This window comes from Styela clava, chromosome 4 (assembly GCF_964204865.1).
Source record: "Styela clava chromosome 4, kaStyClav1.hap1.2, whole genome shotgun sequence".
Taxonomy (NCBI): Eukaryota; Metazoa; Chordata; class Ascidiacea; order Stolidobranchia; family Styelidae; genus Styela; species Styela clava.
In genome coordinates, this window is record NC_135253.1 from 18,879,613 (window position 1) to 18,951,701 (window position 72,089).

A 72,089-nucleotide genomic window follows, 5' to 3' on the forward strand; every position below is an offset into this window, starting at 1 on the left:
CACGTACACTTATAAAAACAATTACCACAACCGACATTGCACCTTTGGGTTGAAGATGCTCTGCAACATTTACTAGACTAAGGCCGATGTATCTGCAAATTGCGTGTTGCCGGGAAATAAATATTTTAAGCTGGCCTAACCCAAACAAAATATTGAAAAAAAAAAAACAGTCCGGAAAATCAATACCACTAGTGGACGTACAACAAGATATGTATCGAAATAGAAGGCATATGCAGAAAGGCTTGACTATTTATCACGAACTCGGTGGGTAACTTTTCCATAGATTATACTGTATATCAGGGGTGGTCAACGCGTCGATCGCCACGTCTCGAGTAGTCGATCGCATCTTATGTTGAGTGAATTTAATACAGTAATAACTCTCCAGTAATAATACTCCAAGAAATTACCTTGAATTAATTCCATGCAGCGCCTGTTTTGTTTTTTTAAAACAGAGAGATTACAGTACTGTACATGCGCATATACACACGTAATATTTGAGTCTGAGCAAAATGACTATATTCACTTTGAATCTGAGAAATCTCGATGCGCCGCTTCTAAGGTTTAGAAATAAACAAGCCGAATATCGTGTGTCATGATTTAGAAACGATTCTACAATAACTTCTGCAGTATGCGGAAGTTATTGTATCACTCCAAGAGTAGTGCGATATATTGAATTAGCAACTGTAGCAGTGGCATCAGAATGCCCGATTATTTCTGATTTCAAGCGAGTAAAGAATTGGACTTGGAGGAAATTCCAAATTTGATACTGAAGTTTTATCGGTCATGTAACATTTATGCAGTGGCGGCGCGTCAATAGGGCCAACCGGGGCAATGCCCCGGTTATTTTTTCGGTATAATAAAAAATATTCGAAAAATACCTCAATATCGGTTGCACAGACTGTCTACACTAGCCATATTCTCCCGACATGGTTCATTTTTCGCTCGCAAATCCTTCGCCGAACGTCGACGGGGCGACGCCGATTTTGCCCCGGTTGCTCATTGTATATCGTATTCTCTCTTTTATCTTCCACTCGCCGCGTTTGTCTCGTTTGTTTCCGTTTACTAAATCATCGGGGCTAGCCCCGAAATTATACTTGGTATAAAAAACACGAATGGTTGTGTTACACTGTTACAGCGAGGACAAAAATGCACTTTTTTTTTATTGCCTACTTTTTGCTACCGCCCGTGACTCACGTTGGTGTAAATTTGGTTTTAGAGATCTTAAACATCTTTCCGAGCGTGCCAGGGATCATCAATCTTCTATGGAGCATCTGGACAATGCAGTAAAATACCGAACATTCGGAAATGTTAATATTGCAGCACAGTTGGATGAAGGACGCGCGGTTTCTATTCGTCGGCACAACCAAAACGTCGAGAAAAACCGCCATGTTCTCGGTCGATTGATAGATGTTTTGAAGTTCATTGGTTGTCACGAGCTGTCCCTCCGTGGGCACGATGAACGGGCTGGCTCTTCTAATAGAGGGGTATTTTTGGATATGGTGGAATACACCGCATCCCTAGATACAGTATTGAGAGATCATCTTGATGCCGCAACTGTTTCGAAAGGTACATCTAAGGATATCCAAAATGATTTGCTCGACTCAATGTATAAAATTTATTTACAACATTTGGCTCTGGAAATTGAGATTTGCCAGTTCCTTTCGATTCAGTCTGACGAGACAACTGACATCACGTGCGTTTCCCAACTGGCTGTGATTTTTCGGTTTGTGAAAGATGGTAAACCTACCGAGAGATTTCACAGCTTTGTACCAATCGTTGATCGCACGGCTTGCGGGATATCGGCTGTACTGAAAGAAGTGTTACAGCCTTACAACGCGAAGTCAAAATTTATAGCTCAAACTTATAACGGCGCGGCAGTCATGAGTGGGTCGAAACATGGTATTCAAGTTTATATAAAAGAAGATTTTCCTCATGCGCATTTTCTACATTGTTATGCACACCAATTTAACCTCGTTATTTAAAATATGTGTCTTGATACCCCTCTCGTCTGTATATTTTTTGCAAATGTTTCGGGGTTTTCTTCATTTTTTTTCCGTTTCGCCGAAGCGCTCTGACCTCCTTCGCCAGATATGTAGCCGCCGTCTCCCAGCTTGTGCACCAACACGTTGGAACTTCCAATCACGCGTGGTGCAGGGCGTGTCCGAAATTAGGTCTGAGCTCACTGAGTGTTTCAATGGCATTCAGAGCTCTCCGGTTTGGGACGAACGCTCTGTGAGGGAGGCGGCAGGTCTAAAGCGTCTGCTAGAAGATGGTGAGTTTTCATTTTTTCTCGCTTTTTTCTCCACAATATTCTATCACGTGGATGTATTATACGGCGCATTGCAGTCAAGGCTAATGGATGGGGCGTCTGTGCAGTCGTGTATTTCAGACTTCTGCGATGCTGTATCTCGTATCCGGGAAACAATAAAATACGACGACACATGGAGTGCTTCTTTACGCCGCGGGCAAACAACGCAGCGTTTGATTTTGTCTGCAAAGGAATGCTGTGACATTCTGGTGAATCAAATAGGCGATCGTCTGCGCACTAAACACCTTGCCGCGTTCTCTTTGATGAACCCCAAAATTTTTCAAATTTTGCACGTCAATTTCCCATCCATTTGTTGGCTAATGTCTCCAAATTTTATCCCATGATAAACGTGGGTAAATTGGAAAATGAATTGCGATGTATATACACCAATCAAACTTTTTTGAACATCACATCAACTTGCGCGCTCTATGGGTTCCTCATAGATAACACTCTAGTAACTACCTTTGCGGCGTCCGCAAAATTTCTGGACATCATTTTGACGACGCCTATTTCTTCCGCCGACGCAGAGCGAACATTCAGCACGCTGAAGCGTATTAATATGTATCTCAGAAACACAATGAAGCAAGATAGATTAAATTCCTTGGCTGTTTTATCCATTCACAGAGACGTTTTTTCTAGGATGCATGAATTTAATCAGCGCGTTATTGAGTATTTTGCTTCCAAGAAACCGCGGCGTGTTGCATACATGTTCAAGCAGTAGAAGTCTAGCAGCATGTATATCTATGGGTGAGCGACGCATGTCCTTATCTTTGCATTAACTTTCCTTTCTTCATAGTAACGTTTTAAACTTTATTTTAGGTTTTGTCTGCTTTCCCGAAGTTTCTGTTAATATGTCATTGTATTTATCTGGGTAAATATTGCCTTTCCTTTTGAAAGAGGTTTCAAAATAAACTATGTCTATATTTATTAATCCCTTGACTTGGACCGGTTTTAAAGACACTTTCTTATCGTTAAAAATTGTCGCTTTTGCCGATTGGTTGTTACCGATGGAATGGTTTTTATACTCATAAAATGATTGGAGAACTTACAGCGCTCATCCTGTCCCCGTAGATGGCGGTGACTTGGTCCCGCAGTAGCTTGCCCCGGTTGTCAAAAAGACCACGCGCCGCCACTGCATTTATGGTTTGAGAATATTCACTTTTCGCCGTTTAGATAATACTCTCTGCAAGGTTTTTTGAGGAATTTTCAACACTTGAGACTAGAAAATAGGCTGGATCTGAATTGTATGATTCGAATAAATCTTAAATAAATGATAAAATTAATCAAATTAAATGGAACGAAAAAAATGTTGTTTTTCTGTGAAGATTCTAATAAAAATGCACACACAGAGCCTAGCTTATTGTCAGCGGTGGACTTTTTTGGATGCGTGTGAGCAGTTTTCTGTATATATATTCAGTACTCATTCATTTTTGTGCATAGCCTTATTATCCTCACGAGCTATTTTGAAGATTTTAGTCAATCGCGGTCGAAAGCAGGTTGGCTACCCCTGCTGTATAATATGTAGATTTCCCGACACAGCTGGGAAATGTGATGCAATGTGCTAATCGTTGGAAGTGCTTGCAATCGCACTTTTCATTGCCCTGCGTGGGTCCCGTGTCCGGATCATGGTCTTCAGAGGCCCGAAGCACTTAAGACTTCGGTGCCCTATACATAAAAACTTATAATAATATAAATATAACTAGGGTTCCGAATTTGTTCTTATGCATATAAACATTTATAGAGAGGTCAAGGATAATGCTTGAGAAAGAAAAATACGCAAAATCGCCCAAAAGGGACCGCGAAGCAGTTCAAGGGGGTCACGACACTAATAATTGAAAACAAGGGCTTGTTTGAAATCAAATTTTCCTGTATTTTTTATTGAAATACTCCTTGCATAGCCGCGAAACTACGCCAAAACGTAGCATTCTGGCAGCTGCATACGCAGCCGGAATTATAATTTCAAAAATGTAAGTAAAATTTTTTATCATGACTTTTACCACTATTGCGTACACTTATCACCACTTTATAACTCCACCAAAGTCATAAGATTTTACCCGCAATGTTTAGCCGAGATATCAGAGCGACGTTTTGAGTAAGAAAAATCATGAAAATTAGCTCACGAGCATACTACAAAAGCAATTCGATCAAGTACAGCCCTCCGGCAAAACGAGTGGGTTGCGATAATGAAGAATATGCTTATATCTGCGGTAATCTACAAATATGAACGATGAGTCACCCTAACCTAGCCTATGTTAATTGTCTTCTGATGCAAAGACGCCACAACTAATCTGTTATAACTGCATAATATGGATTTCGAGGTCATGTATTGACATTTTTCTCATAAAATGAAGTCATTGTTACGGTTAATACTGTTCGGTTAATTTATGCTTAGCATACTTTGTTGTTCAAGGTTGAAGCGAGTTTTTTGAGGTTATACAAACTCATTTATTCGATCGCATTTCAATTTCCGCAAGGTGGTTACATCGCAGCAGGGTCGTTCACGTAAACTTGATTTAAAACAATTGTTTTAAAACAATTCTTTTTGAACAAATCCCTAGGTATGACTAGAAAGCAACATTGGCCAAGTTCGGGTTTCTGTTGGAGGAAAAGTCTGGTTCCGGTTCTCCTGATCTTATTACCATCAAAACAAAATCTAAAAACCGTCTTGATGTTGGCAATGACGTTCGTCTAGCTATATAAAAGACGGCTCCTAATATAAGAAATCTCGTCAAACAGTCCCAAGCGCAAGATTCCTTTTGATTGTATACTAAGAAGCTTTGACTTTCTTGTCTGTGGTTTGCTTTTGCACTCCATAATAGGTTGTAAAAACATACATAATACAATCCAACACGTTTAGTTTTTTGAATGGCGAACAGGGGGGCCACGAGTACCAAAAGGCGCCGGAAGGGGGCCACGAGACATGAAAGGTTGGGAACCACTGGTCTACCCAATCATTTCATTAAGCATTGAGGCACTATCAAAAACTCGTCTATGGAAATTTCCGGTGAAAGTTGAAAAGTTATTTTGACACCATAACGGACGATAAAATAATTGATGAAAATAAACAAATAAAAACTGATTATAAAATCAGAAGAGGTAATGGTAATAAATAGGGTAATAGCCTGAAATGTTAACAAACAATCATTCAGCAATATGAACACTGTGGCCTATAAACACTTGATTTGGAGTTAACAAAGATGGACGCGTTTGTTTTTGCAGAAAAAAAGCACACCTGCGTAGACCGGGAGTCGAACCCGGAACTATTGCTTGGAAGGCAACAATGCTAACCGTTACACCATCGACGCCGACGTGAGTGGAATAACATTTACTGATTATACTTCGATTAATTAGTCGTATCATGATATGGCCGCCGCGGACTTCATTATTTAGAAATCGGTGCGTCCTCGGATCTAAAAACCTAATCAATACAACAAACGCTAATTAGTAGAGAATGGACGCATAAAGCGTTCAGTATGATTTGCCATATCCATGCACGGCAAAGATCGGGGTTCGACTCCAAGCTAAGGCACACAATATCCAAAATAAGTATATACGAGTTGTCTCTCTTGATATAAAATTGTTTTGAGTTCCTGCGATCTTTCGGCGTTGTACCGAATAATTTTCGGTAAGTTCGTCAATGCTTTTACGGTTTGCGATTATGTCATTTGACCAGTTTTTAGAATTGAAATGATATGGCGAACTACGCCTCTCGTCAGGGTATGAATCAAGTTCAGGTACGAAAAAGGTCAACCTGTTGGTTAGGCTACTCGTTACATATGCAATTGGCAATTGCAATGCAATGCAATTTTCAAAATTGTGTTGTTTTTTTGATGGGATATTTTGAAAATGAAGCCAAGCATTATTGTCCTTAAAGGTGGTCCAATCATTAAGTCATTGTCTTTGACTCGCGTCACGTTTGCGAACATATGGGTAACAATCTTATTTGGTGTTGTTTTGTCACGAAAATAACCAGAAAAATCGGACATATTGTGACATCATTAAATTGACCAGTATTGCGGGCTTGTGGTTAGCTGGAACAGTCAGTAGAGAAAAGTAGTGAGTGAACATGTACGTAATCTTTGTCTGGTAATGCCAGGATTACTTTCTCAGTAAGCATCATTGTTAGTTTTTTTGCCATTGATTTCATGGATTACTTTTCGCATAAGAATCGATATAATGGTAACTTGGAGTAAAGCTACCTAGATATTTTACTAAACTGCCATGCCTAAAGGTGTTATGGAAGTGTTTCTTACAAAACTGATACGCTGATCAATTTATAGTCTCTTTTCAACAAATAAGCAAAATTTTTAAGTCGGCAAGTTTCAAGTAAAAACTCTATCGTGTGATTGAATTTTGTTTAATAATTGTAAAATTGAAATTTTACACGATTAAAATTAATTATTTTACTATAATTTTTATTTTAGTTTTTTTGTGTATTGTTGCGGATATTGCATATCTCTGCTTTTATATTTGCGTTTTTGACCTAACTGCCTGGCGTAATAAACGAGTTAATAAATATCATTTTCAGTTAAGCACATTAACATACTTTTAACCAATGAGACAAAAGGCACGCAAAAATGCAATTTAACCTACAAGGCAAATCGTCCAAAATGAAGGAAATTTCGTAATGAGGAAATCAAATGAATTTCCTACTCCTGAACAGACATGCAAGCTCATACGTTTTACTATTTTTTTTTTTTCAATTTTCAGTCGATTCATTAATTCTGTGGGCCAATTGCGTCAGCATTATATGCAGCTTCGACAACTTGTGAAACGAGTGTTTTGTTGATTTATAAGTCGACAGCCCTAGGCCAGGCATTTTATTGGCTTACTAAGTACTTATTAATAATCTTTACCAAGGAACAAGAAAAGCTTGTATAATGATATATCAGAATCAAAACAGACATTCATTCCAGAAATAATAATGAGTTGTTTTTATGTACATGGATAGATAAGTATTAAGGCACAAGAACATTTACCTAATCGAGGAGCACGAACTTCATCCTCGAGAAATAATACAGTCATTGATGTCATGTCATCGGATAAATAATATTATACAGTACTTGTCTTAACGTTTGGTTTCTCCGACCCTTGACCCCAGGAAACTATAACTTTCCTTGCTTTACTAATGCAAATTTGCATTGAAGGTAGTTTCGCGACTTGACGCTTACGTACTTCTTTTACCAGTTTATATATTTGAATTGACTATTTTACTTATTTTTTGTAGAAAATAATCCATTGTGTATGCGGTCCATGGTGTACAATCCATGGTAATCAAACTGAAACTCCCCGGAAGACGAAATGAATAACAAAACCACAAAAACTAGCTAATGTTCAGCACGGTACCTGAAAATCTGCATCAGTGAAAAAAGTGTTTGAGCGGCTGATAAAAATTTTACGTCGCCGCTGACATATTGCTGATTTGCGAATGTTATGGCAGTGAACAAAGAAGTCAAATTTCGGGGAAAACATTTCTATGGACGAGAAGGGCAAGTCGGTTCATTATGGTGCATTTTTTTTAATTTAGCAAATATTAATAACACGTTTCACTTCATTTTTATTTTTTTAAAACGATTATTTTACTTTTTACTTTATTTTTTATTTGTAAAAACACGGAAAAATTTGCAGGTTTATGTCCTACGCCCACGTTTGTTTATGAATTACAGCGTTTTACGGGGGAGGTGATAAGATTGTGGACGGCTTAACATATCCACGGCGTGATTCCCCGTTGGTTGGATCGTGATATTCACAGAAGAGTGAAATTTGCCGACGTTTCAGATTTTCATCTTCAAAGATGGCCATGCATTGCCGTCATTTATTCACATGAAAAGTTGTTTATTAGTATTCAAATTTATCACAACTGTACATGAATACGTAATGTTATACCGGAACAGGTTTTTTTGCACAATAGCGGTTATTATAATCAAAATATTCATCTCATCTTGTATGTCATTTTTTGATGTATTATCCCACGCTTCCATTTTTTTGTTTTCCCGTAGGCTATTCATGACATTCGCTCCATGAGATATAAAGACCCCGAGTGACAGAAAATTTTGAACAATATCGCTTAGATGCCAAAAAGTATTCATTTGGCGTGAAAACGTGAGGCTTATGTAAAAATGAAAACATAATGCCGCGAGTGTATAGTAATGGCCTGGTTAGTTTCGCTATGCGTTTCAGATTCAAGTAGTGAGCAGAAATTATTCTGCTTATCTTGGCCTGTATATGTTTGAAATATTCTATCTTTTCGGCTTTGTTACCAGCAAAAGAAAATATACTTACTCAGAATGAGGTTTCAACTTGGAGAAAGAATTCGTAAGTTTTGAATGGCCAACTTAATCATGAAAACGATGGCAACATATATATGCGGATTGTATTATCAAACATCCATCCTTGATATTGATTTTGCATTACCTGTGTAATGTGTCATGCGACCCGGATGGTTATAAAATACAAATGTTATTATTTGGCAGTTTTAATTTCTTTAACCAATACGACTTGATAAAAAAAACATGTTATTCAAATTGCTTTGTTTTGTGTTTGCCTTTGGAGTTTGCTTATCCCACCAAAAAAAAAGTTATTCGCAGACAACACACGGCTGTACAACGACTATAACTTGTGATTCACTACCACAAGGAGCGTTAGATGACTTCAAAGGTTTGTATAGTAACTTGAAACGTAAATTTATTTTAATCATATTAATTTATTGGTACTCCCGTAGTGTGTGTACAAGGTTAGGCCATAATTTTATTCTGATTTTCTATTTAGTTCTATCACGAGTTCAGGGCCTGTCTGTGTTACTGTTAACCAAGTGAATATAACCCCTGCCCATATGTTTCAGTCCCTTTACACAACTTCATGAAAATAATGCAAACGGAATTAGTCACCTCCATATTGATACCCACACTTCTGGAGCGCCAATTTATGTTTGTGAAATAAATTTATATTTTTGTATGCTTTACATACCTCCAGATTATCCTGTTATTCGGAGATCTTATCTTATCTTTTTACAGTATAAACATGGTATCTTTAAAGAAAGGCTGTATTAGAAACTGTTGTTGCGATTGAAGGTTTCTGGTCTTCTCAATTAGGTTCATAAAGATATATATATATATATATATTTCTTTATTTCATAGCCTTGTTTTAATTTTTGCAGAACTATACTTCTCATTTCCCAAAAGTTGTGCCAAGTATATTGACAGAGAAACAGCGAATAAACGATTTGAAAGAGTTCCAATCTATCCGAGAACAGTAGAAGATAAAACCATCATGATACTTGCGAACTGCTCATATGTGCCGCCTATTGTAAACCCAGGGGTAAGATTTTTGCTTTCAAACGAGTATTGCGCAGGACGTGGCAATATGTATCTTATTGTTGAATCATTGTTGTTGCTGTTCGGACGAAATTGTTGGTGCTCAAATAAATACTTTCTCCGTAACTAGAGGACCAAGAGATTTAATAGTTTCAATTTAAAAATGGGAGTAGTTTTCAGAAGGCTATTACTTTTATCTTTTTTAAATGTCCTGGGAGTTCTATGAGATCCGTTATTTCACCCAAATTCTCACTGCTTCATTTTAAGTCATGTGAACATTGTCCGTTATTTCGCCATGCGTTACGCCTTCCGCCCGGATACTCTTGATTTTGCGAATTGAGTACACATTTCCGTGTGAATCGCTTATGTGAGGTACTGCAATAAGTTATTGATTAACTTCCGTGTCCATATATATATATATTTGATCGTTGCTTTGCTCATTTGTATTTTTAATTGTACACATCCAAGATGAATTTTTTTTTTGACTGCTAACAAACCCCGTCTGTATCTGCGGAAACAAGCTAATTAATTGGTGATTCCCGAGCCGGGCTTGTACCGGTAATCTAACAAGGCGCCATATACTTAAGACAATAATTGACTTTTTATAAAAATTTGTATCCAATATAAAAATATGACTTTTTTGAAAGCCTCACTATCGCACTCAGAATCAAAACAAAAAGCATTGCATTGTCGTACACGTTCGGTAAGTGTTATGTTCATTTTTATGAATTCAATTCTTTAGTTCAATCAAGAGGAGATCTTTATGGCAGTTCCAAAAAACAGTGTGGAAGGCAGAACTCTGATATTGAAAGGAATTCCAAGAAACCGAGATACGTTCAACAGGTAAATTCTGTGGTCGCGTGACGCTTTTATTTGGTGTGACGTGTGAGCAGTGGAGTGTCAAACTTTTCTGCAGCCAGGGCCAAGTTTCCGATAATGCTGCCCCTTATATCTAACTTCAAATTTAATTTGGGAGATAAATAAATTATATGCTCCCCTGGTATTCCTCTAGACACGTCACTGCGTGTGAATCCTTCTCTTCTGATTTGTCTTACCTGACATTGCATTAAGCAAATTCTCACATAAAATGTATCAATCATCAAAAATTACTAGTGAAAGGCGATTAACAGGAACTGTTTAGGAAAATCTTCGTTAAGAGAAACTAAGCCATAGTCTAAGTCGTATGGACCACCAAGTTTTTATTGGAGATAACCAAGTTAAATAAATCACTTGTTGTCTCAACAAAACTATTCAATTTTACTGGACTGCCAGCAAAGTATGCCTGTGGGTCTTGCTTGTCGAGTTTGAGCGTTTCATTTTGTCCTGGTACTAAGTTTGCATTTTCATTTCGATTCCAATTTTAAATATTCTATAATGAAAGCACTTAAATTAGTGTAGCCTTGATAAGTTTATTTAATTATTTCCCTTTTTAATTCAGAGCTCTAGGAAAACTCGCATAGATTGGGCCAGTTTTGTCAACCAGCTGCCCGCTGGTTTCCTAGTACTGATGCCCAAAACAAAAAGTTTTCTTAAAATAAATTTATGATTTCAATTCTATAATAAAATGCCCTGGGGGTCAATCTGGATCACGTTGGAAAGCCCTGACGTAGCATACCTTTTTCTTACATTTTGTCAGTTGTGTGTACATTATGTATGAAGCACAATTTTTACAGCTCAAAGTTGAACATATCAATCATATTTCGTTTTTTTTTAACAAGTCCATTTTGTTTTCTTCGGGGTACTGATTACCTAAGAGAATGGAGGTAGAAAAGTTTTGTATAAAAAAAAAAATGTTTTTTAGGTTTTCCGTTAATTTTGATGGACCTGATCCCAAAATTTATTTTCACTTTGTGAGTGAAATGTCGGGAAACAGTTTCGTACTAAATGATTTCACAACTGAATGGCAGGGAGAAGGAAGAATACTAACGAGTTCGGACTTTCAATTGAAATATGACATAGAATTTACGGTGCGTATGTCAAAGAGTAACAACATCATGATATTGATGCCTTGTGTTATAGTTTGTGCATAGCATAGCTAAAACATGTGAAGTCAACCAAAGTTGCTGAGATTATCAGCGATGGGAAGCTGAAATAAATCTTTGAATACGCTTTGAAAATTGATAGCTTGTAGATTTAATTAGTTTTGTTCAAATCTTCAATTGCAAAATATTTATTTGCACTAAATTTATATATATATATTCCATTAGGTTTATTGCAAAATTTATTTAGTATTCGACTCTTTCCCCATTTATTACATTACGCTTCCAACAACAAAATCGATTAGTGACTACATTATCTCAAAATCAATTTCAACCGCGGTTCCGTGGAACCCTACTGTTCCGCCAATACAATCCAGGGGTTTTGCAAATTAGATTCAAGCCCGAGTATCTATATTAATATATGTATATTGTTCAACTAAAATTAATTACCGGTACCTATTAATTTACCACTGATAATAAACTTTCTACAATTTAAATAAAATTTTGTTTTTTCAGTATTGGGTCTGTTTTTGTATATAATTATAATTTATTTAATTTTCGGACACGTAGTGGACATAACGATCGTTTTGTTGTTCTTTTTTTATCGTTTTTAATAAATCGTTTTCCTTTTTGATTACTGGACCAATTGCTTTGAAACTCTCAGTGGTTTAATATGGAATTTTCCTCCAGAAGACTATTACTTTGATTTTTTGCTATGACGTCATCAAAATTATGTGGCGCTACGTGTCCATATATTTGAGCATAGCTCTCTTGTTTGAAAAAACAAAAAGTGAACTCTCGCACACGGGTTCCTCGAGCCTCTGGAATGTTATATTGGATGGCACTCTGCCAAAACTTGAAAAACACTGATTTTGATTTTGTTGCTGGGTCGGGATATACCAGAATCGCATTGTCGAGCAAAGCCTGGTCTACTCGTTGAACAGTTGGTGAAGAATGGTAATCCCGTAGTGTGTGTACAAGTTCTATTACGAGTTCGTTGACTGTCTATGTTAGCGAAGTGAATATCCCCCTGCCCATAGGTTTCAGTCCCTTTGCACAATTTGATGTAAAATAGATAGATTAGTTACCTCCATATTGGTACACACACTTCTGGAGCGCCCGAGAAATTGACTTAGTTTCGAACTCTCATGTATTCTGTATAGCCTATGATGTAAATATAGAACGCTAAGCTATCTCACTAACTTAAGATTGTATTGATAATATATTATTATTTTTCCATAAACAGTTGACGGTGAAAGTCGATGACGTTGGATATCACGTTACACTTAACGGAAAGTTTTTTACAACCTTCGAACATAGACAACGTCCGTGGACTGACATTAGACAGATCAGAACTAAAGGACCGCTAGAAGTTACTTACTTGTCTTTTAACTGATCAGTTAACTCTGTTCTCTTTCTGCAAATAAATTGCTTGAAAGAAATGTGTATATTTTTAAAATTATGATGGTGTGCCACGAGGATTATTTGTTATAGTAACCTATGAGAGTTTCATTTGTTACATTTAACTCTTGAAGTTTCAACCCGCCAAGAACGTCCCCGTGTTAGCTTTTAAAACACTGTAGAGGCAGACCGCGTCAAATTGAGCGATTAGTGGCGGTGACGATATACTGTATAGGGTAGTAGCAGAAATTATAATCATAATTCGCTTTTTTGAAACTATAGCTGAACTTCCAGCTACAGGTATAAAAATTTGAGAATATGGATTTTACGGGGCACTGGATGATCATTTGTGACAAATTAATTGATTATAAAAAAGTTGGCGCTCCCGTGGTATGTGAACCAAGATGGCGGACACCGGAACGTAGTATGTGTACCGGGTATTTAAACTACGTTCCGGTGTCCGCCATCTTGGTTCACATACTACGGGAATGCCATAATGTTAATTAATCGGTTAAGAATGGGGATGTATATATGGCATTAAACTTCATTTGAATGACTTTGGCACTGGGCCTTACCAATAGTGGGAGTAATATTTACTTCACGATATCAATCAATAACCAATATTTTTCACTGAATAAATATGAGATAATCTTGGTTATAGGGTCATAATTTTTGTTGATACTCTGAGTCGGGAAACAGAAGATATTTTGATTTTACGTCTACCTAAATCACGATGAAGCATATGTAATGCACTAGCAATGCTTCCGAGAAGAGTCACGCGATATTTCTATAGCTAGCAGAACATACGTGACGACTCTTAGATTTGGAGGAAGTAATTGAAGTGATATACAATAACTGACTGAATGGGAATAGAAAACTGACTGAATGATTTGACTCAGTCCTTCGAGGAATGCAAAAACTGAAGCAGAATAATAAATTTAACAACTTTCCACAGTGTTGCGATTTGCATGGGCCTAATCAATTTAAGACTCAACTGTTCTATGTGCGCCAACCATCATCAGAACGTTTTGTGATACTTTAGTACTAAGTTGACAGTTCCATTTTTTTCTATGGTTTAAGATTATCTTCAAAGACTTATGCTAGAGCTAGGTTGTGCTGAGCGAAATAAATTCTTGAAAGCATTTCTATGATGATAGTGAAGAGATTTTCTCTAAATATATATTCGGGTAGATAGCTGCGAGCGAAACCCTGTAGCTGTCCTGCACTGCCCACGTGAAGAAAGCCGACATTGACATCTATTTTTTAATCTTCACAGTTATATTTCTCACTTTTAATGTACATTACAATATATGTAATTACATGTATTTATTATTACATGTAATTACAATATATGTAATGTACATTACAATATATCAATGAATGTACTTTGAAGGATAACTATACGCCAAAAATGTATGATATACGGTCTTCATATATGAATTTACTTTTTTATGTCGGTGTTTTTTTCTGATGATTGTCGAGCGTGCAAGTAGCTACAACGATCAACAATGCCAAACACCAACAGGTAAACAACATTAATAAACAAATCGGCCTAGAGTCAGATTACATTTTTCCGAATATGGTGTTTACTGATGATTATTTCGTTATTTCGTCGTTATATTTTTCATATATGTATATTTTGGCAGAATAGTTGGACTTGGTAATACTTTCTATTTGTTGCATTATAAAATGTTTGATATGCTAGTCGCTATTGTGCATCCCAATTTACACCATTTTACGAAATTTCAAGCAATAAGAAATTATTTACTATTCGGAAATTTAGTCAATATTTTTTTATGTTCTCATATGTACGGGTATATTTGTTTACATTATATCTGGAATAAGGTACAATACTTTCATCGCGATTTATATTTTTTCAAAAACTTATAATTCAGTGGTACGACACAATCTTGTGTTTCTCATCCATTACATTGCTTTACCGATATATACTACAGGCCACAACGCTGCTGAGATATCTATCTCATCGGATGACGAATGTGATGAGAATGATCAATCTTGCAAAACATTTTATTTTAATTCCGTGAGTTCGGTTTTGAATCAATGTTTCACTATTTTGCGTTCATGTCTTAGTGTGACCATATTTTGAATCTCATGCGATTGCATGATAAGTGTCCAGTGTTGGTCCGATATGGGCATTTATGACTAAACTTGGGTGACACATTACACTTACATAACTCAACGGGTATCTTTTCTAGTAATTCAAGGTTTGATAGTTGCGATTAAATGTAATTAGAGTACGATAGCCTTTTTTAATTTTCCCCATCCAGATTTAATCGTCATTTTGCAGGCCGCAATACTTATAAATAATGTGGAAGAATAACTAACGCCGTAACCTAAATTGCCAGGTAGGTCGCTAAAAAAGCAGAATAAAATGCGTATAGGTAGGCTACAGGTTAAATTGGAACGAGTTGATCTTCAAAACGATACACGAGCTAGGGCTTCTAAAGGGTAACAACACTGCTATGAAGTGCACGGACGACATTTCGAGCATATATGAGAGTACTGTATAACATATATGACTTTAAAAAACTTTGTAAAGGTTATTCTTGTAAAAATAAATAGCTGCTTGACAAAACTTTCTGTTTTTCTAGCGACCTCCCTGCATATACTAATTTGTTCCACGGGGATAGAAATTGGGAATACCGCGAATGTTACTGTTTCAATCGGTCATTTCGTGTTTTCAGTAAATAAGTAATAATAAATAGGCCATAAATGTATTTCAATGTTTGATTTTATATAATGTATATTAATCTGTTCTTATGCGACTGTTATCTATTTACAGGATCACCTCGATGGTAAGTTTCTTTATACTACTTAAATATCAAGGAACTAGGGTATTGATGTTTGTCATTTCGTGGCACATTTGTGAGGCAACTCACAAAAGTTGTGTCGTCAGTCATCAAGCTCGAATAACCATTTAAAGAGCAGCCGCAACTGCAAACAGCTGCCGGTGTTACCAAAAAGCTATTAAAATACGCAACCATGCATCTATGACGTATGAAGTAAAAACAAAACTTTGGTATCGATATGCAATCCTTGCTGCGTGCTATGGCAAACTCAGCGTTTTTAGTAGTAGCCTAATCGCTGAAACACTCCTAAAATTACATTTCAGAGTTGGAGCGAAATGTTGCAAAATACATTGAACGTCAACTTGAGCACATTCAATCTATGACAGCAATGCCGAAGCATTTGTCCAGCACGGGTACTGACACTCCAATGTCTAGTACCGGTACTCACACAACGTCTGATCAAGTGACGACTTCGACTCAAAGTACCGTCGCCACAATACCACATACAGAGACTACTGTACCAAAAGGTAAATTATTAAAATCAACCTGCCTTTCTCAAACAAACCACAACCAAATTCTATCCATTCTTAGTATTGCAGAGAACGAAATACGAATTCCCCAACAACGATAACATACACGACTACGTGGTTTTGAAGTCATCGTTGCCAGATCTTTCCACAGTATCGATATGCGCTCGCGTGGCCCCAATAGTGCACCTGGACGGATCACTATTTAGCTACCACACGACTTTGGAAGGAGCCAACACCATTTATATAAAATTTCAAAACCATGGTATATGGCTGTTTATGGCACATGAGGCGGGGATAAAATTCCACATTGCACCGGTTGATAAAACTCATTTGTGTTTGATAATATCAAAGCAGGAATCATACGTCAAATTATACGTAAACGGAGTAGTGGGAGAAACTACAGAATTGGACTCTAGCCAAGACATACCAGGAAATGGAACAATCGTCATTGGCCAAGATCAGGATTCTAGAGCGGGAGGTTTTGATAGTCCACCAGCTTTTACTGGAGTCATCGAAAACCTTCGAGTTTGGGGTCGAATCCTGAGTGCTGACGAAATCAGTAATTTGAATGAGAACGATTGTTCCTGTAAAAATGATTATGTCATATCTATGCATGAAGATGACGTAATTGTGAAAGGTGATGTAAAGGCGACTTACGAACGATGTCCATAGCTATTGTTAGCATTGTTGTGTGTTATTAAATTCGTTGCCTTTGTTAAAACAATTCTGCCAGTTCTCTTCTGTAACTGGTTCTCTCGCTAATTCCGTATTAGAATTTTACACTGACACCTTGCTATTGAATGATCCGTACTATAATATCATTATCCAATTTTTTAGATTCTTTTTTTTCTATATATATATTGCTATCAGCTACTGAAATTTATGACTCGCGATTATCAATAAGGTATGTGAACCAAGGGACTACTACAAATATGGCCTTTATGTTACTGATTATTCGCCGAGTCACTACGATATAATACTGTGACACTGTTGTTGTTATTGTAAGACACCAACGTAGCGTCTATTTCCATTTTAAAAGATGGAACGTATTTCAATAATTTGTCAAGTATATAGTTGCGATTTTAACTTTTGAGAATCACAAACGCACTTAGCCAGATGCTTTTTCAATGAATCACCGCTTAAGGATCACAAGCAGACTTTTGCCTGGATCAGTACTTATTCTTACCAATTGCATTTATGCTATGCTGACAGAATTACAATGGAACTCTTGTATAGTACTTGCATAGAGCTAGTTTCTGCTCTCGCTGTTTTATTTTGACCAATCTCAAATTCCTAACTCTGAGTTCGGTGGCTCCCAACCTTATATGGCTCGTCGCCCCTTCAGGAGGGTTTTAGCATTCATGGCCCCCTGTTTATCACTCTAGTGATATTTATAGTGCTATTTTGATTGGCAGATTCGAAATCCCATTATGTTCAAACAATTCATGCTTGACAAAGTAAAGCATGTCAAGCAAGCAATCAAAGCAATGAAACTAGGGAGAACGGGGAATTTTCATGAAAGGGAAAAGTAAAATCAGTTTTGCGCCTAGCATCATGGCCCCCCTCCAACTGCTCCATGGCACCCTTGGTGGGCTACAGGGTCCCGGTTGATAACCTCTGCCTTCGTTTATCTGATAATGTTTTTTTCTATTCTATTATATTCGCAAATTGAATACAAACAAAATACGATTAAAAATAGGTATTGAAAATAAAGATAAATTTGGGTATACCAGTTATTTTCATTCGCAAGAAGGGCCTATAATAGGGTAATTAAGGCCAAAAACTTACGAGCGATTTGATGTTCAAATATAAAAAGTTACAAAAATAGTTTTTACGCTTTATATATATATAATAAAAATGCCGTGCTTTCTGCACCGTTTGTATGCTTGAATATATATATATTCAAGATTTTAAGGATTATAGATAAATATAAAACGTTGAGAAAATATTAGCTTAGAGGCTGAAAATTGAGGGGTAACAATAATCTCATGTACTTTTACAGCATTCGTATGTGTGAGTGTATATTTCAAAAGACTTTTAGAGGTCATTTAAAAACATTCAACTTTTTATTCACTGCAGACAAAGATATAACATGCTTCAATATTATCCATATTTTGCCGATGTTTTCATAACTCCAAGTATTTCTCCTCCACTTTCAACGTATGGTTCTTTCTCATTCGGTAAATCAAATTGATGAGAAATATCATCTTGATTTCCATGGCCGAAGAATTTTTCTTCTAATCTGAATCTGCCAAGAATTGAAAAGATAGTTAAACTCCACGGATATTTCATGAGTTAGTACTTGGCGCTCCCGTAGTATGTGTACCAGGGTTAGGGTTAGGCCATAATTTGATCCAATTTTCCTTATTTTAGTTTTATTACGAAATCGGGGACTAGCCAAGTGACTTCCGTAGTATTTGTACCTGAAATTATGGCCTAACCCTAACCTGGTACACATACTACGTTGCGGTGTCCGCCATCTTGATTCACATACTACGGAAGCGCCGAGTATTTTTGTTTACTTACAATCTGAATGACTTGAGTAAGCAAGGTAGTTCACAAACCTGACCTTATACCATTTTACTGCCGTAAATTACGATTACTGCTTCAGCCCAACTCTCATATAAACACCATATGTGCATCGCAGTCGCAGTACCATCTATTTCAAGCCAAAGTCTCTAGGATTTATTAGAAAGTACGTCTAAAAATAAACTACAAGCGGCTACTACCGTGTTTCCGCGAAAATAAGACTTGGCCTGAATTTTTAAAATAATTTTAATATAAGTTAAAATAAGACCTAGTAAATAACGCAAAATTTTTTTTTTTTGACCAGATCGATAGCATGAACTCTCTCCTACACATTTTATATAATTGATATTCTATGTTTTGCAGTTATTCTAAATAAAAACGTGTTATTTATAAGTAAATGAATATAGGTTTTCATATTTTGTATATTTGAAAATTCTCTACTTTGTGCTTTTGTTTTTGATAAATGAAAATATAAGACATCCCCTGAAAATAAGCACTAGTGTTATTTTTCGGAAGAAAATTGAAATAAGACCCAGTCTTATTTTCGGGGAAACACGGTATAGCAATAGAGGCGTATTCATTCGAGGCAAAAAAGAAACTATCAAGGAGAAATGTCGATGACAAACTTTCACCCGTGCCACGTATGGGTAAGAACTGGCGGCAAAGCAGCGAAAAAAAAAACTGGGTAACTTTGCAGAATTATGAGTAAATAGGCAACTGACCTTTCACTGTCATCATCGTCACTTGACGAAGAAGTAGAAATTGTTTCCGATAATGATACTCGAGATTCTTCGATGAGATTACGTAACGATGACGTCATCGATGACATGTCAAAGCTTCCTGATTCTGATGACGACGAACTGTCATCCGATTGTTTCGAATGTATTGATGACGTCACACTAGGTCGGACAGAGCTTTCTCTTGATTCAGAAATGAAAACTTCGCTTGATATACTGCTGTCTTCTGTAGTAGATTTTCTACTAGTGGTAACATTTGATTTTTTCTCGACATTGGTGTTAGTCGAATCAAATTGCGAGTGATTGTTTCTGTCATCTATATCCGAATCTGACCCACTTGATGATGACGAAGAGCTTCTCACTAATTTCTTCAATGTTTCCAATCTCTCTGCCTTTTCCTGTCGAGCGTCTTCGCCATCAGTGCTTTTTGCGATCACGTCTTGGTCATTTGAGAATGTCTTGATGTCTTGTGTCTCTGACATCGAACTACTGCTTGTGGAATTGTGCTTCTTTGCAGCGTCTATCCCAGGCATGCTAGTTTCATGTTCCGAATGTGTTTTTATTGGCTGTTGGTCGTTTGAAGCAGTTTTTTGATTATTAATATCAGAAGGCTTCACTTTCACTTCTTTATTTTCATTTTCCGTGTCTGTAGATGAAATAGAACTTTCACTAGATGTACGGTTGCTTTCACGGCTTTGACTTGGTGATACCGCATCGTTTTCAACGTTTACCGATGTTGCATTAATTCCGCCAGAAGGCACAGCAGTCGCTTGTTCAGTTTTCTCTAATTCTGGCGAATCGTTTTGCGAAGGATGTACGACGCTTGCAACTGACTTGGTTGTGTCACTGTCTATTGATGAACTGCTAGGAGAATATATATGAATTACTGGTCGCTGTGTTGGGGCGGATGGCTGACTAGACGAACTTTTTCTTGTCGAGCCATCGCTTGTCGCTTGATTCTGGGATGAGGTAACGAATGATGCACTCGAACTGCTGCTACTCGGCACGCGTTCCATCACATGTTTATTAGTTTCTTGTTTTGATGATTTAAAATTCGAACTAGTTTTTCGACTAGATTCTTTGTGAGTTTTAGAATCTTTGTGCTTATGTGAAGAAGCCGGTATTGATCCGTTTGGCAGTGAGCCATTTCTTGCATATCTAGTATTTTGCCGAGACACTGATTTGTTTTCTGTGTGTTTCAAATTAATCTCGTCTTCTGATGACGAATCACTCGAACCCATTTCCTTTGGCTTATTAATAACTGTTTTATGAGAAGATACGTCAGTTTTCGTGTACTGTTGTTTTATTGATGATCCTTCGGAATCGGACGAAGACGTTTCGATTCGAACAACTGTAGACTCTGATGACTCACTGTTGACTGACATTAAAGATTTAGATCTTGTTGTCGATGTTTTGCTCGACACGGATGGAGATCTAGAGATAAAAATATGTTTCGAATTTAAACTTTTATACATTCAAGCTTTTAAAATGTTGAACTTCTGTATATATGTTGTTTTTATAGTCAGAATAAAATATTTGCTGAATTTTGCAGACGCACTAAACTAATCGAGTAAGCTAGTTCCGCTTCTATAATCTACTTCTGTAAGATTCTTTTTTCATATATATATATAATGTTAATAAAAATCCATACAGACATATTTATTGTCTTTTGTAACAGGTTTGCTCTATATATTCATATATAAATCACATCCATTAGATCGCATACCAAAGGATACGGTGTCGGAGCTCCCGAAGTATTCGCACCAAAATGGCGCACAACCTGAACATAGTATGTGTACCAGGTTAAGGTTGTTCAGATTGCGCGTCATTTTGGTACGAATACTTCTGGATCGCCCGAAGTTCAAATTCGATAACGTGTCTTTGGGCTCGAGTATATTGGAATGAATTTCATAACAAAATATTTATATTATTTTGGAAAGGAATTGCAAGCGCAAATGACAAAGGCTTGAATATATAACTTAAAAATGTCAGATTGAAATGATCTGTAAAGTGTTTAGTAGTCGTAGTATGCTAAGAATTTGTTGCATGAAAAGTCATTGGAATTTGACTCATCTATGCTGCGAAAACGCAAAACAGTTATCTCATTAAGATTATAACGAAGCATTTTCGTTACATCTGTTGATGTAACATGACTACGTTCACCTGACTGTTGCCAGAAATTTTCATCAAACTCAACCATGGCGACTAAAACAAATGAATATTTGTAGGCGCCACGTGTCCCTGAGGAATGAAATAAGGGTTGAATCCAATTTAAAAAAAAACATAAGACGATTTAAAGTAGTTATTCCTAACGTTTTCCAATACTTCATCTCTTTGCCTATTGAAAATCCTGCTCAAAAATTTCGTTTTCGTAATTTTTCCAGTTTTTAACAAATCAATAAAAATAAGGGCGCTCCAATATGGAGGTAACTAATTGTTTGCCTACTTTACATCAAGTTGTGTAAAGAGACTGATTATTATGCGCAGAGGGTATATTCACTTGGCTAACACCGACTGTCTTCGAACTCGTAATAGAACTAAAGTAAGGAAAATTAGAATAAAATTATGACCTAACCCTAACCTGGTACACACATTACGGGAATACCAAAAATCCTGCATAAAAATTCCGTTTTCGATATTTTTTCAATATTTAACGAATCATTAAAAATAGACAATGAATATTAGTAGCACTATATGCACAAACACTATTAAATTCCTTTCTGGAAAGCAATTCATCTTCGATTGGAAATCGTCAGTTTCATGCTTCGGCACTAGAGCGAGCTTAAATCCTAATCAATTGAGCCATATGATTTCACAACAAAAACTTACTGATCGGAGTCATATCCTACTATCGGCTTGAGTGGCTTTTGATATGTTCTTACGTATGAGTGTGATAATTCTTTCTCTCTTTTTCTCGTGCGTATTTCTTTCTCTTTACGTTTCTGGGAATGAACACAAAGATATATTATACGATATTGTTTTCATTAATAAAAATGATTCTTTATTAATCAATAAATAATGAAATCAATGAGCCGGGTTTGAACTGAATTAAAAACAGGGAAAACTCAACTTTACTGGTTTATTGGACACGCATTGAACACATATAGATTTTGTTAATTTTTTTTCATTGCTGGTCTAATTGAGGTTCGGGTTTGTTGTAGTGAAAAATCGCATGTTTCTCATTTACTGAACCAAACAATAACAATGTTTCAGTGCCTGTAATTGGAATTTTGCACATATGAGATACTACAAGCGGCTACTACCGTGCTTCCACGAAAATAAGACCTACCCTGAATTTTAAAAATGATTTTAATACAAGCCCTCCCCTTGAAATAAGACCTAGTCAATAACGCAAAATATTTTTTACCTAGTCGATAGCAAGAAATTTCTCCAACACGTTTTAAATGATTGATAATCTATGTTTTGCAGTTATTTTGATAAAGAACGTGATTTATAAGTAAATGCATATCGGTTTTTATATTTTGTATATTTGAAAACGTATATTACGGGATCCAATATTTTACTCAATGTTTTGTTCTCTTATTTCAATAACAGCGAGAACTCTTATAAAATCTTATCTTTGTGCGCATGGATTTGAGCATTGTCCACTTGTTTTATACTTATAAATTATTAGTGACGAGAATAAACAAATAACCTTTTCTTTTGCAAATTTCCTTGCCGATTCTCTCTCTTCGTGCTTTGTCGCATAATAGACAGCTTTGTCGGAAGCTAGCATACCATTTGGATGTTCTGAGAAACTACTGGAACATCGTAAATATGTCTTAGTTGGCGAACGATATTTGTTGATTTCGATAACTTTAGTAAGTGGAATAGTAGTCTGGAAATAATGATAAACTCAGAATAATGGTCGAAGACAAAGAACAGTATAGCAGATAGGATGAATGAATGTAATCAGTATTGCGGTTCGGGGGGTTTGCGGCAACCCGTTCTTGGAATGTCGTGATACTCAACAAATCCATTCCTGTTTTTTGTTTAAGTGCTATTCAACCAGGTATACGGTATACCCAAGTGTATACCGAACAATAAGTTGGGTATACAACTGATAAAGGGTATACGAAGGGTGTACAGTCTAAGTCAGGGACTCCAAACTCTAATGTAATAAATTATAAAATATTCAAGCGAAGACAACAATGCAAACGCAGCGCATATGAAATATAAAATGTCATTTATGCAAAGAACCGACGTCGGCACATCGTTACATCACATATTATATAGATATTGCGGTCACGTTTATGGGTTGGTGATTTCGGCTGCCATGCACTTTGTTTAATTTACGTTGAACATTATCCCCGTTGACGCTAAGACCGTCGGTCAAATTTATAACTTGCGGATTCTAGCCTATTAGATTGCATGATGATATTGCAGTACAATATGTGCTTAAAATTGAATGATTATTTAAGCCTTAAATGAACATTGGTATTTGTAAGGTATACAAATTTCTTGAAAAATTGTAAAAGGTATACCACAATAAAAAAGGTTGAAGAACACTGGTTTAAGCCATTAGAAATTACGTGGGCAAACTACAGACGGCGGGCCAAATCAGGCCCGTTGGGTAATTTAATCTGGCCCGTCTGATGCTGTCACAACCAAACTAAAACCAAATTTTGCTGTTTTAGCAAAAAATAGTTCACGGAATTTGTTGGGATTGCGATTAAATTTAGTTTTGGCAAGAGGGTTATCGTTTTCCACTTTTGTTTTTGTAACACTGTAATAAATTTTTGGCCCCGTTAGACGACCGCAGCAAGTGCACGCAGCTGACGACTAGATTTACATTTCGAAACTCATGTCTTAGATTTATATAAAACTTGTCAGGCTACTGTAGCTTCCACAGGGACGTACACGTATTTTCTGAACTGAGGGAACCTGTTGTTAGTGAGTTTGGTACACAACAGAATCTGTTCCTGAAAATTTGGGCGCTGCAGAAATATGTGTGCCAATATGGAGGTAACTAATTTTGTTCACTTCAAGTTGTGTTAAAAGACTGAAACCTATTGGCAGGGGATATATTCACTTGACTAACACAGACAGTCCCGAACTCGTAATAGAACTAAAATAGGGAAAATTGGAATAAAATTATGGCCTAACCCTAATCTGGTACACATACTACGGGTTTACCAAAATTCGAATCCCACAACTAATTATACTTGTGTATAACGCAAAATGTGTTTTCTTACGAGCAAGCTTGACGTATTCGCTGCCACTCTCTCAGCTTGTTTTCTCATACTTTCTGCTGTTCTGAATTTTCTTATGTCTGTCGTCACAGCTTCAGCTGCGTATGGACTTGAATAGAAAGCATGATGTATAGTGTTATTCCGTCTTGGGTAGAATGATTGAGATCGTTGCTGGCGTTTAATATTCCTTGTCTTATGTGTGGTATAATTTCTACTGAAATGATTAAAGAAATTTTTCAGCATTCCGTGTGCTGAAGTATGATGATATTAATTGACGATGAACGTTTGATTTGTTTTAAAATGTGGGTAGTCTCAATTTAATCAAATAATTTGCTTTTTTTTTCATTACAATAATAAGGCATTTTTCTATTTTATTTCAGTATTTTCAGCAATCCGCCATATTAAATTTACTTTTCTCCCCAGTGGTGAACAACTCGTACTAACTCGTACTAGACCTAAAATAAGAAAAATCGGAGTAAAATTATGGCCTAACCCTAACCTGGTACATATACTAATGGAGCACCGAATAAACAGTTATTATTTGCCCCAGCTCAATTTTTTCAAACCTTTTCTTTAAACTTTTGTCTCTATCTTCGTCAGATGACGAAGACGACGAAGAATCGCTTGAAATATCTCGAACTCTATGATTATGTTTCTTAGGTTTCTCTGTAGCACTCCGTGATTTTCTTCCATTCTTATGTGCCCTGGCGTCGTCGTGTGGTGTTGTTTGTAATTTGCCGTTGAATTGTTTTTGTTTTTTCGAAGATGGTGTGTTTCCTCTATTTCTTCTACTTGTTTGTGGAGAAAATGACTGAAATTTATAAAGTTTCGTGTTATATATAATTGGGTACTCCCGTAGTATTTGTACCCGGTTATAGGATTAGGCCGTAATTTTATTCCGATATTTTCTATTTCATTTCTATTGCGAGTCGGGGACTGTCTGTGTTAGCCAAGTGAATACACCAACTGCCCATAGGTTTCAGTCCCTTTACACAACTAGGTGTAAAGAAAGCTAACAATTACCCCCTAATTAATACACATACTTCTGAATAATTGAATGTTGAATCTTCTCAAATCAAGGAGAGAGAACCTTCAATTGAATATACCAGAGTCTGTAAAATCTCATCACTAAACTGATCGACATTCGGTTTATTTATTTATTGATACGGAGCAATAATATAGAATTGGCCTATTGATACAGTAAATTAATCATTTGTTCACAGTCTCACTTTCTTCAGTCTCACTTTCTTGATGTAGCGCAACATTTACAATTTTAATTTGTATTGTTGTATCAAATTGAATTTTGCGATATAGTGATTTAATAACCGAGAATATCGGTAGGAGACCGAAGACTTATAGATCTTATTAGATCGGTAATTAGTTAATAACTCGCCAATTATACGACATAATTAACCCAAATCTATAGGCTTCTGGTCCGAGGTAAGATGCATGCACATGCAAAATTTGGAGCAGATTCAACCACGCGTTCGTGAGATATCGCGTTCATCTAACAGACAAACAGACAAACATACAGACAGACAGACAAACAGACAAATACCTATCAACATACTTACCGATCTTAATATCGATAAGTAATAAGTCTCACATGAGTAAAAAATTCGAGCTGATCGGCTTGGTCCGCATTCGAGAAAAAGACACATAGAGTAACCTATTTTACTGTTTCAATTTATTGGCTTTTAATTCACTGCCAACTTTTATGAAATACAAAAATTTGATTTCTCTGAAGTAAGAAAAAATACCGCTATACCTACCGTTGTTTTCGGAACGAGGTAAGGTAATGAAGTTGTCCTGCTGACGAACTTCTTCTCTGGCAATTGAACTTGGATATAGTAGGCCCTGGGAGGAAGAATCAAACATAAATTATTGGGAATATATATACGTAGTCTCTCTACCTTAATGGTTATATGTAATCATTCATGTCAGTATTCGATGGAATACTCATGAAAGAGAAAATAACGCATTATAAATCTCGTTTTGAAATTAAGCAATCTAAATCAAAAACGATTTTTGAACTGTTTTATTGGAAAGAATCTGCCCTTTATTGTTGCGATAACGTGGTACATGCCGAATATTATTTTACAAAAGTGTTAGCAGTAGTTTTTAGTGGATTTTGACACCAACTTCTTACATATTTATTGTCCGATTTGCTTAACTTTAGACATTTTCGAAACAGTGGAAGTTACAAAATCCTCACGAAATATTATTTGAACAGCCAAACTCAATTACATGCGTGAAAGTTGTAATAGATAAATATGAACAAGGTGGCACATAAGACTGCCTTTATGTTATTGCATATTTCTGGGAATTAATATTTCAACCCATTATTACACATGGTGTGTTTTTGGCATTTAAAGTTCTATTACCTTTTGGCACAAATTTGAACATGATTTTCCTACCTAAAAATTTTGAAACAAACTAGTTAATTATCGTTTATCATATATTATAAAATATAGAGCATGTACGTTTATTTGTGAGGGCGAGACCTGCAATAATTGCTCGTCGCTACATTCGTGTGCGCTACTTGTGCCATTCGAACAATACTTACAAGTGATCAAAAACATTTTCTTTGAGCAATCTTGCTTCTCTTTCTTCCCAGTTTTCCCGTTTCCGTGATGGCCTTGACATTTTACATAACTTTTCTAGTATGAAATATTTGAATATGTGATAACTTTGGTGAAATAAAATTTAATATTAAATACAAAATTTATCAAACATTCCAAGTTATTTGTTTGTGGGAGATTGCGTCATCCGTTTGCTTCTAAATAAATAGCTCGTTTATTGTTTCTTTTGCTACTATCTAGAAAAGAGCTCGAAGAATGACCTAAAACTTGCAGTCATTATATTTCTCATTATGCAATAATCATAAACAAGCAAGCGCAAGAAATATAAATCTGTTTTCGAAACTAAACGGCTAGTAACCTCGTCCAAGGTACTAAATGTCCTGAATAGTTTTTGACTCTCTTCCCGCCTTCACCTCAGCGAGAATGAATTAACCACCGAATCGTCTTATCGTTTTCAATTACTAATGTTCAAAATAATTTTCCCACAGTTAACCACACATCTTGACACGACCGGACGACTCATAATCTCTCAGCAAAATAATACTAAACAAACACGAAATAGACACTCAATTCTGGCAAAATTGAATGATGAGCTTCTTTTGTCCCAGAAGCTGAAGTACCTCTTAAAAGCACTCGTTATATATTTAATTGTACTTGGCCTTCTTGTTAATGATAAGAGTAGAATTTTGAGCTACTGTTGCAAAGTTGTTAAAATAAGTGAATTTACCAAAATTTCATAGTTTTAATAGTGGATATCAAAGTTTGCTGGGCTATAGGTGCCCGGATAAATATTTACTTTCTTGTGAAAGTTGTGAAACTTGACCTGGGCAATGGATGCATGGGTGGAAAGTACTTTTTTTGCGAATCTTCTGTGTAATTTTACAGTTAATGCATATGTAATTTGAAGTATGTCAGGATAAAAATCATCAAGTTATTCACCAGACTGTAAAAAGTAGGCTGCGGTAAATTCAGGAAATTTCCCCTAACTTGGATATCCGGCCAACTTAATCCGGACAATTTTGCATGAACACGTATGATAAAGTTGAGGTTGCAACATGTTCTATTATGGACCAAGCAGAGGTTGTTTGGGTAGATTTAATTCATCCATTTGCAAGAAGTTTGATTATGAAAACTGATGTTTGCTTCATCCTTCTCGAACAAGCTAAAATTTAGCTCATGTCATCTATTTTCTATAGACCTATACCAAGGCTCAACTCAACTGGTGGATCGCGGTCCGAATCCGGACCATTCGAGTATTCGACTCGGACATCTGATTCTTCATTTTAAAGCATTGGCCTCATTAACTTTGGATATGTGAAAGTTCATTTTTGATAAATAACTTTTATTTATATTTTTGGAGGTTAATTTATTGTTACAACGGGCGTTGAGGATGTCGATTTTTTGCGGATACTCAGTTTTCCAAGAGACGCCTTTCCGCGAGGCGCCTAAAAGTTTCAGGCATTGAAATATATTCAGGCGCAATGTAAAATATATTTTCTGAAGAGACCGTACTCTAGTAATTTTGAAGTTTTGTTTATGAACCTTTGGTGAAAATAGTTGAGTAACCCTGTTAACAGTTCATTGGTGAATATCGTGCAATGAACATGTGTCAATAGCTGCGATTTCAAAATGAAACTCCCGTATACAGGATTACCCATTTGGTCTGCTCTGACTCAAACCAATGAATAAGTGTCAATAGCTGCGATGTCAAAATGAAACGCCCGTATACAGGATTACCCATATGGTCTGCTCTGACTCAAACCAATGAATAAGTAATGAGAATATTGCGGCAGTCAACAAAGAATGACAATAATGGTATAAAATAATGACATTTCCCTAATTCTTGGGCTATTTCTAACAAACTATATACAGTACAAGACCTTGAAGACGATCAGAATGGTTCCATATGGTTCAGAATATAATTTGTAGAGATTGTTACTGTTATTTTTGTTTGTTTTTATTTCTCACGTGGATACTCAAAATTGATATTTTCCAATAGTACCGGGTTCCCTCGAAAATAAGACCTACCCTGAATTTTAGAAATGATTTTAATATAAGCCCTCCCCCTAAAAAAAGCCCTGGTGTCATTTTTCGAAAAAAATTTAAATAAGACACGGTCTTTAATTTCGGGGAACACGGTATGTCTAAGAGGCTGCTATCAATTTCTAGATTGTTTGTATTAACTAAAAATATGCTTACTGTACCTATTTCATCTGTTCTGTCCTTTTCACATATCCTCTTAGAACACCCAAAGCAAGTAATAATATAGGCTACAACCAGCGACATGAAAAACGTCTAACTTTCTCAATTTGTATTGCAAGTTTTCTTTTTATACATTGCTATGCTTCTTATCCATCTATATACTTAAATAATCTACACCATCTCAGTAACCCTGCTAAAACATGCTACTTTACAACATACAATCAGTGAAAAAACAAAATTCTGCTTTGTATTAAAACTACAACACTGCAACACTATATATATATATATATATATATAAACCCATCTATTCACCATATTCACACTCTTCCAGTAATTTCACCTAAAACACACTACTTCACTAGCCTCGCTATTAAATCGTCATAGGAACAATAGCTAACGCCTATGCTAATATTGTAGAACAGTGTTCAATATGTTTACCGGCTGGTCCAGGGAACACATTACACATACTCTGCAAATAAACCTTAGCTTAACGCGAGCCAAATGAAATTGTGTAAAAGAAATATACTATTTAGGTGCGTTCAATCTGGGTCGCCACACAATAAACATTCGGGAATTTGCAGTCAGGCGCGTGATAAACGTATGCTTTATTTAATTAAGGTCCAAAGTGAAATTGGAAATGTCATGATTATTCAAAATTCCAAAGGGATATATATATATATAAGGTTCCATTATATTTGCACCCGTAATTTGAACCCACGAGAAATGCACCTGCATACTATTGCATTCGTGGATTTTTCTTACGGATATTTGAACTCATCCTAACCCATGGATTTTTGCACCCCCATACAGATTGAACCCACTGATATACCTGTGCAAATGTACGTGGGTGCAAATGAACGGTCACCATATATATATATATATAAGAATAGGATGCAATTTTCTGTCCGGTTTCTCGAAATTAAAATAGTCATAACACGCTATTTATCATTTAAGACGGGTACATAGTACATATGCCAAAGTGTACAATTTGAAGGTATGCTACATTGACCATATTATATATCACATAAAATAGCGCCGATACACACTTGTTGTTTACCTTGCATGGACTATCGTCTCAACGTACGGATCGCTGGATGATAAGCCTACATAGTCGCGCGTCAAAGCCAATGCAAAAACTGTTTCCGTACGTTATTTTCAACCATTAGATTCCAACAAACCAAGTTATATTTGAGTAAGTAAATAATACCTAACATACGTAGAATACAAAGCATATGTAGGTACGAAGATTCGTGAGACGGTGCTGTGCCGGTATTGACGGATTAAATAGCAACAAAATGAAAGAACAACATTCCGGCCTCATGGCCAGTTAGTTTATAAATGAAGCCAACAAGAAATAATTCGACTGGTTAAATTTAGAGAAAGAATAAATCTTTCTCATCTCACAAAATCAAAATGTTGCAATCGTGTGGATAAAACTCGCTTTCACGTGATACAGTACTAACAAGGTTGACCTGAAGTAACCTGTGATCGGGGCAACTGCTTAAACGTTTTTCGATCTATCACTGATTAGTGTTTCTTCAATTCATTATTAGATATCGTTAATTAATTTGTTATCGTTCGTTAGTTTACGCGGGAAGCTGAGATTGCGTTTGCATTCGCAGAAGTTGGACGAGTTCGTTCGTGTACAGGCTGTTATGAAACAGAGTTGCTTAATTTGCGTAGATTAGAGAGTTGCGTAGATTACAAATGAGCAAAGAGGGACAGGCGTTTAAAAAGAGTAAGTTGTCTTCATTATCTTTAACTTCTAGCTATTACATTCGGTAAGTTTAATGAAGCCTCGACTCAAATAGGAGTACAATCGGTCAAACACCCATGCTCCATTTTGGTTTCGCTCAACCTTGATAAAAGGCGACCAGTTTAATATATAATAGGCTTTAAATTTTGGTTGAAGCAATATAAATTTTGTGCAAATTTTTCTCGGCACCTCGCTATTGTTCATTGCTTTATATACCCCCTCCTAAAATACAGGTGATTTCGATGAACTTTTTTCAAAGGTATTTTAATTTAAATGTTCTGCATGATGATAAAACGCTAATACAACTCTATAATTCGCTACCCACCCCATATGTAAGCGCAATGATTAAAGCTATATCATCAATTACAAGTTACCTACAATTAAATATTAGCAGTTTATTCAGCATAATATGCTCTTGTATCATAGGCGCGATAGTTTCAAGTTTCTCGAACGTTTCACAGATACCAAAAACAATTCGCAACTTGACTGGGTGGGTCTAAGATCCGTTATGGAATTGTAGCTTCGCGATCTTATGTTAATTGGCCCATTAAATGTTTTGATGAAGACCGTTTATAATGATAGTATAGGTACGGTTTGACAAAAGAATATAAAGCGTGGGCCGGAAAAAGGTAGCAATTTTTACATTCTGAATGTAAAAAATGATAACATTTTTCGGCCTACACTGGACTTGAATGTTTGGGCGAATTCACGGCTGTTATTAAAATGACTGCCGATAAGAGAAGTAGATCAATTCTTCGATTGTCGGAAAATTTTGTAGAAATTGACTGTGCTTATAATAAAGCAAAGTTAATCTGCCGTTCATTGCCTATGTGAGCAGCCCAGTTTGCGAGTTAACATTAATTACACTGACATTATTCATTTTTTGTTTGTTGAGGTACCAATATACGCGAATTGTTGAGCAGAGCAGAGTAATAATGTTTTTAAATTTATTATCGCTCGCATCAATGGGTGAGTGACCTTTCATTGAAACAAAATAAGGCTGTTGGACAATAGTCTCTTAATATTAATTATATTTTAATCGGGCTGATTTTAATGAAATTGGGACCAAATTTACTTGAATATTCTGAGAATTTTATTTTATGCAAAAACAACTAAATCCAGTAATGAATAATTGTTTTCTGCTTTGACATTTATATTTGTATAACGGAACTCTTTATCATTAAGTAACGTACTCTGATGGGATGGTTTTTTTCTGTAAGTCATTGAATGATTTGTTAATTTATCCCGGGGTGTTTTATTGCGTGTTCAATATGCCTAAACAATCAGTTTCACAATATAGGGCACAAAACAAAGATAGAATAGAGATGAAGGACTTAATTTGGAAATCAACAGCGAGTATCAGATGTCTGTTAAACCTTTTGCCAAAGATCAGATAATTGGCGAAGAAGATGTTGCACAAGGAGGTGAGTTTTTTGTTATCATATTTGGCAATTGGGATTGCCCCAAATTAGTTGAAGTTTGCTATTTTAAATTTGCACGTTGGATTATTGCATTATAGTTGAATGCAACTAAATTTGCGCAACTGAAACAATGCAAGATGCCACATAATATGACGTAGTGTTGCAATATCCCACAACACGTTGGTTTGGCAGAGCAAAATCCATGGGTCACGGATGCGGTTGCAGATTTGTAAATAAATGGATTACTGGACGGGTATTGCCGAATAAAAGGTTCAAGTTCAAGCTCGTTTAATTTATACACCTATCCTATTCACAGAGTTTGCATTGATATAGGGACGGAAGTAGTTGAAGAAGGAAGACTTGCAGGATTGCAGAAGATATATATCAACAATTGACTGAAATTTGTGATCCATTTCAAATGCAATTTTTCGGTGTGATTTTATAACTATTCTGCCCGTGCTCAAGTTGAGCCCCGGGGGACGACTTCGTTAACGATCGTAGCGTCTTTAGTTACCCCGTTAACTTTGCGTACATTATGAGCACGGTCTTTTATTAGGTGTCTGCGACAAAGTGAACCACCTATATGTTCGAGACTGCTTATGAATTATCGAATGCAGCTAGAATAAGTAAACTAGAGGTGTAGGCAGCTAGTCCAGGATGATTTACTGAATTACGAGTCTGGGAGACCGAGGACAGTGATGGGATTTAAATTTTACCAACAGATTGGTTATCTTTCTTATCGAACTCGCTATAACTTCAGAAAAATGTGAGGCAGATATTTATTTTGATCATGCGAAAAACGAATGCGTGATATGTTTGTCACAATTTACAGAAACGAATATCGTCCTGTTGTGGTTGACTAGGGGTCGCGAAAGACTGAGTCATCTAGTCGGCGACACCGTGCAGCTGAGTTAAAGCAGCAAATATAGCAACAGAATAACTCTATATTGCACAGATTAAACAAAATCATGCAAAGAAAGAACAACACAAAATAAACTACAGAATAGTTGTGGAATTTGACACATTTAATTAATCATACAATGGAAAAACAGCAAAAAAATCGAAAATCCCCATGATGCCACATACACTATGAAATATTAAACATTTACTTGATTAAAAAAAATAAAAATTTGCCGATTATCGCGGCAATTCCAGAACCCCCTGTACTGGTTGAGTTCTGTTCCGCAATGCATGTTTTAAACTACTCGCACGACCAGTGTGCGACGCAGGTCTTTGAAAGTTTTTTTTTTGTCAGTGATTTTATAGACTAGAGCAGTGGTTCCCAGCCTCAGAAACTTTGTTGTTTCCCTGCCGTCTCAATCACTTTACCGAAGACTAAGTTGCATTGGTTTAATACCCCATTTTTTTCTTCCGTCGTTCGTCATATTGCGACGTCTTGTCGCCGAGTAATTACACACCGGGTCGAAACTCGCACGAATCGGAAACCTAAAAATTCACACGCTTGCTTTTTCTGTTCTTTTTCATGATTATTATATCCATCCAAATAAAGAGGTTATGCATATTTCTTTATTTAAACCCCAAAACAGTCAAGAACCGTATATTATTCCAAGTCCTCGCCTTGACATCCATTAACATATGAACTTGTTTCCACCCTGCAGGAGACCACGCGACACACAACAAAAGCATGGGCCGCAGGGTTTTGGGGACTCCCTTAGTATATGTAACAGGTTAGGGTTAGACCATAATTTTATTACGATTTTCCTTGTTTCAGTTCTATTATGAGTTCGGGGACTGTATGTGTTAGCCAGGTGAATATACCTCCTGCCTATAGGATTCAGTGCCTTTATACAATTTGATGTAAAATAGGCGAACAAAATTAGTCACCTCCATATTGGTACATACACTTCTGGAGTGCCTAATTTTGAGCCTGGTGCCAAGTTACCGACGACTTTGTTCCGTTCCACTCATTTCAATGTTTTGCCGTCCGCGAGTACATTTTATTTCATCAGTATATTTATAGGTATATTTAGGGTTTTGTTGGCTTTTCTGATTTTATTTTACGTTTTCCATTTATTTTTATCGTCTTTTATGCTGATTATGGAGTCGGAGTCAAAATAAGCTTATACTTATTATACTCTCCCCGACATAAATCCATTGATACGATGAGTTTCTTCAGCTCGTGCGGGGGCAAACGAGAGCAGAATTTTGTGACGCTAGTTTTCTTGTGTTTCTGTGTTTCAGGATTTTCATGAGATATGCTACCAAATACAGTGATTTGAGTTGGGTTGTGCGAGACTAACTTCTTATCTTTTCTCTATGCCTTTATGTTAGTGGAACTGTATGCGTATACTGCAAGGATACTATAGCTGGAATAAAAATGACTATTCAACCAATTAAAGAGTCCAGCTGCACACTAACACAAATGTATTTCTGTAACGTTTCGTCCGACCAGAGTCAGGACTTTCTCAAGACAAGCAGTTTACAACAATGGCAAGAAATAAATTTGAAATCTCAAAGCAATTATGATGTAACAATGCATAAACATTTGATTTGCATTTAGCCCTAGAAGTAATAATGGAAAAAAAATTAGGGCCACAAATATCAGTGAGGCCCATTTCAGATGTGTTTCCAGGATTCAAAAAATTATTATTGCATTTACAAAAATGATGAGTATTTTAAGGAGTCAAGGACTCAATTCACGGGAGAAATAGACTGTAGACTCATCTCAGAATTATTATTTAATAATAATTTTAACAATAACTTTTAAGCTAATTTTAATTTAAAATTGGTCCTCAACAAACTAAGCATTGATTTACGTTTAAATGTTGGTTTACTTCCTCATTGTTCTCTGAGTGCCCATATTCTTAATTACATTTAGTTACTCATCATTTTCGTGAATGCAATAATAATTTTTTGAATCGCATCTGGAATGAGCCTCACTAATTTTTCCATCATTATTTCTATGGCTAAAAGCAAATTAAATGTTTATGCATTGTTACGTCATACTTGATTTGAGATTTCCAAATTTATTTCTTACCATTGTTGTAAACTTCTTGGTCGGACGAAACGTTACAGAAATACATTTGTGTTAGTGTGCAGCTGGACTCTTTAATTGGATAAAATGCAGTGATGCTAGGATATTGTAGTATTCAGGATATTGAAGACATGTCGACATAATAACATAGATATATAACATATAACATAATAATTTCGGAGATCGGGCCACAGGACTAATCTAGGCTATTTCACCGAAATTCAGGATTTATTCAACACTCCATTGCCGCCATTGTGCTGTGAATGGGACGTGCAGACTTTAGGACAGTTAGACAGAATTATGGCATCAGCGGTGGACAGCGATGCTTTATTTTTGCAACAAAATGCAGCCGACACTTTACTGCGGGACAGTTCTAACTTGCAAGTACTACTCAACATGGGATTTCCAAAGCGCAGGGCGTAAGAAATTTCTCAGTTTCGATAATAGGAATAAAATTTAAATTTCAAAGTCCTGAAGTCACCTGACATATAATTTAGAACAATTTGTTAAAATTCTTTAACAAAAATATGAAAGCAAGAGACTGTATTGCACTGTTATTATATTCCAGTACATCTGTTTAGATTTTGTTGCAATTTAGGAAATAAAACGAAATCCTATAATGATTTCATGATTTACCGAAATGAACCAATGTTTGCGTTTAATTGGCAAGTATGAGGCCTCTTGTACAATTTCCTCATCCATGTTTTCTGTTTCAGATTGAAAGCGTTGGTCGCAACTGGAGGTGCTGGAGTACAAGTTGCATGTGATTGGTAGGTATTGATCATCTTGGTTTGTTAAATCAATTCAATCTAAATTTTTATTCAAAATTATACCACAAAGAGATTCAATTGTATCTTAGTTAAAATTGAATGAATTAATACAAAAAGAAACACATTTTTTACAATAAATATATGAAATCAATTACCTCTATTTAATGAATTGAATGAAGGAATTGAGATAAATTTTGATATACAACATATATTTTACGATTTTATAAAATATGGTATGATAATTTGCATACAAATATTAACATGTATATGAACAATATGTTTTTTCTACAACTTTGTTAAACTTATTTTCACAATATTTTTATGCATATTTAATTCTATTGAGATTGGCAATAATCTTCTCTGCAATTTATAAAAATTTTTGCTTTTAGTTTGCTTTTAGTACGTATATAGCGTACGTAAAGTTAAAAACCAGCTGATGTATTTTATGTAGTAATATCAAATTAATATGAATCACTGTTGCAATGTTTTTCATAGTTTTCACCACGTCCACAGCCATTATATAAAATTTTTCAAAGAATGTTTATTTTATTTATTCAATTATCACAGGATCTTTGCTCATGTTAATGATCCAACATTAGACCAAGATTTACCAAGAGAATATATTTTATATGCATGTCCAACAGGTGATTGTTCATTTTTGAAATATTATGTAGTATCATTAGACTTCATTTTGTTAGTTTTGTTTAAAAATGTGTCACTTTATTCGTCACGCATTTGACATCTGATGATCAGACAAAATAGACTAAATCAGCCAATATGTATAATTATTTTGTGTATTCATTAGGTTTTCTGTGTCATTTTCATTCTCACTGAAAAAACTGATCAGCTATGTTCATCAGTTAAATAAGCAGGCGGCATCATGTTATCAGCATTAAAAAATTCCCAAGGCATATTATTGGGCCTAAATTATAGTTGTTATTGTGAATTTATCTTTTCTCTGTAACTAATGAACCAATTGATTTTGAATATTTAGTACTTGTTATAGATTGAAGTGGTTTCTAGGAGTCGAGGAATTTTTATTTTACCTTCAAGTTTCATCCAAGTTCCATAGAACCCAATATTTCATTCTAAAACAGAAACACTTTTTTATTCCATCCGCCAATCTTTGAGGCTAAATGGAATCATATAAGGCCATACCTGCTGTAGTGGTTCAACAACATATACCGTATTTTAGCATTGCTTTCTTGTTTCCCACTGTGTTTATAGCTTCTTGTGAGTCATAAAAGCTCCCTATAAATTTACTGAATTATTCAACATGTTTTGTCTGGAGCACTTTCATTAAATTTAATGGCTTGTGACTGAGGAGGTGTTGATTTGTCAACATAAATTTAAATATTCATGGTGTACATACTAATATCAATTTGTTGAACAATTCTGCTATTGATCCATTGAAAATTAATTATCATTGACAGCTGTGTTGGATGATTATCTTGTACTTTTTCATACTGTATTTAAATCATCCTATAGAATTGAAGAAATTTGCAATTTTTAGAATCAAAATTTTATTATCCAATTTAGATTTCTATTGTGTACTATAATGTGGAAAATTCCTGGAATATCTACAGTATCTCAATGTATATTTCTCCTTTTAGTCAAACAAAGTCTATCTATATTATGTTCTGGATAATGTCAATTTAGAATTTAGTCATGATAAGGTTTTATAAAAAGTCAATAAATTGAACATTTCATGAATAGTTAGTCTGTATTTTTGTTTGCAGGACCACTAGGAGTGGTGCTTGACGATTTCTGGCAAAATTCTTTGATAAATTGTGGTCGTAACGGAGTACACAACTCATTTCCTCATGTGACGTTATGTGGATTTTTCAAGGTAGTCATTTTTTACAAACTTGAAAATATAGGGTGTCTATGAAGTCTTAAAATTTTTTAGAATTGCCAATTTATCAATATCGTTTATTGTTTTGGCCATCACAGATGTATTAAATGAAGTAAAAACAACAAACCTGGTTAAGATATATTGAGAACTGACATCATAACGAAATTGATATTGTGAAGGGACTTTATAGACACTCTGTATCATGTCAGAGTTGTGAAGTTTACAAATCGAATAAAAAATGCGAAATTTTGACAAAAATAGGTATCACAATATACAGAAGGTAATACAGCAGCAATAGTTTATTTAGTGATCATGGCCCATGAACATCTATTTGGAATTTTCACTGTAAACTCCAATCAAGGTTTTAACGACATGCACTGATGCTTCTTAGGTAGCCACAAGGTTCATAATAACCAAAACATATCCTGTTTGACGTATTGTACCTTATTTATCATGCCATAATGATAGGGTAATGAACCAATTCTCAAGATATTCATCTGTATGAATATTGTGAATTGGGGTCATTTTTCTCATGTCTGGTATGATATTTGTTTGGAATCATAGACTCCCTCCAACTTTTTAACTTTTCAACATATTTGAGCTTTAGTTCCTTGGCCTTTTCTCATGACATAATAAACGTGGTCTTGCAGAACTATTCATTATCAATTGCAAATAGGAGAAACGACTTACTGGTATGTAATTATCTATGTTGAAATCGTTTTTTTTTTCAAGTTGATTAATCTTTCAACAATGATCAATCTCAAAAGTATATTCCTGAATAGTAATTTAACAAATTCAGTAAAATTACCAAATTGTTTGTTCTGCGGGATTCTCACGCTTTCATCCTAATCAAAGCGCCACTGATACATGAAGAGATACTGGATGGCCTATTGAGTGTCTGGAATCTTTCTTGTTGCACATTGACATTTTTGTGGTACTTTTTTTAAATTGTAGGTTGAGAGTAGCATTATAGCACGTTCACTATGATATTAGTACCACGAAGGGTGTGGAATTATGAAATATTTTTTATAGTCAATGTGTATATCTTGCAATTTAGGAAAAACCTCTTTCCACAAAACCAAATAACCCCCAGGCATAGTTTTGCAATGAAGTCACTCCACGATATCAATGTGGCGGTTTGATCTTTTTGTAATAATATGATGAAATTGCTCAACTTATTATTTATTAAAGCACTTTCTCCCTGGTCATGTAACGCTATTATCTTGGGAGAAATCTTTTGGTCTTTTGTACTCTGCGGTTTTGTGATCCGTGCATAGATTGTAATCAAAGGTTATGTTTTACTCAATATTGCCGTAACATTTAACAAAATTGGAATATTTTGATTTATTAACAAAAATGTCAGTATTGTGGACAACATTTCATTTAAATTTTTTTTAGGGGTTCGCATCCTTGATATATTCAAATTGATCACTAATTTGTGGAAATGCAAAACATTTTATTCTGAAAGCGGGAAACAGTCATGAGAACCTAACATTTCTGATTAGAGACGATTAATAGTTTTACTTATTTATTAGAATACAAAAATTTACCACTCAGTTCAAATTTGAATCTTATTAAATAAATATGTAAATAACTTCCCTATTCAGTCAAATTGAAAAGAAACGTTTTCACCTTTATATTAGCAAATCAGTTTAGGTTACCAGTAATTTAATATTTCTAATCTTCAATTTAAATTTCCTAATTGTTGATACTGGACATTACCGGTGTATATCGGGTGTATTGAATTCGTTTGTAATGTATTCCAATTTTTAGTTTTTTTATTTTGTGCTCAATTAATACAGGGCAGTGACACCTGTTTTGTTTTTATTTCAATTCTTATTTTAATATCTATCCACTTCAGTGTAAAGATGAAAATGTTCACAAACTTCTCCAAGCCCTAGAAGAGGTTGCGAAACAATCAACAAAAGATTTGAAATTTTCTAAAGTTGGACTTGATTATTTTTCATCGTCTAATTACGTTGGACTTTTTCTTGAAGAAGCTGCTGCCGATTTTCTTCGAAAATTTTCTCAGGAATTTGCCAATAAAGCTGCTTCCGCCGCAGGTATGTGGTTTGCTATTCTCTTGCATTATGTATTTACTTTCATCTCTTATAAATGTTTTGTCCCACTTGTTCCATTTTTGTGCTTTTTTGCAACACTTGTTAAACTTTTCTACTGTTGTTTCACTTGTTCCACTTTTATGAGTTGAGGTAGATATCTATTTAAAAGTGGGATTCATGGTATTTTCTGGGTTGGGATAGATATATTACATTGGCAGAATGTTAGAGTGTACGAGGTGTGGCTAAAAAGAAACGAGACTGACGTCACAGATTGCGCAACACGATTAACCATTGGTAATCAACACTTTTACAGTGTGGTGTAATATGTGTTCTATGTGCCAAGGCTGTTGACTGAGGAGCAGAAAGCTCAACGATTAAATGTTGCCCAGTTGACATGCATTTTTCCAAGTTCGACACAAAATTTAATGTTAATTCATTGCTCAATCGTCATTCTGCAATTGAACCCCCTATCGCCAAAAAACTCAATCAGATCTCGCACGGCAATTTTTTTTTCAACAAGCAATTAATCACATTCACCTATGGCTCCTAAAGAGCAAAAATAATTGCGATATTGTGTCAAAAAAGCTGTTGAACAAGAACACATATTACACCACACTGTAAAAGTGTTGATTACCAATGGTTAATCGTGTTGCGCAATCTGTGACGTCAGTCTCGTTTCTTTTTAGCCACACCTCGTATGTGGTAAGGTGCTTGGTGATTTTCTTTTGTTTATTCTTTATGTATGGCTAAGTGGGTAGCATAGAGGATTAGAAACTTTTTAATTCTTTATGCACTTACTTTCCATGTCTCAGAAATTTCAGTCCCATTTTTGTCTTGCACACTTGTTCCGCTGTTCTCTTTTCTGAGTATATGATTTGTGATATATATGTGAGATTCATACAATTGTCAATTACGACACCACATTTTGACACCCATATTTACTTTCTGTAATGTAAATCATAACACAATGGAAAGAATATTTGATTTTTTCAACATTAAATTATGACGAGCACCTCTTGTAATAAATTTACACTTGATCCTGTGATATCTGAGTTTTTTTTTGTTGAAGCCTGCACGTATTTCTTTTTCAATATTAACAAGTTTTCATCAATTATATTAAATTTCCAATGTGATCAAATGGAGAGGTAATTCTTCAGAAATAGATTGTTATTATGTGATCAACCACTTGAAGAAATTTTGTTCAAAATTTATTTTTACCACCTCAGTGTAATAAATTTTGTAGGCTATGTGTTGAACCAAAACCTTATTTTATAGTCATATAATGATGTTTCTTGTGGTGTTCTTATTTGGAGAAGATGTGACACACTTATAAACAGTTAAAATTGTTGACTAACTTTCCCGCATACAAAGTCTGTTCAATTCATAGGAAGTATTGATAAACCAAATACTGTAAAATAAACTAAAAGAACTTTCAGTTTATTATTAAACATGTGACTAAGTTGCGTCATAGTTGTAACGTATGCATTCGCATTTGCAATAAATCACGGCATGACATTTCCTAATACCAATAATTTAGAAAGGTGTCACTTTTTGACATTCCATATTTGGAGAACTTATATCTTTGGTAGTTTTGCTGTTTCGTTTTGTGATTCACTATTCACAGAATTCAAACTTTGAGCTCATGTTATATGAAATAGTTTTTATCAAGTTGTATAAATTTTGCTTTAAATATTTCCAGATGAGTTATGTGACTGACCATTCCAAATAGGCTATTATATGATTGCGCAAAGTTTTGCATATAATTAATATTTCATTTCTATTTTGGTGCTGTTTACACGACTTTAAGTCAATCTCTATTTAATTTATTCGAATATGCCCTGTACAGTGGTTCTTTTATTCAACTTTTCAACTTTTATTCTCTTGTGGCCCATTTTAGCGTCAAAAAGAAATATTCGGCCTATAAAAATTTTTGAGCAAAATTATAAACGAGTGCTGATGGCCAAACCAACCTTGTATTTATTTTTAGCTTGTTAAGTTGACCTTGGTTTAAACTCAAGTTCAAATCTCCTCTCTTTTCAATTTGTAATAGATGACCTACCGTAACCCAATAAAAACTTACCATAGGTCAATTTCAAAATTCCACACCGAGAACACTGCTGTAGAATATAGGGCATAGATGTAGTCAGGTTAAAAGTTTAATTATTCAGCCAATGTCTCTTATATGGCTGCCTGAAAAACCACAACCACAAAGTTTTTAACAAGTAATACAAAAATTTCAACTCATTTGCCACTGAGTTCTGCTGCCATTGCATTCTTTGAATTGTCATGATCAATTATACAGGCTGGTAGTCATCATGAAACAGCATCTAAATATAGCAATTTTTCATTAAAAAACATGTGTAATGGCTTGTTATTTACTACCAAAAAGAAAAAAAAAATTGGATTTGCAGAGCATGAACCGATGCTGGACTGCGATGTTGAGTTGCAGACAGCATCAGTTCATGCTCGGCCAAAATTAAAACATTCTTTATTGCTTTGTTTTTATAAATATGCCTGATAGCAAGAAATAGCACAAATTTAGTGCGCTTGTTTTTCTTGAGATTCAAATATGATCTATTTCCTTATATACACCTGCAAATCTATTTAAAAACCCAATCAGTATAATCAAATGAATATAAATGAGAAACTAGCCTTTGATTAGGATGTGTCATTTTTGGCCCATACATGTATGTCTATAGTCTGTTTTTACATCAGATTTCGGAATTTATGTGTGACTCATTTCATGTTGTGACTAGCTTTAGTATATTATATTTTATTTCCCACTGCATTGCTTTCCTGTACCGATGATTATGCAACATGAATGGAGGTGTATGTTTGAATCATTCTTAATGCTCATAACGAAAAGGTGAAAGCGGATCCAAAATCATATTTATTTACAAAAAATTGTAATTTGAACATATTTTTGTGAACCAGTTATTATAAACTGTACTGAAATCAAAATTTGGTATCTTTATTTTTTTTAAATTGGGTATTATTTCGCGCCTTCGCTATGAACAAGGTTTTACACAAGAAACCACTATCAGCTAATAAAGTGCTTCCACACCAGTGGGTCAAGATGGGTCGCGAAGTATTTCCAAATATTACATACATTTTTCGATTAGATTGGGGAAATTGTGGCATTATCGTTACCGTAACAGTTATGGAACATTTAAAAATATGCGCCGTTCTTGAGATCAGACTCGATCTGATATAATATCCAATATACAAGATCAAGTTTTGCAGTAGATTGCATGGGCATACAATATTTCTTTTCTGGTATATCAACATGTCATTGTGGGTCCCACAAAAAAAATGTCAGTAAAAGTAGGTCACGAACTGAAAAAGGATGGAAGCACTGAGCTAATACTCATCAATTTAAAAGCAGTCCTGTTTTTCGGTCCAACATAGCCTAAACTGCAACACCAGCATATTCTGTTTCATTGTGCCTAACCGCTAGACAGGCATCTTATACACAATTTTTTGTACATTTGTATATTTTTCGGTTTAAAAATACAAGCAAATTGTATAGTGGAAACGTGGAATACTTGCTGAGTATGTAGCTTTTGTGTCTACTCTAGACAGTAGTTTGAATTCATCCAAAACATTTGCTTAATACCCGCTATCACAACACAATTGAAAGAAAATTTGAATTGTTCCATTCTCACACACTGGGGCAGGAATGTGCCATAAACTGACTATTGTACATCATCGTAGTTTGGCTTGTGTATTGTACTAGTTTTATTTGTATATTTTTATTATTTTATGTCTACTGTCCTACTATAATGCAGCAACTACTGGTTAATAAGGGTACATTTCACACAACTGTGTCTAAGACCCAGTAAGATCTTGAACGTGTATCCCATCTCTGTTATACTGTTTATATTATGATGCAGATACTGTTACATTTTTGTATATTTTGAGGCAGATAAACATACATACATACAAAGATTTACACCTTTCTTGCTTACTTAATCATTAGACAGACACAAGCAAAAAATTTATTGATTTAGCATAAATTGTAGATTGCCCTTGCTTCAAAAGCAAAAGTTGTTTTCTATGTTCATATTTGCAGTGACTCAAGTGTTTCCTATTTAAAATGAAACTAGATAATGAATACTATCACGAGAAATGTAAACTGTTTTGACAACCATATAAGGAATTAACGTTCCAACTATAATATTATTGTCATCAGTATGTACATGTTAAAAATGTTTTGAATTCCATATATATGATATGAAATATATTTTGACAATTGTACTAGCATGGCTCTTTAGTGCATTGGTGCCTTGTGTACGGCGCGCATACCAAATTCGGGCCCGTTGGGTTATTCAATCTGACCTGTCTGCTGCTGTCATAAATTTCTGATTTGAACCAATTCTGCATGCACTACATAGTTGTTGGTATTGAAATCTGTATGGTGCAATAGGCTTGTAAGAATATGATCGTAGTCTGTGTAGGGTATATTTTAGGTTGACAATTGCCACAACCAAACTGAAACCCGATTTTAATGTTTTAGCTAAAAAATAGCTCGAGGAATTTGTTGAGATTGCGATCAAATTTAGTTTTGGCAGGAGTCTTATTGTTTTCCACTTTTGCAACACTGTAAATAAAATTCTGTCATAAAATGTACCTTCTCCCGTCTCACTTACATGGCCCACCAGTCTAGGTGGGCAAAACGTTTGGCTCCTGATGCAAAAACCTAGCCCACCCCTGCACTAACATAATTAGGTTCAGTGTTCAGAACACAAATAATAGAGGCAATTTGGTAGTGGACATTTGGAGTAGATGTTGGTGGACTGCTTGCCTTGATGGCTCTTATTACCATTGTGATGTGTTACTGTTTATTAATCATTGAAACATTTATAATATCTAATGTTGGATAAGTTAGCTGTTCATTTTCTGATGACTTACTTTTCTTCGTATGCATAGTGATGATTCAATTAGCTATCCATTCAAGGAAATATCATAAGATTGCTCAACCATATGGTGAACCATGGTTTATCGTCTGATTACCAGTCCATGTCGAGTATGGGACCAGTTACCAAGTTATTAATTTGAGATGCATGGACTTGGATTGGGGAGAAAGTCGAAACCTCACAGCGGTTACATGAACCATCCTTGTGGCTGTAAGAAGCAATCTTCTCACACACAATTATCTCTGAGAGGATTCAAACCTGCGAACTCTTACAGGGTAATTGGTGGTTTTGGCAAGTTTAATACCAACTCTTAGCATGATACACCAACTGTAGAGCCCGAAAAAAAAACATTAAAAATACTTTTATTAATATTTTACAGATACAATCGTTGAGCCGCACAGTAACAAACAATTGCATTTAACACTTGCATATAAATTCATTCCCAACCAACTTCAAGGACTTGAAACTCTTGCAAAGAAACTTGATTTGAACAAACCTAGCCATTGGGAACTCAGATTATATTCTAAAGAATCAAGGTTTCCTAATTGTGAGGTGAGACTTGTTTTTTCTTTTCATAACTGTAGATATTTACAGTAGATGCGATAGTAACTAGTTTCAAGCACTACTGCAATCTATTCTATCCACCCCACAATATCCATATGCTGTTGTAAATGCATACTCTGTGTAGCTTTTAATATACCGGATTTTGGATTGGGTGTAATTATCATTTATCATGGTAAGGTGAAAATGGATAAGACAGCTTGTTAATCATTAGCAAACTATGGCGTTTCCCCCAGATACCTGTCCGTGTTAGGTGCGATGATAATTAGCTAGTTATTTTTATTTGGAAAAGAAGTCGATACCAATTAGTTATTATGTGAACCAACATATCATGTCGAGAAGGCAAACAATCGCACATTATTATTACACATGGAATTCAAACCTGCTGACATGTACAACAGCAAGCTTGAACTATAGCTTTCATGCGCAAACCATAAATATCAAATGTTTGAAATTTTTCAGTCTGGCCCATGCCCACATATTATTGTAAAGTACAAGTAAATAATTCTTGTTTTGTTTGCATTTGTAACTTTTATGTACCTTGATACATGCTGATGATTGCTTGCTATTCTTCCATCCATACTCATTTAAATTTCAATGAGACCTCCTAATTAACCTTATATTAGGCAAACTGGGGCTCCCGAAGTATGCGAACCAAGATGGCGGACATCGGAATGTAATATGTGTACTAGGTTAGGGTTAGGCCATAATTTTAGGTATAAATACTACGGGAGGCTCTTGGCTAGTCTTCGAACTGATAATAAGACTAAAATAGGGAAAATTGAAAAAAAATTATCGCCTAACCCTAACCTGTTACCCATGTTACGTTCCGATGTCCGCCATCTTGGTTCGCATACTTCGGGAGCCCCGGCAAACTTGTACATTCAAAAATTGAAAATTATAATCACGAAACGATCACTGAGTGTGCTGCAAATTTATGTATTTGATAAATTTTATACAAAGGAATTCTTTCAATTTAATTGCTACTTCAATAATTCTCACTCAACTCAATGGCCATTGAATTATTTGTAATGTAACAAGAAAAAAAACTTTGTTTTTAGACACTCCGGGTTCTTTATCCTTTTTCACCTTCCTCTGAGAATCAACTCCAGTTAATAAATGGAGATTGTGTTTTCCTCAATGCCGATGCACAGATCTCAAAGTGAGTTTGTTTTTGAGTTTAAAAGAACTGGTATTAACCATGAATTTCGGTTCTGAATTTAGTAAGAGAATTCGTTATTTCCTAATATATGTAGGTCATGTAGGCCTGTCTTCATAGCGGTTCTTAAAATGCTCAAATGTATGAATACTGAGGTGTTGGTTGACTAGTATTATGGCTTCAGCCATGCTAGCAACATCTACTGCTGTTCAAACAATTGGAATGAATGTCAAAGAATTGCGGCAAATTTTTTCAAGGTGTTCTTGTGAATTATAAATAGACCACAAAAGTTCGGGTGAAATTCGAGTTTCATGAGACCCAGAGAAAATTTGAAAAGAAAAGGAGATAATCACGCAATCGCAACTTTAGGTAACGAAATTTGATTGGTATTTCGTATTTTAGTTGCGGAGAAATATGATTTTTCACATCTCAAACAACTATAATATATTGATCCAAATTGAATATTCTTTTTCAATAAACAGAAAATGTATGGATGGATATTTCTATGGCACGTCATGGATGACTGGATGCAGTGGAATGTTTCCGGCAACACACGTTGAAAAAACAACAGATACCGAGACATGGACAACTCATAAGTATGATCATAATGAAATTTTCCCATAAATAAAGCATTTTCGTTACATTCAGACTGCAATTTTTTTCAAGTTTTTATTTGATTCTTTTTTTCCCCTTTCCCTTTGAATATGGCTGTTAGTGTTACTAGCAAACTGTATCATACTGACAATATGGAAGCTACTGTTTTCGGATGGGACTAGAATTATTTTAGTTCAGCATTGCCATCCAAGTCCCTATACCCTGGGTAGGCTGGTATGCATAAGATTTGAACTGCGATGCTGACACAGCTGAGTCTACCGCTCTATTAAACACCACTAGCCCAAACCTTCTCTGATGATGTATGTTAGCTCATTGTTCATAAAACAAACCAAGTTTCAATTTTATTTTGACAATTAGGATCTTTTGAAACACTTGTAATTCAAACTGATAAATTTTAGTAAGGCCTATACTTCATTTTGGCATTCACGTCCTCAACAAAACTGTGTGGGTTATTGTAATGGATAGTGCGTGCTTCGATATCTTCACCTTTCTCATCATTGTACAAAATGCTACAGGGTGATTTAACATGATGTAGTTTTACTATTTGAATTGGAATGAATTTAAATGTGTTGGTTTTGTTTGAAATAATTGTTTCAGAAGTTAAATATTTTCCTAGCCAGGAAAGTTTTTTTTGTAAACTATCGAAAATAAAAATAAATTGTTCTTAGCACAACTATTCATTCCTATTTAATGCAATGTACAAAATATATATTTATCTTTCTAAATATTATCCATCATTGCCGTGATGCATATTCAGCTATCTCTGGTTTTTATCTTCGCTTCTTGCCCTGTTTCCTGTTCTCCATGAATTATCCATTATCAGTAATGATTACTTGACATATTTTTATTTGACTTGGATTTTATTTTTTGACATTGAATAAATTCTATAGTGTCTCATAAAACAGTTTCATTGTTTTGAAGTGAAAGAATTCCTATGTTAAGAAACAAACAGAAAACTCATTTGTCCCATTGAGTAAAAGATAAACTCGAATAGATTTCTATCTCCATACATTCTAAAATAATAAATTTGAATATGCAGCCATTACAGTGTATATTACGACATTTTTAACTGGGAAAATGTGCAGGGACCATTGCAAATTAATGAAAATTAAATTTTAGAGTTTGGATAGGCATTGTTATGTTTGCATTTGGATTTCTACAGCACCATGACATATCAAATGCTTATCTTGATAAAATTCCAATTGAAAATATTTTAAATTCTTCCTATTTACCATAGCAATTATTATTAATTTCGAATTTTTCCAAATATTCAATTTGTTTTGTACATCCTTGTCATATGAAACACAAAATGTGTCCAAAATCGGACTGTTTTTCGGGTGGATCTTTCCTGTTTTCATTTGTTGATTATTTTGAGGTGATAGTGCCCCTAATATAATTTTCATCAATATTCAGGGTTGTTTCTATCCTCCATCACAACCAGTCATTATCAGACCCAAGAACAATACAACGAAGATACTCTCGAGGCGCTGATGAGTTCCATAGTACCGGGTATAATTCATCACAATCTCTGCTGCAAACAGTAAGTGAATTTTATAAAAAAAGTCTTTGTATGTCAAATTTCTCAAATTTTTGTCTGGTATTAAAAAAATGAGCAGCATCTGAATTACAAGTTTTTCAAAATTTTTTGCTATGTATTTATTTGAAATTTGTTTAGACTTTTTCAATCGAATTTTCGAAATTTTTAACTTGGAGGGGACTAATAGCTATGAATATTAGCCCTCGTAACTTTGCTAAAAGCCTAAAACTTGAAATATTTATGCATTTTCCTACTTATCTAAATTTTTAACTAACTCCATGTTAATACCTATCATTGGGTAGGATTGCTAAATTTTGAGTCATAAGCGATCTGATATGAACGTCGATAACAATAATCACAAGACTTAACACAATTGGTGCTTGTTATGTTGTCAAAGGATTTAGTTAATTTTAACTATAGTTTGACAGAACAGGGGCTAGGATTGGAAAAGGCTTGATAAATCTATTTCTTTTTACAGCAAATTCCATCTGTTCCAGAGATACCACCTCCTGTTCCCCCATCTGTCATCACAAATGATGCAAAAGCGAAGTTATTATCACCCCACACAAACTCTCAAAGCCCTGCGTCAAAGGAGAATCATTTTCAACCTTCCCCAGTTCTGCCTCCCAGGTCCCCAATGTCCAATCACGTTGCTCAAGCCACTGCTGTGAATGGTGAGGCTCCGCCCTCTCTTCCTCCAAGAGAAGAAGTTTATACACAGGTATCTTATTTATACTTTAGCACAGTGTTTCAAAAATCTTATTAGGGCATTTTATGGGCATCAAAGACCATTTCGAGTGCATTGCGAAATACCAATCCATCTCTGTAAAAAATATTTTTTATCTGCAGTACAAAACTGGCCCAAAAATCATAAAATCTGTTTCATTGTTGTTACTCACCAACTTTTTTTTAGTTCTTCCTTGTAACGTAACAATAACTATTTAATAATAATCACAAGATATGATCGCCTAATTGTTCAAAAGTCTTAGTATGAGTTTTTGACTAAGCGTAAGGTCGATTGTGCTGTGCTGACTCGATATTATAAAATTTTAAATATTCCTTTTAATTTATTGTCATTAAAGTCAAATTTTCAAACCAACATACTGTGATATGTATTACAGAAAGTCGATGTGTCATGAGTTTAAAAAGCTTGGAAACCGCTGATTTTGTGGATATTTTATACATGAGCACTCAACAATATTATTTGCATTTCTCTGTTCCTGCCTTTCAAATATCTATTTTAGTTTGATATGCTTGACTGAGCATTTGAAATGCACTTTCGATCATAGCACTGTTTATTCTGCATAGGAATCGAAAATGCGATTAAGCACTTATATAAGTCTGTGCCTTCAAGGTTATGCATATGTGATGAGTGACTTGGTAATTATTTTTATGCCCAACATGTCACCAGACGATTAGTATGCCTTATAGGCTTTCCTCTCCCAAGAAATTAAATTTCTGGAAACCAAATCGGGAATGTAAATTCCTGCATAATGAAGTTGTATAATTGTCTTTCTGCTTTGTCCTATCAGTTTAAAATAAGGAGGTATATTTGTGTACAATCCAGCTATAACAGGTAATCTCATGTGAAATGTCATAGATGCTAACATATGAATATAGTGCCTTTTATGAAAATTCTCGTCCACTCAATTGAAACTAGAATTAGAATTTTTATATTTTTATCCAGGTTCAAAAACCTAAAGGCCAAGTTTCAATTGTTCCGAAAGATATTCAAATGGCCAGAAGGATTTATGTATTCCGACACGCTGAAAGAGTTGATATTACTTTTGGAAAAGGATGGATTCAGTTATCTTTTGATGATAAAGGTATTGTTGAAATAGATTCAAAATAAAAAATTGAGAGGGCTATGTGTAAATTTTCTCATATAAGGCAAAAGGTTCATAGTAGTTTGTGTTATTAAACCTTGAGACATTTCAAAGCAGCTCGTCCCTAAAGATGGGAACTTCAATAAAATAATTGTAACATAAATGTTTGTTAACAATCTCTACAGTAGTAACTGAATGGGAACTTGTGGAATTATGGGAACTTGTAGATCATCTAGTGAACACTTTATGATCGACTTTTTTGCATTGATTCAGATTCATGAATAATATAAATTAGTAGACTGAGTTGATGAAACCATAATTATAGTATTGACAACATATATGGCATTCATGTTATTTTTCTAATTTCAGGGTAAATCTGTTGGAGTGCTCAAACTTTCATCAGTATATCTGTATTGTAATGTAGAATCCTTTTTTATTCTCAATTATTTATGATTTGGATCTGACTTTTCCTTTTTATCCTCAGGAAACTACCATCGGAAAAACATCAACATGCCTCAAAAAATCCCTAAAAGGCCAGGTGGCCCTAAAGATTTTCATAGAGATACACCGTTAACTGAAATGGGTCTCCATCAGGTTGGTTGCATTTGTTTCTTTTTTATGTGTTTTTCAAAATCAAATTCAAAAATAATTGTTCACTCAGTTTTGTCAGCTGGTTTTAGCCTGGTGTTGATTATGCTCTCTTCATAGGTTAGAAATCTCATGGTTCAGTTCAACGCCATGCCTCTAATCAAAGATGACCATTGCCGATCTGGAGAGATAACAGACGATCCTAACATAGCAGCTACTTTCTTGCTGGAACCTGTTATAATAATATTTCACTAGATTGTCCCAAAATTGGTTTCATTATCCACGAACATGATTCAAGTCTTGGAGATATATGGAACTTGTACTTAATGTTTATTTCTGCATTCCAGGCTTTCCTGACCGGTCAAGCCTTGAAGCAGATTGGTGCATCTGTTTCTAATGTTTATGTCAGTCCTTCATTGAGATGTATTGAAACTGCTAAAGGAATATTAAAAGGTAAATTGGCTCAATTCTTTTACAGTTTAATTTGAGACCTGATTTTCGTGTGCTGTAAGTCGTTGTTATTTTCGAATCGAATCTTGAATACCTAGGAATATGTAATTGTAGGCGACTTTTTATTTTAATAGGCCTCTCAACATTAATTCCAACACTCACTGAGTGTTCACACAAATTAAAAAACATGTCTTAACAATAACTCACTAGGACGAAAAGATCCATATGTCAGGATTGCATATTACAAATATGGCTTAAATAAAATTAAATTGGGTAATTCACCTCAATACAAATATTCGATTCTAAATGCCCAGCCCTACACGTAACTCTTTTGTATGTTCCAAAGACCCAGGTTCTGCTTTTTAGGTCACTCTAAATGTTAACAGCTCAGGTTAAAAACCTCACCTAACCCAAGAGGTAATAAATTTAGTAGGCAATGCGGAATCAAAAATATTTCGGTCACTGCAAAAATGGAAGCTTGTACTGAGCCTTGTTCGAAGTAAGGGTGTGAAAATGGCCCTATGAAAAAATCCCATATTGATATCATTGTTGAAGCAAATTATCCGTCAATTCTCGTCATTAAATTGCTTACCGTATATCAAATGATTTTGTTTCCAGGCATGGAACTAGAACGTCGATTACCTCTCAGGATTGAACTTGGACTTTTTGAATGGATGAGATGGAGCCCTGGTATGTTAATTTAGAATGAAATTTGATAGAGAATATAGGGTACTCCAGATGTATGTGAACTAAGATGACGGGCACCTAGTATGTGTATCAGGTTAGGGTTAAGCCTTATTATTTTCCAATTTTCCTTATTTAGGTTCTATTACGAATTTTGGGGACTAGCCAAGTGACTCCTCGTAGTATTTGTACCTGAAATTATGGCCTAACCCTAACCTGGTACACATATTATGTGCAGGTGTTCGCCATCTTGGCTTACATACTTCGAGAGTACTGAATATAGATCTAATTAAATAAAAAACGCTGATTTATTGTGTGTGATTCAAGAGTCTTGCTGCAGACTAACACAAATGTCTTTCAGTAACGTTTGTGAGTCAGTGAGACTTCCTCAAACAAGCAGTTTACAACAATCAATTTTGTTGCGTAGTTAACCTTCCTTACATTGAGAAGTGTGCGTGGTGGCCTGGTTCATAGTTACTAAAATGTTAAACTTAGCTATATTGACACCTTGGGTTGAAAATCTCGGATTCAAGTCCCATGACCACACCTCACCCAGGATATAGGAAAATGCGTGCGCGATTATGGTTCCTATGAAATTGGGTGTTCTTCACCTACAAGTAGTTGCCATGTTTTAAAAAATGTTTCATTTTTATTTAGGTGGATTACCTAAATTCCTTGATCATTCTGCATTGTTGGAATATGGCATAAACGTCGATCAGGCTTATAAATGTAAATATCTCCCACAAGATATGCAACAGAATGAAAAATGTAACGAATATTTTAAGCGATGTCATAAACTTATCAGCAGTATATTAAAAGAAACATCAGGTAACATTTGATACTGTGATAGATTGATTTCTAACCTCAATTTCTAAGTAATTTAACTAACAACTTTCGACTATTTAGTTTTGCCAAAATTGCAAATCTGATGTTCTTCTTTGCCCTATGATCGAGCATTCTTCATCTTAACTTTTCTTTTGGAAATTTTTGTATTTTTTCTGGTCTGCAAGTTTTAGCTCATCTATGCTGAAATTATAGATTGAGGACTCCCAAACATACTTTTTTATAAAACTAAAAAATTTTGGATTTTTGTTTTTTAATTTTTGAAAATTGCTATACGGATATTTATATAATTAGATTAATACGTCTAAATAGTGTAAGCTTTGTCACATTATCATCACTATTTTTTTATTTTTACCAGGTGATATATTAATATGTGGGCATGCTGGATCATTAGATGGTTTATCTCGTGAATTGCAAGGTTTAAGTCCTCGACCAATGACTGATTTTGTTGGAATTGTAACCAAGGTGAGTCAGTTGCTAGGCGATATAATTTTCATAAATCCAACCTTATTTTAAATTTTGGAACTTGTTACAGTGGTCATTCCAAGATACAGTAATTCGCACCTTGCATTGAGCAATTTTGTGATGTGAAAATACAACCCAAATTTTTATTTAAAAAAAATGAAAGTTTGTGTTGCGCGAACACAATACCCTAAATGGCATGGAACATACCTGCTTAGTTGAAAATTGAGTAGCTTTGATTTGAACTAAACGCGTGTTTTAAGAATTTCTATCTGAGTCATCCAATTCTTTTTTATTACATTAAAATTTCATGTCACATTTTCGTTTGGTGTTATTTAAGCAGAAACATTCAAATCCCATTAGTTTCAATTTCATTTTAATATTTCCTCATTCATAACAGTTCAATCAAATTAAATCATCATATTTCATGTGAAAATACGCTAATCTCACACAAATATATCAACTCTTTCAGATCCCATACTGTGGTTCTGTCGTATTAGAAGAAATTTCATCAGCTGCTATATGGGAGTTAATTGAGCCCCCATATCCCTCTCTCACTCATGCACCCAACCCAAGGTTTGATTGGAAAATGATGGTCAATTGATCATACGGTATATATATGCATTGTAATAACATTTAAATATGATGTTATTTGTGCCTAGAAAGAGATTATAAACGCAAAGGAAAGTGCGTGTAAAAGTCAAACGCCATGTTAAACCATTGATACTAAACTTGCCTTGTTAGAATTCTTATCCAGTTCGTATCAGGTATTGTAAGTTGTAGTATGGAGCATTAACATAATTATCAAATTCGACGCTCCAAAAGTATGTGTACCAATATGGGGATAACTAATTTTGTTTGCCATTTTTACATCAAGTTGTGTAAAGGACTGGAACCTGTGGGCAGGGGGTATATACACTTGGCTAACACAGACAGTCCTGTCCTTGTAATAGAACCAAAACAAGGAAAATCGGAATAAAATTATGGCCCAACCCTAACCTTGTACACATACTATGGGAGTACCTCAAATTCTACTAGTCTTAGGCAGGTTATTATCTGGAACTGGTCATATTGGACAACAAATTCAGAAGAATAAAATCTTTCTGCTTCAAGAGAAAAAAATCAACCAACCTTAGCAATATTGCCCTGCGGTTGTTCTATGAACAAGGTCGTATAAACATTATGTGATGAGTGTTTTTCAAACAAGAAAAAATATTTTAATTAATTCTATTTTGCTTATTTTGTTTCTCTTCCATTTTTGAGCTATTGTTTATTTTTATCAATTTCGCCAAATTGTTTGAAATACACAATTTATATGCAGTATATATATTCGCGAAACCAATCAAGAAAACCTTTTTTTATTTATTCTATGTATTATCTTAATCCATGACAGTTTCTCGTGGAAATTACTGAACTGATGTCTTGTTTCTGATCATTAGAAACTCAATGCAGTTCGTTTTTCTTAAGAGTGTATGTCAATACTTACTGTTCAAAATTTTGAAATTGACTAAAACAGTCTGGAAAACTTTGACTCAAATTTCAAATTATACCCCTTACTTCAGGTTGTAAAAACTCCAGCTCCGAGGTCTTAGAAAATCAAATTTCAATAACAGATATTTTGACATATTTGAGCCCTATTTAATCAAAATATTAAGCTTGCTTAAAATTATCGTTTTTTGAGTCTCAGTCATAAGTTCGGACCATTGCAAGTCGGCAATTTTCACTTCCAGAATTTCAACTCGACTTTGTGAAGTTTGAAAACATGCTAAATTCAGACTCAGCCCTGGTTGAAAGCGTTTATAAATTGACCAGTTGGTTAACGGTATATATGGGTTCGAATACGTTCCTGTGCTAGTATGTCATCTTTTAAATTGTTGCCAATTTTGTAGAAAATAGTCTGATTGAAACAAGTCGGTATTGGTAGAAATGCAGGAAGGTTTAGATAGTGACTTGGGGTGATTTAATTTTTTGCTCAACTTAAAAACTTAAATGGAAGTTCATTTGTTAATGTTGTGAGACTTAAATTGCTCAAATTGATAGTTTTTTAAATGAATTTGTTCTAAATTATTCCTTGAATGTCAAATATATTTAAAATAATAGTTCATATTGGTTGAAATTTTAAACATCATTGGCTATAACAAAAATACTAAAATACCTTAAGAGATTTGGGAAGAATTATAAATATAAATCCAATTAAATTATGTTGTCTGGAATGAATTATAACATTTAAAATATGGTGAATTCTTTTTTTGTTATGTACTGCTCAGATTGAATTACATCCTATTATATTTCACTGTAAATTACCATGAAACTATTTAATATTATTATTTTATTATATAAAATATCCAAGTTCATGAGATAAATGGATGATATAACAAGACATCTTGAAGGTGTTATTGATTTAAGGCAGGATATCAACATGACAGGATAATGCTGTGTGAGCAAAGTTACCAATTGCAAACTATAGTTTGACATGGAACACGAGTTTAGTAGAAAGTTATCAGATGTCGTTTATATCAGGATTTCCCTAACTTGGGTCCACGAACCATTGGGGGTCAGCAACAATATGAAAAGAGTCGGATCGATCTTTAACGATTGATTTCAATCAAAAAGCCACTGCATCTTTTTGGTTGAGCGTTGAGGACGAATACCGGTATACATTGCTGTCAGAAAAGGGAATAATAATTGTATTGCCAGTTGCAACGGCATACATGTGTGAGGCAGCATTTTTAGCTCTTACCAATATGATGACAAAATACAGGTCGAAACTCTAGGTCCGTCAGAAATAAGATTCACTAATGGGTTCGCGGCCCTAAATGTTTTGCGTTTTTATTACTTTCAATGACCACCTGAAATATTCACCTCTACAAACAATATTATATCAGCTCTAGATTATAAATTTGGCAAATGTGTTGAATATAGTTGGAATTCAATTATCACCCAGAAATATTAATACAAGCCTAACTGTACATTTGTTTTTCTAATAGTCCTGTGAACAAATTTTTCAATCAGATATCCTGAGCCTCCGCGATGTGAGTTGACCAAGGCTTTCTTCAACACTATATGTGTGTGCTCGAATAACTATATTCGGTGTCATATTACTGGAAGTGTCTCTAATGAATGGCCTCAACTCATTTACATTAAAGCATTTGTCATGCTGTCCCATGCATATATGTGCTTCTTCACTGAGATTATTACCTCGGTCTAGACTCCAGATCACAACCTGCTGTTCCATGCCTGTATGCAACACCTCCCAGAGATTACCTTGTATTAGCAACAGTCCGGTAAATACATAAAGCACCATTTATTCCGTCAAATGAGAATTTACAATGTAATATTTGAAACATCACCCCAACGACATTCTATTGCTCACCATATGAAAATATTACATTAGTCATATTTACATATTACTAGTAGTCATTTGATTTGCACCCTATTGCACGATTTACTTCTATTTCATCTTCATGGGAATAAGGTACAAGCAAGATTGGGCTCCAATATTCAATAAAATTTGAACGCTATGTACTTACTAGTTTTGTAGATTCCAGGGCAGAGCAGTCGTATTTGGCATCTTTTTATTAATATGACGAAAACGGAGTCTTATTTCCAACCCTCCTGAGCTAGAGACAATCTAAAAATTCCAAATTCTTGGGGACCGTAATTTTAGATATGTGAGCAAGTCAAAATTCCTGACAGAGAAAAACATAAGACTAAGCATTTGGCAGATTGAAGGTTACATACGCCGCCAATTTTCGAGGTCAAAAGTCAAACTTTCTTCAACCTGGAGCTAGATTCATTTTTAACAGCTCCAAGTTTGTAGTTTAACCTGGCTACACAGAAGAAATGCAATCCGACAGCATTCAATAAATAAAGTTATCACAAATAAGAAAACATGGTCAGAAACTGGTATCAGTAAATTTCTATAGGAATACAATCAATGACAAAAGCCACTGTAAAAAATGCTTCATAAGGCTCAAATACATTTTGTGTAACACAGATTTTTCCTGATGTGAAATTAACTAACAAATTTATAAATAATACAGAGATAATAATAAAACTAATTTATCTCAAAAGTTTTAAATAACATTAAAAGCATGGTAAATTTCACAGATCATTTTACACAGTTTCCATAAAAGGTTCTTCTGGCTTCGCAGCTTCTTCCGGTGAAATATGAAAAGAGGCATGAAGTGCGACAAGAAAAAATGAAACCCCTGAGAAATGAAAATGAAAAATCAGTTATCACTTCAGAGGGTCCGAATTCATGGGAAAATGTATATTATTCAAAATTGCTATAGCATGGCTAAAACTTATTTGGGCGCTCCAGAAGCATGTGTACCAATATGGAGGTAACTAATTTTGTTCGCCCACTTCACATCAAGTTGCGTAAGGGGACGGAAGTTGATGGGCAGGGGGTATATTAACATGGCTAACACAGACAGTCCCCAAACTCGTAATAAAACTAAAATAGGGAAAATCGGAATAAAATTATGCTCTAACCCTAACCTGGTACACACACTACGAGATTGCCCTTATTCGTCCAAGGCTAAGGTTTATATGAACTCTATTTACTGAAATTTGGTAATAGATGCGTTAATACATATTATGCATTATGACAAATTTTATAGATAATAATTTTATTACATAGATATGACTGAGATATATAAGCTCTTTTATAGTTTAATACAAAAAGACTTGAGATTCTAGATAGGTCATGATAGTTGTTATATTTGTTTATGTCGTGCCTCAAACCTCTTTGAATAACACAATTATTCACAATCCTAGTAATATTAATTAATACAAACCAACTCACCAAGAACCCAAAATACAGCTGATCCAGCTCCAGCAATAAAAAACAAAGGAAATGACAAAGCAGCAGCAATTCCGTATTGGTGTGCATATGATAATTCATGTCCTATAACAATGAATAATATCCGTTTTATATTTATGAAATGTGTTCAATGTTATTTGTGAATTTCTTCAAACAATTGGACTACACAAATTGGACTCCTATTAAAAATATACCTGTTTATTTCAGTAGATGGCGCAATATGGTTTTATAATTAACGACTATATTCACACTAGCTGTTCCATGTATGAAATATTCATTTAATCCTGGATAACTCTTTATTAAGCACTGTGAATTTTTCCCGAAATGCAGCAATTTAACAAGTACATAATGAATTTCAAATTGGCAATTTCTCATGATAGTTATATATAATGAAATGATTTTCAGTCAATTATGTTATATTTACAAACATTCAAGATATGAGAGAATAGAGATGTATTCTAGGGTTATTAAGGTTTAAAACTCACCAAAAACTTTTATTTTCTGCTGTTCGTTCTTAATATGAATAAGATAGCAGGCGCCAAGGAAAACTGCAATTGCAATCAGCATAAGTGGTGAAGTGACTCTAAAAATTAAGGCAAACTTGTATTAATGGAAAAATTTGGAACTTATACTTGGACATGGAGCATGATCCGTGCCGACATCTGATTAGCAACAATCCTTAGTATAAGTTTTGGATTTATGCTTAAAATAAATAAATATACGGGAAAGAAGAAAACGTCTCACATGCAATAAATTATCAGTCCGATGAATACGAACAAATAATTGGTTTGATAGTGTTCAACATTTTTCACAGCACGAGCTGACCAGCCTTTTACTCCTTTCGGTGTGTTGAAATTTTTTGTATTGACAAAATCACTCCATGGCCTCACAGATTGTCGACGCTGGTTGAGCCATTCTTTGGCGGCTGGACTATTGAGCGAAATCATTCTGAAAAACAAATATGCATATTAAATTTTTTCGTCATTAAATTGTAAAAATTCAATGTATGTTTAAGATGAATCTATTGGCCGTTTGCTGGATTGGCGAATTAATATTAGTTTATTTTTTTATTCTCTTACTTTTCATGCAATGATACGTACGTATTTTCTTACTGTAGGAATGGCTGGTTATGGTACTGGAAGGCTACAGTATCTGCTGATCTGTGTGCTAATCACATGCATGTATGTTTCAAGTCTCCAGTCATATCATTTTTTTTTGTCTCGAGCTAACACAAAAACTAGCCCATATTACCACAAATTTTCCATATAGGCTACGGTTGCCTATATTCTATAAATTACTGTAATTTGTATTCATACGGTACTACTGCATTACAGTACCATATTCTGGTATTAGATGAACTTGCATCCAATTCCGACATTAAAAATTGCAGAATCAACGTTAAACAAAGAACTACGGGTACAGGTCAAGCCAAGACATAGAAACCAAATCTGACTTACTTGGTGGACAAAGAAATATTGCCAGTTACCTCTTCTGTAGTAGACATCTAAAATATATCTCCTAGAGATAAGATGACAGTTCGAATTACAAAATTAGGCAAGTAGGCTATCGTAATAAAGAGAAATAACGTTAACCAATTTTGCTTCGCCACGTACTGACGTGTTATTGTTGATATCACCCTCAGGCATTCTGTCCACCCGGCGACGCTAAAGATTCAATGGACTATCGAAGCTTGTGGCCCAGCGCAATCAGTAGTGTATTTCTTTCATGTTTATCCTAACAAAGGAAATAAAAAGCCGACAAAACGGCTAATTTCAAGTTAGGAAGTGAAAATTAATGATGTACAGAATTTTGTAGTTTCCTGTATCAAATCCAGTAACTAAGAAGTAAGCTGTTATGAACACGAATAAAAAGGTGTACACAGAGTATTCAGAATAGCCAACAACTCTAAAATCAGAATTCGAACGCAAATAAAAACGATTTTATTGGACAGCAATCGTGTATTGCATCGTCTTGTTAAATTTGTGATAAGCCTTAATAATGTAAGCTATGAAATGAACTAACCCTCATCGTCTATCCACTGTTTTTATATTTGACTATCGGACGGACTGGTCGGCCTAAACCTCGCTGGTTTTTATTTCCACTACTAATGGGCTTTCTGCTCCAGCTATCCTGAATGATTTTTCTATTTTATTTTATTCCATGATGGACGGACGACAAAGGCAATCGCTGATTTTACTATTCTCATCTTAATTTATCTTGTTTGTCTCTTCCTTGGGCCTCACTGATTTCCATTTTTACTTAATTCCTTTATTTATTTTATTGTAACACTAGCGGATTGCTGCATTTTTCATTTATTCCGCCTGAATTGCTTGGTAACTTTTTTCATTCTATTTAGCTGTTTTTTTCATTTATTTCCCCTCTTACTGCTTGTGGCTTGGCATTTTACTACTTACTTTCCGCCTTTATTTCTTCCCTGAGCCTCGCTGCTTTCCATATTCACTCCCATCCTCTATTTGCTTATATCCTTGCGGATTGCTGTCAAGTCAAGTTTGTTTTTTCCAACCACTAAAAAAGATATGTTTTACACTAAATACGAAAAGAAAATTCTGATTTCTATTATTCCTTATTTTCAATGTCAAACCTGATCTCTTTTATCACTCCGCCGTGATCGACGCTAATTTTCATTATCGCCCCGTTTTTACAAACTAATCTCATCGGACTGCACGGGGCTTCTTGCTTTCCTGCTTACTTGCATGGCCTGCTGCTGGCATCGTCGGCTTATATTTCCTTGGCGGCTAGCGACTGGTCTGGCTCCTATTTGCTTTCGTTCTTTCCATTTCTACTCTTCTTGGCTGCTGCTCTCGCTTGCTCGTCGGCTATCGTTCTTCCCTCGAACGCCTGTCTTGTCTGCTTCTCCATTCCTACAACTCAGTCTACCATGTGGAGTTCGAACCCACTTTCATACTTGTCCGGATGTTGGATCTTATCCCTATGCCACCGCTACTGTTGATGATCGGGTGGATCAGAATCTTGGCAGATCGCGCTTGGCAGCCCACGACGAGGCTAATTATCCCGAAAAATTTACATTAAACATACTGCGTTGTTTCAAAGCAGGTGTATTCATGCTTGAATAGAAGGCTTCATCTGGGACTATCGTGTGCGCTTAACTATTGAATGTGTGAATATCCCCTGTTATCTCGTTTTTAATTTGTGGTTCATTTTAATTTATTTTTCACTGGACTGACTGTCAATGGAGGATAAGAGAAAACTTGAAGACGGTTCATCAACTTGGTCATTGTTGTCTCTTGTGCTAACTGACCGTCTTATCTCTGATTTACTGTTTCTAAGTTTATAAAACATCTAAAATTAAAATTGGCGCGGCGGTATGCTCTTACAGATTGAAACCATATCATACACGCTAAAAACAAAAAAATAACACCGTAAATTTTGTCCTAAGAGCCAAGCGACAATTAAAACATACTAATGTGACAACCCGAGCGCTGTCGGTCTGTCTTTTGGTGTCATGTTGGCTGGACTGGGGTTTGCGTCTGTGGTTGTTTCGGTTGGATTCCGGTGTTTTGGGGTCATTTTCATTTATGTTGGTTCTGTTGTTGTTCTTCTCTACAGTTACACGACAGCACGAAACCGATGTTCGACGATGAACAGTAACATCTTGTGACTGTGAACTGTGAAGTATAGCAATTAACAAGAGTAACGAGCACAGGTTGTCGTTGCCAATGGCCGGTCTGTCCCCAACAATGTCCAAAACACCGCGTCTTTTTCGATTGAAGCAGTTCAGAGCGCCAAATGTTTGCCGCAAAACAACTTCTGCCTTCGCACAATCTTCTGCCGTACACAGCCCACCGCCTCGCCAGAATCAACACACGCAAGCCATCATAAACAAATTCTGCAAATCTATTCTTCATTCAAATAATTTCTTTTAATCGAAATTTGCAGATTACGATCACATTTTAACCATTGTCCAAGTTTCGGATTCCTTCGGGCCAGTCAATGCGGCCACAACTCTGTACCCTCCATTGTGAAGTTTGCTCAGAATTAATGGGGCAGATAAATTCGAGAACTTGTACAATGTGGATTGATACTGAAATAAAGTCAGATATTAATCGATCAAGCACTTAGAGAATTAGACTTAACTGCGTTAGTATCGCAGGTTACAGATCTCAGATTCAAATCCCATGCCCCAACGACGGATAGCGTGTTATAAATTTGGTAGGTAATGCCTGGTCTGGTCCTTCCAAACAAAAGTACTGTGTTTCCCCCAAAATAAGACCTAGCCTGAATTTTAAAAATGATTTTAAAATAAGCCCTCCCCTTAAAATGAGACCTAGCCAATAGCGCGAATTATTATTTTTTGACTCATTCGATAACAAGAAATCTCTTCTGCACATTTTAAATGATTGATAATCTATGTTTCACAGTTATTTTGACTAAAAACGTGTCATGGGTATAGCTTTCCATATTTTGTATGTTTGATAATCTCGTATTTCTCTACTTTATAATTTTGTTTTCGATAAATTAAAATATAGGACATCCACTGAAAATAAGCCCTAGTGTTGGAAGAAAATTGAAATATGACCCAGTCTTATTTTCGGGGAAACACGGTAGTTCCTTGTATATCGTTAGATATAAGTGGCTGTTTGATTATTTTCCAACCAGTAAAAAATAACATACGAAATTGAGGAAAAAATAAATAAAATTCAACACACATTTTTACTGTGGAAGGGAAACTGTGGGAAACCAAAACTAGTCATCAAACAGCGACACCCAAGGTTCAATATTTAATTAAATTTGTAAGGTCGAAAATTAAGTTTTTAGAAATCTGTTATCCTTGGTATGTAAGGCCTTGTTGGGCAAACGGCATGAATGAGCATCGTATATATATAAAAAAAATTCAACGTTACATTATCGCAAATCTGTGTCAGTGTGTTTACATTTTATTCATCTGAATACTTTGTTATTGGTATTTTACCCGGCGCTTGGCGTATCGTACTGAGCATTAGGAATACGGACCTCTGATTACCATGCGCGGGTTCGAACCCAACGGGGTAGACTCAATGACGGGAGGATTGCTAAACCCGCCGACGTCGTAGTCTGGTTTACGTAACACCTGGTGGGTTATGACTTCCTCCATCAAGTCCATGCAACCGTAACAAATCAATGCTGGATTTATATGGAGATACTATATCTTGGAATGGCCGGAATCTTCCTAGTTCGGTGTGGACTGCCAGTGTTGGGTAGCCCCTCGACCTCGAGGCTCAAGTCGATTTCAATAACTAACTGAAGTCTTGCTGACATTCATTTGTGACAGGGGCTTAGCTAGGGATGATGGTCGAAATCCCTTTTGAATGTGAAAAAAAAAATTCTGTATCATTCTGTTGCCTCCCCAATTTATTACATTATGTTTGAGGTGAACCCTAGGCCCAGAATGTAATATGAATAACTTACACACTATTCTTTAGATGGTTTAAATTGATCCAATCCGATGCTTTGCATCAACGAGGAAGCCTCGGCGTCAGTTGTTTCAAATTCAATTTTCAACTTCCATCCATATTTGCGGGAAAATTTCACGATTATATGAGACATCGCTTCAGTTCTAAATCAACTACGGATAGAAAGTAGTTTCCCCTATAAGTTGGTTGGTAGTTATATAAAAATGACTGACAAAACACAACACAAAAACTAGTTATAAAAAGTAAAAATTCTTACTCATTGAAGACTATATCTAGTGGTGGCATTCGGGGGTGTAATTCTGGGATGACGAGATAATCAACAACTCGTTCTCGTTTTTTTTTTCGTTTTAGATGTTAGACAACCGCAGAAAAGAGTGGGGTTGGTAACGTGATATACATATACAGCCAAAAATATCCATATAGCGCCAACTACCAACTGTATTTGTATATTGAGTTGGCTATATATGCATATGACTTGGTAGCATATGTATAAATGGGTTGGCTCTATATGAGTTGGCGGTATATGCATATTCTTGGCAGTATATGCATAATTGGGTTGGCTCTATATGAGTTGGCGGTATATGCATATTCTTGGCAGTTTATGTATGACACGTTACCAACCCTATCGGCAAAAGTGGGCTACGTGCATCACAGATGACGGCTAGCGTTATATTTGACATTTCGAAAGTTATGTATTAGATTAGTACCTCGTTAATGTAGCCTATGTATTGGCACACGTTAGTAAATTTTACGTACAATTATAAGCTTGGTGTGGCTTCCTGGAATGAGGAAATTTGTTGTTAGTTAGTTCGATACAAATGGGAACTTTGCAATTTTGAATACCATCCACGTACGTAAAGAAATGACAACACAAATCTTTAGACCAGGTCTCCAACAATAATGATTCTATGAAGGCTATGTTCCGGGTGTCTCAAAAATTCGTGTCCCACATTAGTCCCAATTGTATGAATCTCACTTCATGCTATTACTGTAATCTTCTGCCTAAAGCTTCATATCTATCCCAACCCAAAACATATCATAGATCCCAATTCATATGCTTACTATAACTATTTGCCCCACAGTATATATCTTTCCCCCATATAAGCAGCCACAGATAGGCAGGGAAAAACTGTTGTTTGGGATGACCGAAAACTTTTCAGTTCGATACGTAAGACTACGTTATATTAAAAGAAATATGATCGTCGAATATAGTGTCCGTTTCCATACATCTCGGTGTCTCTCAGACACAATAGAACGGCTATTAGTGTAGTCGGAGATTGAAGCGATCGGCCCGTTAATGAGGACAAAGTATGAGGCGAAATTTCTTTGTTTTCTCTGTTATGTTTTGGCAATGTAGCCTAGCTACGAAAACTACGTATTCAATGGTGTTTTGTCCAGACTAGAGCATTGGTTTTCAATCAGTAGGCCATGGTTCACTGCTGGGCCACACAAACATTTCCACGTGGGCCACAAATCTATTAACAATTGTCAGAGCAGTAGTTTCATTTGTGTCACTATAGTTAAAATTTCGATTTTAGTAGCAATGAATGATGATGCTGTTTTTTGCTACAAAGCGCTGACTTTCATTGTAATTATTAGAGTTTGAAAGAATTTTTTGTTTCTATTTGTAGTTTTTTCCTTACAATAAAAAAATGAATAAACCACAGACTTTTTGTGCAGCGAAAATGGACTACTAAAAAAAGTTTGAGAACCACGGTTCTAGAGAGTGAAATATATCTTTAGTTAGAGTTAGACCCGATTTTAGACTAATAGTAATAGTTTTGCCCGAATTGCCGAAATTCAATCAACTTGATATGATTGTGCCTACACGTTGTTGGTTTTGAACTTTTCACGCATCGTGCTCGGTTATAGCGTAAATATATACTACTACTACATGTCCAACTCCGCTCGCCGTATTATAAACAAACCAAGACGATGTTGCACCTCCAAGTGTGGGGCGTCACGCTCTTTAGGTTCAAACAAGGTGCTTAACGACGACGAAGCTCCTGCATCAGAGCTCGCGAACTCCCCTGTTCGTTGATGACTGATCGAAATATTTGCTGAAGGACATGGAGAAACGTAAAAACATTAACGAAACGAATGGCCAGTGTTTTGCGCACTGCAGCTTTCGTGAATGTGACATTAACCTGGAATCCATAGGTAAAGCATCAATTTCTGCTCACAATGCAACCCAGAAGGCAGAAGCACAAGGACTCTGCTCAAGAAATTGAATCAAACCAAGAGCCAATGATTATACAAGGATCGCACTGCATGAATACATTCCGTTTATTACATTTCATTCATTGTTATCTTAATACTATGTTTCCCTGTCCTTATTTTGGGGTTCATATCGATGGCAGCACTGCCTATAATACTAAATCTAAAAGCGTAATAACCACCAATCTCACAGTCGAAGAAATCGAAATTGTAGATTACATAGCAGGATATGTTATTAGAAAAATTTATCACAGTGAGGGAATTTCAGCTAGTCATAAACTCATATTGTTAACAAAAATTACGCTTACGAAAGTGACAGAAAGAAAAGATTTCACAACAAAACATGCTGATGGGGAACATTGGAATGGCTATCGCAATACATGCAAGCAGCTGAAATTTATTTCCATCATCCATCATTGAACATCTGACACTTGATAAAGAAGAAAAACATTTTCAAATCATTCATGAGCGAATACCTCAATGTATTTATTCAATGTAACTGAATGTCAAGATGTAACAACACTACTTGGAAAAGTATTCGAAAATTAGGGCAAATGTATAAGCAAAGTACTGCAGCCAAAATAATAACAACAAGATGGACAATAGGATTTGTGAAATAGGAAAACAATTAAAGAAAATCAGCAGCTAAAACGAAGATTAAAATATATGTTATTACAGTAGTGTGTATACCACGTTAGGGTTAGGTCATTTCCAATTTTTCTTATCCCAGTTTTATTACAAGTTCGGGAACTAACCATGTGAGTTTTGTAGTATTTGTACCTAAAATATGACCTAAACCTAACCTGGTACACATACGATGTTCCATTGTCCGCATCTTGGTACACGTACTTCTGGAGTACCCAAGTTTTTTTCTCAATAATCCATAGAAATACAAATTATTATTTTAATTATTAATGTGATTGAACATTGAATATCGAGTAATGTTAATAGTGGTATTGATGTTTTTTGAGGCTTTGGGAGTGGTTCTTAGTGGGGGTAAAGAGGCAATTAAGGTTCTATCACATGCACATTGCCACATATTTCTTTGAGTGATCGCTGCTTTTCTATCAACTTCTCATTATCTGTGAACTGGAGCACCGATGGATTCTCAGCCCCGCAACCTGCAAAATATGCAGCTTTTAAACTGAAAATCTTTTTGTGGTTTATTCAATATTTAGGGTCAGGGGTATAGGGAGGTTTTTAATTGAAAAGTTAGACCAAAACCCCTAGAAGGTTTGAGCGGAAGCCGGAAAATGTGGGTTTTTAATAGTCCAGATGGTCTGACTCTAAAAAGTGTTTCAAGCCACAAAAAATTTATATGTATGGTATAGAAAATGAATATAAAAGACTTCTATTTTACATTTAAGCGGAATGGGGGGGGGGGGGGGGAGGTCTGACAGATGTTTGGTCTAATATGGTATATTTGGAGCCCTTCATACGTTCATATGTTGTTGTTTTTTTATCCTATAACAGAAACATATGAGTACAAAAAGAGTTGTATGCAGCTGTATAGCATTTATTTAAAAAAAATCCTCGGGCTAATCACCTGTTGTAGACTTCTAGTGTGTAAAATAATTTATGAAATTTTGACTGATCCACTGCAGCCTTTTGTCTCCAGATGTTTCGAGGGAGTAGATTTCCGTTTTTAAGGTAGGCCAGGTTTGTAGTGCTGCTGCATATGCCAAGCAAGGTATTCTGCAGTTTGCAATACTTGACAGTTGCTTCAAATTCAGACATTTCAAAAATCTCAGCAACAGATGCAGGAAGGACCTTGGAAGAAAAATTTCCACGGTTCATCTATTTTTAATGAACTGAATACTGTTGGTAATTTTTGAAATATTAATCATGCTCCAAGTATTTAAATGCTCAATAGGAGATAGATCCAATAAAAAATAAAAATAAATTAATATCTAAAACAATACTTTGTGCTATACCTGTGCTAAATATTTAACAGACATTTTTGTCGAGCTATGGAGTTTAACATGTTAGTCTGTTAGTGTACATGGCTGTTTCGAATGTTTTTTTAGACATATCTTCATAAATTCTCTCTAGATGTGTTTCCATGCCAAAACCCCATCTGGTGACAGCAAATCATTCTTCAAAAGTGAGTTTCGAGCAGTCTGCAAAAATTTATATTTTAGTTACGATATTTTGAAATTGCCCACAACAATTGGAGCTTGGGCCTTGTCTACCATCTAAGCATGTGTGTTTTATATATATAAGTATAACAGCCACTTTGACAAAGTGTTATTTGAAACAAAAATGTGAATACCTCATAAAACAAATTGGAATTAATGAAATGTTACGGTTCCCGGAGAAATATTCATACATTCAATGAAAGTGGTGGATTTTGCAGTAGCAAAAAAGTCATTGCTATTTATTACAAATCAATAATTTAAAAACACTCAACATAATAATGCAAAATTTTTTGGCATATCTGAAATTATAAATAAATATATGTTGAAGCCATGTTTAGATAATAGCAATGATAGGTATCCAATTTATGTGAATAAGGGTATTAGTACCAGTCTGAAACAAGCAAAATGGATTCACATGGCAAACGTAAAGCACCTCTTATGTTGCCATATGCAGCTGGTGGCTTCGTATACAATGACAGAATGAATGGAAAAAATCCATCATAAAACACTCATTATTTGAATTTAAAATATGTGTGTTCAATTTATGTTTTCATACCGACCGTACAATTTCAGGGTGGTATCGTGCACCACATATCTTTTTTGCCGAAAGTTTTAGTTCCCCAATCAAAAATTTTCATTGATATGGCGGTATGGTGTAACTTGATTCTGATTTTTGAGATAAATCGTCACCTATTAGTCAATTTATATCCTTGCTTACTGCTACACAGCATAAATCCCCACACTGCAACTTTTTTATGATCCTTTTCTTCCTGGAATATACATATTCGGTTACATAATATCTTGATCTCTTATCAAAATTTACATTCCTTGACAAATCATTACTGTATTGGCTACTTAAGACATTCACAACTTACTCTTTTTATGCTGAACAATCGTAGCACAAAGTGATTCTCCACTACATCTACTCATTGGAGCTTTAAAGCGAATTAAAAATCTTCAGATCTTACTGTCATTTGTCAACATGCTTTCAAGTGCTAGGACCGGTTCTAGAGCATTCCCTCTCAAATGATTGCTCTTCTATTTTTTTTTGTAATCTGCATTCTATAATAAAATCTTTATTAATGTTGATGCACAACTAATTTGAATATTTATAAAGCCACTCACTTAATCTTGTCGTGAGACAACGCCGTCAGAATACAGTAAAACACCACTATGATTTTGGAAGCAATATAATCTGTCTGCGCCCAGTCGGGCGTGACGGCGAATCCAACATCGGGACCAAATATCGGGAGTTCCACGGGGTTGGTTATGGACACCACTATCTTTGGATGACGTAGAACCTTCCCAATTCGGCTCCTCATACTCACTTTATCCAGATGGGATCCAAAATTTTAAGAACGGCTTCTCTAGTCTATTGTATAGGTTCTCGAAGGGCTCCGTGAGCAATTTCAACTCCAAAATCATTGTACTGTATTACCACACCTGCACCAAGTAACGCTTAAACGCGAGCATATTTTTAATTTTTTCTCTAGGACTCCTAGCGGTTCGCAAATTCGAGTCCGGCGCAAACATGCCAAACTCTCATACCACGACACATAGGCAAACCCACTCGTGGACGTGCTTTTGAGAGAATATTATCGTAGAGTACTTTCGTTATAAAGCAGTGGACGATTGAGATAAATTTTTATTTTCATTATTTTATTTATGTCCCGGTAAATTACGGACCTTTTCTCTTCTCCTACGCCCATTTTCGCTTGAAGGTTGAGTCCGAGGAATAACAGCTGATTTCGTACCTGATATAGCAGCATCGCCGGATTCAGCAGTGGGGGGAGTTCCGGATAAGGAAGTGGAGATAGTTGAAATAGGTTTTAAACCACCGTGAAGATCTTGTACAATTACGGCCGGCAATGTCGCCCGACTTTTTTAAATTTGTTTTTAAAATACCTCGGTTGAATTTTTTCCGTAATTTTCGTTTTTCGAGTATTTTCTTGAACTTGACATTCGTTCATAATGCCGAAATGGACTCCTCGGGGTTCTTCCTCCGCTTCCGATATAGGTCTCAGGCAAGGGGTTGTTATGACGTCATAATTGTGCTTCAAAACCTTTCTCATATGGGGAATAAAAGTGCTTGTGTATTCGTTCTTTTGCGCGATTGATTGGTCATTATCAAATATAGAATCGCGGGGATGCAACAAATCTTTGTGTCGTCATAGACCTGATGTGTAGTTCAATTGTTTGCTAACAATGTCTTGTCGAAGAGAAGTGAGAGTGTAGATAGGGGTGTTCAACCTGCGGCCCGCAGGCTAAATGCAGCCCACAAGGGAAAATTGTGCTGCCCGCGAAACAAGTTTTCAATTTAGTTTAACCTGGTACGTGCGCAACTACTAGAAAGCCCATGGTATTTAAGGTTGCGCACTCCTGGTCTACAGCAATTCGCGCCAATAAATGTATAATAACTTCGTTCACAATTCTGTGCCAATACTAAAAAAGTAATTACCATCGTTGACGTGGCACAAGACATACTCATGTCGAGGGAAATTTGTGATTTAGAAAAAATAAACAGGTGTTTACGACCTAAATAACACGTCACGCTGACGAGAACAATCGGCAAACTAGCAAAATGCAAACGCACTTTGCGACTTTTTCAGTCTTCCAAAGATTCAGTCTCTAAGCCCCCGCCCATGGCTGCGCCACTGATAGCAACAATGGCACAACATACTAGGGAAGACACCAATGTCCCTACTAGGTGTGAAGTTGTGAACCAAGTCGAAATCTTATAACTATCCAAAGTATCGCAAATTTGCGAAGAGACAAATCGTCTTACAACTCCAGTCAGTTTTGTATGTGTGTTGAATTGTAACATAGATGAATCTTTCATTTACCTCACAAATTTGTGTTCATTGTTTCACTAACATACACATATCCCGTTGAAACTTTTAGCCAGATGATTATGTATACTACTCATCTTTGCGTCTTTCAGAGTCACCGCTTGGAAACATGCTAGTCGTGACATGAGCAAACTACGGCCCGCGGGACAAATCCGGCCCGATGGGTAATTCCATCTGGCCCGCCTGATGCTACCATAACCAATCTAAAACCAAATTTTGATGTTTTAGCTGAAAAATATTTTGTTGAGATTGCGATTGATTTAGTTTTAAGACTTATTGTTTTCCACTTTTGCTTTAGTAAATATTGTTCATAAAGTGTAACTTTTTTTTATGTCACACTTACATGGCCATTCAGTCTAGGTGGGCAAAAATTTTGGTTTCAGTTCCAAAAATTTTGCCCATCTCCGTGTTGACCACATGTTACCTCGTGCTGGGATACCAAGTTTTACATGCAAACTTCTTTTTTTTTCTGTGGGAAACGGAAGATTAAAGAACAAAGTGTTTGGAACATGTCTGGTTTGCAACAAATTGCCCATTCGCCTCA

The 72,089-nt window shown here is 35.4% G+C and overlaps 5 protein-coding genes across 6 annotated transcripts; 3 read left to right on the forward strand and 2 right to left on the reverse strand.

Moving 5' to 3' along the window:
* The first annotated feature begins 8,775 nt into the window (after window positions 1–8,775).
* LOC120326862 (uncharacterized) lies at window positions 8,776–13,182 on the forward strand. Its single transcript, XM_039393215.2, has 5 exons — window positions 8,776–8,965; window positions 9,465–9,625; window positions 10,364–10,464; window positions 11,423–11,588; window positions 12,847–13,182. The coding sequence occupies exons 1-5, from the start codon at window positions 8,821–8,823 to the stop codon at window positions 12,994–12,996; spliced, it is 723 nt and encodes a 240-aa protein (XP_039249149.2). The 5' UTR covers window positions 8,776–8,820; the 3' UTR covers window positions 12,997–13,182.
* Window positions 13,183–15,688: 2,506 nt separating this feature from the next.
* On the forward strand, window positions 15,689–18,068 carry LOC120327046 (neuronal pentraxin-1-like). The gene is made up of 3 exons (XM_039393428.2): window positions 15,689–15,817; window positions 16,135–16,338; window positions 16,403–18,068. Exons 2-3 carry the CDS (start codon window positions 16,191–16,193, stop codon window positions 17,011–17,013), a joined length of 759 nt encoding a protein of 252 aa, XP_039249362.2. The 5' UTR covers window positions 15,689–15,817; window positions 16,135–16,190; the 3' UTR covers window positions 17,014–18,068.
* Window positions 18,069–18,186: 118 nt separating this feature from the next.
* LOC120326576 (uncharacterized) lies at window positions 18,187–27,485 on the reverse strand. Its single transcript, XM_039392895.2, has 8 exons — window positions 27,366–27,485; window positions 26,572–26,656; window positions 25,366–25,610; window positions 24,803–25,013; window positions 23,263–23,445; window positions 22,437–22,549; window positions 19,593–21,041; window positions 18,187–18,589 (listed from the first exon to the last, which is right to left on the reverse strand). The coding sequence occupies exons 1-8, from the start codon at window positions 27,443–27,445 to the stop codon at window positions 18,445–18,447; spliced, it is 2,511 nt and encodes an 836-aa protein (XP_039248829.2). The 5' UTR covers window positions 27,446–27,485; the 3' UTR covers window positions 18,187–18,444.
* Window positions 27,486–31,304: 3,819 nt separating this feature from the next.
* Window positions 31,305–56,461, forward strand: LOC120325961 (ubiquitin-associated and SH3 domain-containing protein B-like). 2 transcript variants are annotated; one of them, XM_078111680.1, is made up of 20 exons: window positions 31,305–31,321; window positions 32,640–32,763; window positions 33,077–33,191; window positions 35,981–36,174; window positions 36,472–36,525; window positions 37,093–37,169; window positions 38,265–38,374; window positions 40,242–40,443; window positions 45,736–45,908; window positions 46,979–47,079; window positions 47,559–47,672; window positions 49,105–49,231; window positions 49,707–49,949; window positions 50,916–51,054; window positions 51,539–51,648; window positions 51,990–52,095; window positions 52,711–52,782; window positions 53,434–53,604; window positions 53,978–54,084; window positions 54,554–56,461. In XM_078111680.1, exons 4-20 carry the CDS (start codon window positions 36,056–36,058, stop codon window positions 54,683–54,685), a joined length of 2,157 nt encoding a protein of 718 aa, XP_077967806.1. In that variant the 5' UTR covers window positions 31,305–31,321; window positions 32,640–32,763; window positions 33,077–33,191; window positions 35,981–36,055; the 3' UTR covers window positions 54,686–56,461. The 2 variants fall into 2 exon arrangements, with proteins under 2 accessions (XP_077967806.1, XP_039248084.2); XM_039392150.2 differs by lacking the exon at window positions 31,305–31,321 and having other exon boundaries at window positions 32,676–32,763; window positions 33,094–33,191.
* Window positions 56,462–57,370: 909 nt separating this feature from the next.
* Window positions 57,371–60,557, reverse strand: LOC120326039 (prenylated Rab acceptor protein 1-like). Its single transcript, XM_039392247.2, has 5 exons — window positions 60,367–60,557; window positions 59,654–59,857; window positions 59,395–59,492; window positions 58,892–58,993; window positions 57,371–58,292 (listed from the first exon to the last, which is right to left on the reverse strand). Exons 1-5 carry the CDS (start codon window positions 60,411–60,413, stop codon window positions 58,198–58,200), a joined length of 546 nt encoding a protein of 181 aa, XP_039248181.2. The 5' UTR covers window positions 60,414–60,557; the 3' UTR covers window positions 57,371–58,197.
* Between the last annotated feature and the right edge of the window lie 11,532 nt (window positions 60,558–72,089).

Excerpts from the sequence above, each read along its gene's own strand:
- LOC120325961 (XM_078111680.1), top strand. The coding sequence starts at position 36,056 with ATGGCATCAGCGGTGGACAGCGATGCTTTATTTTTGCAACAAAATGCA. Across the intron at positions 36,526-37,092 it reads GTACAAGTTGCATGTGATTG|GATCTTTGCTCATGTTAATG; the intron begins GTAGGTATTGAT and ends CAATTATCACAG. Across the intron at positions 47,673-49,104 it reads GAGACATGGACAACTCATAA|GGTTGTTTCTATCCTCCATC; the intron begins GTATGATCATAA and ends ATCAATATTCAG.
- LOC120326862 (XM_039393215.2), top strand. The coding sequence starts at position 8,821 with ATGTTATTCAAATTGCTTTGTTTTGTGTTTGCCTTTGGAGTTTGCTTA. Across the intron at positions 10,465-11,422 it reads AACCGAGATACGTTCAACAG|GTTTTCCGTTAATTTTGATG; the intron begins GTAAATTCTGTG and ends AATGTTTTTTAG. Across the intron at positions 11,589-12,846 it reads AATATGACATAGAATTTACG|TTGACGGTGAAAGTCGATGA; the intron begins GTGCGTATGTCA and ends TTCCATAAACAG.
- LOC120326576 (XM_039392895.2), bottom strand. The coding sequence starts at position 27,445 with ATGTCAAGGCCATCACGGAAACGGGAAAACTGGGAAGAAAGAGAAGCA. Across the intron at positions 23,446-24,802 it reads CGAATACGTCAAGCTTGCTC|ACTACTATTCCACTTACTAA; the intron begins GTAAGAAAACAC and ends CATTATTTCCAG. Across the intron at positions 21,042-22,436 it reads GTAGGATATGACTCCGATCA|ATCTCCATCCGTGTCGAGCA; the intron begins GTAAGTTTTTGT and ends TTTTATCTCTAG.
- LOC120327046 (XM_039393428.2), top strand. The coding sequence starts at position 16,191 with ATGACAGCAATGCCGAAGCATTTGTCCAGCACGGGTACTGACACTCCA. Across the intron at positions 16,339-16,402 it reads AGAGACTACTGTACCAAAAG|TATTGCAGAGAACGAAATAC; the intron begins GTAAATTATTAA and ends ATCCATTCTTAG.
- LOC120326039 (XM_039392247.2), bottom strand. The coding sequence starts at position 60,413 with ATGTCTACTACAGAAGAGGTAACTGGCAATATTTCTTTGTCCACCAA. Across the intron at positions 59,858-60,366 it reads AATATTTCTTTGTCCACCAA|AATGATTTCGCTCAATAGTC; the intron begins GTAAGTCAGATT and ends TTTGTTTTTCAG. Across the intron at positions 58,994-59,394 it reads GCAGAAAATAAAAGTTTTTG|GACATGAATTATCATATGCA; the intron begins GTGAGTTTTAAA and ends TCATTGTTATAG.